General features: G+C 46.9%; 7 protein-coding genes and 1 pseudogene across 13 annotated transcripts; 6 read left to right on the top strand and 2 right to left on the bottom strand.

Moving 5' to 3' along the window:
* Positions 1-15,295: 15,295 nt before the first annotated feature.
* Positions 15,296-21,588, top strand: LOC120690041. 4 transcript variants are annotated; one of them, XM_039972558.1, is made up of 5 exons: positions 15,296-15,577; positions 16,461-16,701; positions 17,366-17,602; positions 17,684-18,473; positions 19,286-21,588. In XM_039972558.1, exons 3-5 carry the CDS (start codon positions 17,378-17,380, stop codon positions 21,244-21,246), a joined length of 2,976 nt encoding a protein of 991 aa, XP_039828492.1. In that variant the 5' UTR covers positions 15,296-15,577; positions 16,461-16,701; positions 17,366-17,377; the 3' UTR covers positions 21,247-21,588. The 4 variants fall into 4 exon arrangements, with proteins under 4 accessions (XP_039828492.1, XP_039828491.1, XP_039828493.1 ...); XM_039972557.1 differs by having other exon boundaries at positions 15,296-15,913; XM_039972559.1 differs by having other exon boundaries at positions 15,312-15,913; positions 17,708-18,473; positions 19,286-21,545.
* Positions 21,589-37,848: 16,260 nt separating this feature from the next.
* LOC120690039 (mitotic checkpoint protein BUB3.3-like) lies at positions 37,849-42,497 on the top strand. Of its 2 annotated transcripts, none has more exons than XR_005681555.1 (9): positions 37,849-38,033; positions 38,325-38,455; positions 39,327-39,409; positions 39,503-39,757; positions 40,153-40,225; positions 40,563-40,643; positions 40,712-40,790; positions 41,461-41,574; positions 42,141-42,497. XR_005681555.1 is itself a non-coding variant. In XM_039972555.1 (9 exons), exons 1-9 carry the CDS (start codon positions 37,932-37,934, stop codon positions 42,226-42,228), a joined length of 990 nt encoding a protein of 329 aa, XP_039828489.1. In that variant the 5' UTR covers positions 37,855-37,931; the 3' UTR covers positions 42,229-42,497. The 2 variants fall into 2 exon arrangements, 1 of the variants encoding a protein (XP_039828489.1); XM_039972555.1 differs by having other exon boundaries at positions 37,855-38,033; positions 41,477-41,574.
* A 1,258-nt stretch (positions 42,498-43,755) lies between these two features.
* Positions 43,756-45,928, top strand: LOC120690040 (eukaryotic translation initiation factor 5A-4). The gene is made up of 6 exons (XM_039972556.1): positions 43,756-43,905; positions 44,015-44,162; positions 45,072-45,194; positions 45,284-45,340; positions 45,435-45,509; positions 45,604-45,928. The coding sequence occupies exons 2-6, from the start codon at positions 44,037-44,039 to the stop codon at positions 45,703-45,705; spliced, it is 483 nt and encodes a 160-aa protein (XP_039828490.1). The 5' UTR covers positions 43,756-43,905; positions 44,015-44,036; the 3' UTR covers positions 45,706-45,928.
* A 1,469-nt stretch (positions 45,929-47,397) lies between these two features.
* LOC120690038 lies at positions 47,398-49,711 on the top strand (annotated as a pseudogene).
* Positions 49,712-50,746: 1,035 nt separating this feature from the next.
* On the top strand, positions 50,747-52,576 carry LOC120688655 (germin-like protein 8-14). Its single transcript, XM_039971053.1, has 2 exons — positions 50,747-50,854; positions 50,928-52,576. Exons 1-2 carry the CDS (start codon positions 50,747-50,749, stop codon positions 51,519-51,521), a joined length of 702 nt encoding a protein of 233 aa, XP_039826987.1. The 3' UTR covers positions 51,522-52,576.
* LOC120688654 (proline-rich receptor-like protein kinase PERK9) lies at positions 52,116-55,663 on the bottom strand. Its single transcript, XM_039971052.1, has 3 exons — positions 55,579-55,663; positions 53,868-54,547; positions 52,116-53,477 (listed from the first exon to the last, which is right to left on the bottom strand). The coding sequence occupies exons 1-3, from the start codon at positions 55,661-55,663 to the stop codon at positions 53,412-53,414; spliced, it is 831 nt and encodes a 276-aa protein (XP_039826986.1). The 3' UTR covers positions 52,116-53,411.
* Positions 55,664-55,711: 48 nt separating this feature from the next.
* On the top strand, positions 55,712-57,758 carry LOC120688653 (probable WRKY transcription factor 4). The gene is made up of 4 exons (XM_039971051.1): positions 55,712-55,978; positions 56,491-57,120; positions 57,237-57,364; positions 57,509-57,758. Exons 1-4 carry the CDS (start codon positions 55,712-55,714, stop codon positions 57,756-57,758), a joined length of 1,275 nt encoding a protein of 424 aa, XP_039826985.1.
* A 362-nt stretch (positions 57,759-58,120) lies between these two features.
* Positions 58,121-67,646, bottom strand: LOC120690037. Of its 3 annotated transcripts, none has more exons than XM_039972552.1 (10): positions 67,520-67,646; positions 60,579-60,919; positions 60,370-60,465; positions 59,889-60,290; positions 59,645-59,780; positions 59,371-59,533; positions 59,128-59,253; positions 58,856-59,050; positions 58,608-58,730; positions 58,121-58,522 (listed from the first exon to the last, which is right to left on the bottom strand). In XM_039972552.1, exons 2-10 carry the CDS (start codon positions 60,820-60,822, stop codon positions 58,409-58,411), a joined length of 1,599 nt encoding a protein of 532 aa, XP_039828486.1. In that variant the 5' UTR covers positions 60,823-60,919; positions 67,520-67,646; the 3' UTR covers positions 58,121-58,408. The 3 variants fall into 3 exon arrangements, with proteins under 3 accessions (XP_039828486.1, XP_039828487.1, XP_039828485.1); XM_039972553.1 differs by having other exon boundaries at positions 60,579-60,850; positions 67,520-67,632; XM_039972551.1 differs by lacking the exon at positions 67,520-67,646 and adding an exon at positions 60,964-62,198 and having other exon boundaries at positions 60,579-60,850.
* Between the last annotated feature and the right edge of the window lie 917 nt (positions 67,647-68,563).

Raw genomic sequence — 68,563 nt, 5'->3', positions numbered from 1 at the left:
CCGCTCCATCTGTGCGGCCACCATAAGTCAATGCCGTACAATCCTTGTATGTATGACCCGTCTCATGACACTTCGAGCAGAGGCACACGTCTCGACAGCCTCCGATCGATCCATGTTATTCCGAATGTGTTTCTTCTTGCGTCGTCCCACCTCTTGAAATATTTCTGGATCTGGGTCCGGAATGTAAGTTGTATTGTGTCCAGAATCAGTTATGAAGTCTCCCAGGATACAGAACCCATAAATCTCGTGCCTCCAAGTCATCCAAATGGTTTCTTTCATGAAGTAATTTGAGACATACATACGAGGCTGTAGTCCCCCAGCTTCAAAACAGGCAGCAATGACATTTGTGCACGGCAGGTGCAGCAGCTTTGGCTTATGACATGAGCAAATACAAGCATCGGTACGGAGAACACACTCCTGCACATGCTTCTCACGTCGGCCCCCCATGCAGGCTTTGTCCCTACACATCACCTCGTACCGACGTTCCATAGAGCCAACTGGAGTCACCCGGTGTAAATGTGCCTTTTTAAAAACCGCCTCCATGTACTCCGTAATCTTGTTTCCGTAAACTTTGAGATTATCAGCCATATCCTTCTGTGCCACAGCGTAACAGTCTATAAAGTACTCGCAAGTGCGATACAAGAAGAACTCGACGATCCCAACAAGTGGCAATGATCTTACACCACGCAGCACCCAATTGTACACCTCGGCTAGGTTCGTAGTCATTATACTGTACCTAGCGCCTCCTTCATCAAATATTAAAGCACATTTCTCTTTTGGCTCATGCCCAATCCACTCCGAGAATGTCTTAATTGCCCTTCTCCTTTTGCGCCTGACATTCGGACCGTCCAAGCCCACGTCTTCAAGTGAGACCTGTTCATCCTCTTCTGTATTGACAGGTCTCTTCGCTAGCTCCGCCATTTGCTTTTTTGTCAGCTCATCCAACTTTTTCCACAGGAAGTTGAATTTTCTTTCCTGATTCTGGCTGCATAACCACTTAAACAACTTCATAAGGGTTTTGTTCTTGAATTGACTATAAAAGTTTGCCCCCATATGCCTCATGCACCACCTACTTATTATGTCCGGCCAGAGTGCAGCCCTACGATGCTCAGTACAACCATTATGTATGTCATCGATTGCTTGTAATATACCCTTGTGCCGGTCATGAATCAAATACACGTTCTCTACATCTTTCACAATCATCTGCTTCACCCTCTGCAAAAACCAATACCAACTATCCCCTGATTCTTTCTCCACGAAGGCAATCGCCAAAGGCAACAATTGACTGTTACCATCAACTGCAACAGCTGTGAGGATTGTGCCTTTATATCTTCCTGTCAAAAATGTCCCATCTATGCAAATGACTGGCCGGCAGTGTAGAAACGCCTCAATGCAAGCGCCCAAGGCCAAAAACGACCGTTGGAGTACCTACTTTCCAGACTTCTGGGCACATGGATATGTTTTCAAGTCGTAGTATCTTCCAAGATTTCTAAGGCATATGGTGTGCAGCAGTGCCGGCATATTGAGATACGAAGCTTCATACGTCCCCCACCTCATCTCCAGCGTTTTCTGCTTCGCTATGTAAGTTTTGTTGTCGCTAATTTTATATTTAAACTCATCATCAACAGCACAAATATTTGACTTAGATTCACAACTAGGATTGTCCATGATCAAAGGGTACATGTAGTTGGCTATGAAACCTGCACTGAGGTTGCGGTGTTGTGGTTCTAATTGCTCAAGCAGGCATGTGTGCTCCACAACTTTTCTGACCTCCCAAAAATCCTGCCACTTTCCCTTAGAAGCGTACATTCTGAAATGGCATTCGCTTCTCACACAACACACGTCATATGTTCTCGAACTGCGCTTGACAACTTTGAACTGTCTTTACAAAGAGAGAGTGGACCATTGTTTTATAGCTTCCGTCATATTGTCACTGTTGGCAAACACCGAACCGATGCATACCTCATTTTGTTTGTACTCCCAAGGGACCGCTTCACCTTCATTTACACTTAATTTTGAAAAATCATACCCGGACTAGTTCTGTGGGACATGGTAATCATCATCATCATCATCATCCGAGGAGTCATCATTCATTGTATTGTTCTGTTGTTCACCCACCCTCTGAAACTCTTCAATTATCTCTGGAATGTGTTCCCCCTCATCAGCCTGACCAGTTGCTTGACGAGGTTCGTGTGCAGTATGTGTTTCATCTTCTACAATCTCGAGTTCAGCACCTTCTTCACGAGGTTCATGCATCGTCTCGGGATCTTTCGATACTATTTCTCCCTGCCCTTCATGTTCCCCACCCGCTGCAGTACTAAAACTAATCTTCTCGAACGCTTAAACAAACAACACAAGCGGTAAGCCTCGGCTACTACTTATATTGACATAGTTCCTCCAGTTTTGCGTCCCTCCAAGCGGCAATAACTCCAAAAACACTGGTTCCCTTCGACTTACCATTGCTATGACAGAGATCTCATGTTCATCTCGATTAAGGCCGAAAGTTTTAAATATCCAATTGGATATTGAAATCCAAGTCCTCTCTCTTGCTCTAGGTATTTTTTTTGGATCGAGCTAAACTCTGACAAATCTACCCCTTCAAGACCATATCTAACTTCTCCTGACCCATAGAACACTTGAAAATACAAATCATCTGACATGCTTGCCAACATTTATGACAATAATTACTCGTCCTTACAATTTAATCAATGCCAGTAAATATTTCTGTTATTTTGTAATGTCAAATTCAGACCATAATTTAAATATTAATAATATTTTCTACACAGATGTCAACATACGAAAACCGATCATAACAATTTTTCATATTTCAATTAAACAAGTATTGTATGTGACTCACTTATATTGTATTGATGACCATTCCAATATTGATAGCATTTTTTATCATCAATTATAATTGTAAATCGAGTAATGGGGCGTAATTAATTTTTAGGTCTATCTTAATTTGTTCTCTATAATTTCTATAACCGACTTATATTTCTAGGTTTTGTATCTAACATAATATAAATTACTAATATTTCTATGCGACTAATATGTCTATTTCAAGTCATTAATATATATATATATAAACTAATATTCGTATTTAAACTAATATTTTTAATTTCATGTACTATAATTTATATCTAAAATGATTATATCCAAACCACTAATATTCACTAAACTATTTCTGCACCCAATACTCTACACATGCATGTATTTCCTAGTACTAGGCTACCTACTATTATTCATAAAACTAGATTTTAAAGTGTACTTGAGACAAAACACGCCGGCCCTCGCTTCTTTCTCGCGCAGGGGCGGGCGGGCGACCGAGGCGCGCCCTGGCGTCCGGCCGAGCGCCGACACGCCCGGCATGGGCGAGCGGCGCCGCGCAGCGGCGCCCGCCCAAACGCCGGTGCGCATGGGCCGGGCGAACGCCGCTGCACTGGGGGGCCAGAGGAGCGGGCGAGCGGAGGAGCGTGGCGGCGCTGGAAGTGCGAGCGGAGGCGCTGGCCGGAGCGCGGCCGCTTTAAGAGGGGGGGTCCTTCCGCCGGTTGGTTCGGCGGTAGCAGCCTACCGCCGGATGATCTGCGGTAAGGCTCAAAAACCGTCGTTTCAATCGGCGGTAGGTTCCCACCCCACCACGGCCCATGAAGTAGGCCTCCTAAAAAAGTATATATTTTTGATAATTTGAAAAAATAAAAAAAAACTCGGACGTGTGGTACGGGCTGCAATCAGGAAACAACCTGACCTAGCGGGCCATTTCGCCAGCGCGCTCATGCCATTTGCCTCGCATTGAGATTTCATCATGGGCCTCCCTTCACATCACCAACGGGCCTTTATCGATCCTGGCCCAACTCCCCGCAGATCCAAGCCCGCGACGAGGCAGAGTAAATAAATGCTCCGCGATCTTCCTCTCAAAAAAAAAATCTCCGCGATCTGTCCTTGTGATTCCATCCCATTTGCAAATTTGTTTGCACAGTATTAAATGAAGTCTATTTACAAAATTTTTTGTACAAATAAATTATAAATCCTGAGATATTAAGTAGGCTTATTAGATTCGTCTCATCATTTATACGCGCGCAGCAAGTTTGCCCAGGCCGCCTCTGCCTCTGCCTCTGCCTGGCATGGCAGTCGGCAGCACAGAGCGCGCAGCCGCGCACGGCACAGGACTCGACTGTCCGAGACTGCGAGCCCATGTCAGCCTCAGCCCTGCCCCTGAGGCCTGTTTGCTTTACGTAGCACGGGTAGCGCACACCATTTTCGAGAAAAGAATTTCACAAGTATAAAATATTAAACGAAGTTTATTTGTAAATTTTTTTCACATATGGGTGTAACTTTTCACGACGAATTTAATGACAATAATTAATGGATGATTGGCTACAGTGATGCTACAGTAACCATCATCTAATCGTGCGATCACAGACCTCATTAGATTCGTCTCGCGAAGTAGCCCAAGATTGTAGAGTTAGTTTTGTAAATTGGCTTTATTTAGTACCCTAATTGTTGGTCAAATTTTTTGTGCTACTTCGAACCAAAACCAAAGGGCCTCAGTTTCTTTGACCCGAGCGCGGAGCCGGAGCGGCTGGGCCTGGGCCCTGGGCTCGAGCTCGACGGCTAGCCACCGGCCAGGTTCGGGGGCCCGGCGGCCGGGACGGCCGGACAGGGACAGCAGCAGAGGGGGCGTAAATACGTAACCTAAATTTGCCTGTTCTAATCAGGCAGGTGGGCCCCCGGGGAGCTACGTGAAGCCTACTTTTTTTTTCCTCCCTCCCTCAGATCTCGTGATCCATAGCGTCAGCAGATTAGATTAGATAGGTACACTTCATCGTGGGCGTGGCCTACTTGCAGTTGATAAGTGTAAAGTGTGTGTGACCCATCTGTTTTATACTACTAAATCATTCTGGTGATCTTGTCTCGTAGGTTTGTTTGCTTGCTTGTTTGTGTCGAGTTGATTGGTTGTTGGGTGAGCAAGCTTGCTTGCGACTGGTGTGTTTCTTTTACTTGACCGAATATAGTAATTCTCCGGTGAAATTAATCATTTAAACTGTGTCCCATGTCCTGAACGAGAAGGAAGGTTACAATGGGCTGATCGGTTCTGATGAGGCACTTTTCAGGGCTACCCATGGCACCGCAACACTGATTCAGGAATGACAAAGTGTGAAGAAATGAATCCTTCGATCTCCCAATCAGGAGGCCCCGTGCTGGTGACATGTGCTGCTCGGGCGCGTCCTGGAAAGGGAAAGCACTGCACCTGAGGTACTCAACTAAATTGCTCGTTCCCGCGGCAAAGGAGCAGCGGCCTTTGCCTTTGCCTCTCCTATAGAGTCCTACCCCTCCATCAGAGCCAGCACCCACATGATGACACGAACCCTAGATCTGCAGGAGCCTTTTAACCCGGCCAACCAGCCAGCAGCAATGACGAGCTCGTAGAGAGAAGATAAAGCTAGGCTGCAAAGGCAAAGCTACCATGTCTGGAGCCGGGCTCGTGTCTTCCTCCGGGGTGCCGCGCCACTGTTACCGGGTAGTAAAAGCCGGAGGCGGCGCAGGAAAGTAGGGATCGAGCTCGCCGCACCCGGCTGCTCGCGCCGCTTTCCTTGCGATCGATGGCGAGCTTTTGGTTGGGTGAGGGTCGTCGCCTCGCTTTCTAGGCTTCCACTTCCGGGCCCCGCAGGTGATAGGGTTTAGCGCACCACCAAATCTTCGATTCTCTCAAGTGAAAGTGAAAAGAAGCACGATCAGTGATGCTACGATTACTTTCAGTTCAGATATTTTTTTCAGGAACATAAGAACATTCAGTTCAGAATTAGCATCGTGCGTTCAGGACAGCATTTATGATGACCACTGGTTTCCCAGTGATATTCCGTTCGGTCCATTCGATGGCACGGTTCGTGATGACAGGAGGACCGACGAGGCGACGACACAGGGTCAACTTTTCTAACCAACACCGACAGACAGACCTTATGGGTGCATTGAACTGGTACGCCGCAGATTTTTCTTTTCTTTTTCTTTTGAGCTGATACACATACACTATCACAGATTTGGGGTTACTCGAGTCAAAACGACGGGCTGCCTCTGCCTGCCATCCCTGTCACCTGACGTCCTGATCGACGCTGCCACCCGGCGAGGCGGCGCCGGCGCGTATCCGGATTCCGGACACACAGGAACTCCGGGCGCAGGGCGCGCGACGTGCACGTATGTGGCCGGGACCGGCCCAGCTCGCACGTGCAGACACGGCCGGGCGCAGCGTCATGACTCACGACTCACGCGTCGCGGAGCCGGAGGTCGGGAGCGCGCGAGCGGCCTGTTGGATTGGCATTGGATTCCACTTCGACACCGGTGGAGGAGGAGAAGGGAAGAGCAGCCACCGCCGGCCCGACGTCGCGTCACCAGGACACCAGGGGCGCCAGAACGGGGACGCTCCGCAGAAGATCCGGCAGCGAGACAGTATCGCGTCCCAACGGCCGCCACAGCTTCCCGAGATCGAACTGATCATATTTTTTATTATTGTTTGCGTGCGGGATTCCACGTCCGCTGGGATTCGCAGCAGCGAAAGAAAAGACGAGACATGGGAACGAGCTCGAGTAAATTCCCTGTATGTCATTGAAAAATTGAGATGATCCCTTATGTGCCATTGAAAATTAGCTGATCCCTTCTATGCCATCGTTTTTAATTTTCCATCCCCTCAATGTCATTGCTGTTAACTCTCCCTAACAGATCCGTTAAAGCTTATGGCGAAAAGACCAAAATACCCCTCCGTCACCTTATCCCCCGATGCCAACAGCTGCGCACGCAAGGGGAGGCCCGTGCAGCCGCGCGTGGAGGAGCCTCGCCGTCAGCAGATCCGCCCCGTCGTGAGCTCCCTGTGGTGCACGGGGGCCCTTGCAGCCGCGCGTGGAGGGGCGCGTGCCCGAGAGGTGCCCACGCGTCCTTAGCTCGCGCCGACTGTGGCGGAGCTCTTCCGCGCCGGCCGCGGCGCCGCCTCTCCGCCCGGCCTCGGCTCCGCCTCCGCCCCGTCTCGCCGCACGCTCGTCCCCGGCGTGCGCACGGCCCGCACCGGCGGCGGCCGGCCTCTCGCGGACGGCACCGGCCCGCACCGGCGGCGGCCGGCCCCTCCTCTGCTCCCTTCGCGGGCAGGCGGGCGGCGTCCACGGCGAGCGCGCGCGGCCGGCGGCAACGAGCACGCGCAGGGGCGGCGAGCGCGCTCGGCCAGCGGCGCCGAGCACGCGCGGCCGGCGGCGCCCGGCGGAGAGCGAGTGCAGGGGGCAGCAAGTGCACGCGGCGCTCGGGCGACGTCCTCGCCGCTCCCGGACATCGCGCGGCGCTCCTCGCCCCCCTCTCCGGCTCGCGGCCTGGCCTGCCTCGCCTCCCATGGCCAGCGTAGGGGCCTTCGCGGCGGCCTGCCCCGCCTGCGTGGCGCGGCACGACCTGCGCGGCGCGTCCGGCGCGGCGGCGGCGGCCTGCGGCGGAGGGCGGGCGGCGCGTGGCCGCAGCGCGAGGTGAAGATGTGGCGGCGGCTCCTCCCTCCCCCTCGCCGGATCCAACGCAGCTAGGCGGCGGAGGCCCCTACTCCCTCCGTCGGCGCGCTCGAGCTCGAGCTCGAGCTCGGCCACCGGCGCCCCTCCTCCCGGCGGCGCGCCCCTCCTCTCTTGCCGCCGGGCGGGCGAGTGCGGCCCTCCTCCCTCGCCGCCGCGCGGGCGGGCGAGCTGTGGGCCGGGCGAGTGCGCCCCTCCTCCCTCGCCGTTGGGCGAGCTCGCGCCGCCGCGCGGGCAGGCGAGCTGCGGGCCGGGTCAGCACGCCCCTCCTCCCTCCCCGCTGAGCGAGCTCCGCTGCCTCCTCGCGCGGCGCCGCCCCTCCTTGTCCTCCTCCCTCGCCGCGGGGGACCCCGGCGGCGGCGAGCTCCGCCGAGCTCCTTGAGCCTGCGCGCGCCTCGCCATGGCCGCAGATCCGCGCGGCGGTGGAGCTCGATGGCCGCTACCTCCCCTGCGGCCGGCGGCGGCCTCATGCGCAGTGAATCGAGGCGGCGAGCACGCGCGGGGGCAGCCGTGGGCGTGCACGAGCGGCGAGCGGAAGGCGGCCCGCGTGCGTGCGCGGCGGAAGGCGGCGGGCGGGAGCGCGTCGAGGCGTGGCGGGATGGCGGCCGGGTGAACTGCGTCGAGGGGCGGGACGCTCGGGGAAAAAAATTGCGGTGAGGAAACGGAGGGGTATTATTGTCTTTTCCCCTGTACCTTTTAACGGATCTGTTAGATAAATTAACGGCAATGGCATAGAAGGGATGGAAAATTATAAATGATGGCATAGAAGGGATGAGGTAATTTTCAATGGCATAGAAGGGATGGGTTACATTTTTGCATACAGGGAATTTACTCAACGAGCTCGGACCCCCGCTCGCGCGTCACGTGAGCAGCGTCGACGCGCTGAGCCGCTGACTGAGCCAGCCGGCCGGCCAGGCGGCGGCGGGCAGCCGGTTCGGACGAAGAAAGAGCCGGGAAGCGGCCGGCCGGGCAAACCTCGCCAACGGCGACCAGGTTTCTGGCGCACGAGGAGGAGATTCCGCGCGCGCCGTCGCGTGCCGGCGTCTTGGGTAACGGCGCCGGTGCTGCCGTTTGTTTGTGCGCAGCGGCACAGCGCAGGCCGAGGAGCCATCGAGCCGAGACGCCGTGCTCTGCTCCCGCTCCGTACTCGCCGCCGACTGACCGAAATGCCCTAGGCCCTGTTTGGATGGGCAGATACAAAATTTTGGATCAAGGAATCTTGCATGCATGATATATTAAATAAAGTTTATTTGTAAAATCTTTTTGCATATGAGTGTAATTTGATGCGGCGAATCTAATGAACTTAATTTAGCTATGAATTGCTATAGTAATGTTACAGTAACTTTTCACTAATCGTGAATTAGTATACCTCGTTAGATTCGTCTCGTAAAATAGCGCGAGAGTTCTGCAATTAGTTTTGTAATTAGACTTTATTTAGTACTATTAAATGGCAAAATTCTCTGATCAAAATTTTGGATCTGCCCATCCAAACAGGGCTCTAGTACAAACGAACACACATTTCCTTTATAGTTTTCTTTTCCTTTTTTTTTGAGACGATACGAATTCATTACCTCCTCGGCGTCGTCAGGCAATGCCCGTCCCCTTGCCGTCGCAAAGCACCCATCACATGGTCAGAGGCTCGGAGGTCGGAGCTGAGGAGCTAGCCAACAATACTGATGACCAAGGCCTGGGAAAAAAAGAGCGAAATCGGGCTTGTTGAGCTGTCTATATCATGTTTCAAGATTACTGCATAGCACTTATTTTTTTATAAAATCAATTTTTGCTTGTTTTGAATAAATTTCAATTCAGGCTTTGACTCATTAGGCTCAGTGAAGTTTATCTCAAACAGTAATCACGACGCCAACTAGTAACCTCCGATGGCTGAGCGCCGACAATATCAATATCAAGCAAGGAAATTTTGTTGGATTGCTATGATGTACCAAAAGTAAAAAAAAAGGAAAGAAAAGAAATGAGCACGAACATTCACAAGGATGTGTTGTTTCAAAGATGTAAAGCTTGTTTCTTCTCTAATGGCTCTAGATAGTGTGCGGAATTAAGTTGTAAGTTAGGGATTCAAGCTCCGATGAGACTCCGAACCTACTCATGAAGCAATGGTAGGCTATCCGCTTATCCTAACCTGGTGGCGCGCGACAAGTTAAAGGCAGGGCGCGGAAAAGGAAGGGAGGTAGGTAGAGATAAGGATGCTATTGTCAAAAAAAATTCCATGACATGTCGTTCGCTAAAACATGAAGAGGAATGCGCTACAATTTGATGAAATAGTCGCAGAAATCAAGGTAGGACGGATACGATGAATGCGCTCGTTGAAGATGGACGCAAGGGGTGGTGGCAAGAAGAAGAAGAATTATCACACGACCTAGCAGTAGAACAATGAAAAAGATTTTTGTGAGTTCGTATCACCAATAAATCGCAGTACTTGTGTTTAGATGTCACACCGGGGCGAAGCATGCGGACAAGAGCACGATCTACGCAACAGCTGGGGCGCCCATCCCATGATGCGCGCGCAGCAGATCTGATGTCCACCCCAGGAACAAGTGGGCAGCATCTGGGCGGGCCAGCTCCGAGCCAGGCTCCAGACGAGTCGGTTGCTTTCACAGGCACAGGCATGAGCAGGAAGGAAGCGCGCCGCGCCGCTGCCCGCCCGCCAGCCAGACCCCAGACGCCAGCGGCAGCCGCGGACGAGACGCTGCCCGTGGGCCCCGCGCCCAGTGCTGGAGGAGCCGAGGGCCGAGCCGGTCCTGTGGCGACCATGCTGGGCACTGGGCAGGGGAAGGAGGGGATCCTGCCATCCTGGGCATCATCAATGCGTGCGTGAGCTCCTCGTCCTCTTGGCGCCAGGCGGCCTGGGTTGCTGTGGCTGCGTGTACGAGCAGGACGAGACGAGCACAGTGCAGGAGCCTACAGGAGGGCAGGGCATGGACGCATGGTCGCTTCCACAGTGGGACTGAGACCCTGCACTGGCTGGAGACTCCTCCGTGCGGCACTGAAAATCTTGGGCGGATGGTTTCTTGCCGTTCCCTTGCTTTCCGTTGTTAATGTCCATGCTGTCTCTCTGCTTATACGCGCATGTGCATGTTCTCTGCCGGTAGGCCGGGCTCTGCGCGTACCCGGTTGATCGACAGTTTGATGCAATGTTTATTGAAGCACCAAAATAAATGGCCTGGAAGGCAACCCCACTCGACCCGGAAAATAGATCCTCTGCATACATCTCTCTGCAGTCGAGTCACTGACATGTGGACCTAGATCCACACATTAGTGACTCAAGTGCAGTAGCCTCCACCCCAGAGTAGCACCACGTGAGTATGTGACCCGGTCGAGTCCTTTTTAGATTTCTTTTACGTTGTGGGTGAAGTCAAAATATACAACTGGATTCTCCCCCTGCGTTCTAATGCCCTTATGATTTTTACAGTATGGATAAGAGTTTCCTCTAGTGCAAAAATTAATTATTATTATTTCTCATGAAACAAGCATTAGACCTTGTTTTTCTTGGATTGAGGGGGAAATTAGTTTATTTTAGACTCAATTCCCTTCATTCCCCTCCAATCCACGCCTATCCAAACAAGCTCTTGCGGGGTCTACTCAAATGCCAAGTTATATAAGATAAAGAATCTTTTGAAAGGTTTTATATAAGAAGAAGAAACCCAGGTGACTTTTCTACCAAGCATGGTCATCGAACTGCATCAAAGATATTGAGCTTGATTGAGTGGTCAGCAGTCAGCACACAGGAGATGATGCCATAAACTTGTACAGATACTACTGATATCGTGCGTGGTCCTGCAGTCCTGCTGCCCGAGCACGCCATGCATCTTTTATATAGTTATTAGGAAGGGCATGACTTCGACAGCCTAACTCTCTACAGATACTTAATTATATGCCAACAACAAACGCCAATGCTTCTACTGCTGTCCCTCCGTATACTACGAACCAACTTCTTTGGAGCAACTGGTTGGGAATTTCGACCTACTTTCAAGTTGTGTTCATTAGTTCTGGTCCTAGTGTACCTCCAATTTCAAGGCGTATCTCCAACTGCCCTTTTGCCCCCTTTTTTTTCCACTAGAGGAGGCAGCAGAGGCCCCTCTCGGAAATTTTACATGGAATTCCTATAGTATATATAACCGATTTACTTCTCCTTTTTTCTTTTTGGCTTGGCTGATTCAATGGTTCCATATCTTTGGACCTACTCTCAAGTAGTCAAGTTGTGCTCATTAGTTTACCCTGGTCCTATAGTGTATCTCCAACTTCAAGGCGTATCTCCTCTAGCTACGATACGCTTATCTCTATGCTCCGGCCATCGCCCAGATGCGTCGCTTGTAATCTTGCTCTGCTCTGCGCGCATGTGGTGGACTGGTGGCCCATTTTGTGAATCGCGATGAACGCATTAAAGCTGTCAAGCTGACTGAACTTGCTGCGCTACACGAGTTTGCCGCTGGGGTGTTTTCCCAAAAAGAAAAGAGAAAAAAGAGTTTGCCACTGGAACGGAGGTTCATGCAGTTTGGTTGCCTGGTGCGCGAGATCAAACCGCGTGCATTATCTTCAATTTTCCCTAGCTTTCTAGGGGTTTCCAGTTGTGGCAGTCATGACGACCGAAATGGTTCACCGTCTGCTGGGGCTTCCGGCCATGCGCCATGGCGACTGCACATCACTTGGAAAACCCTAGTCTTGAGACTGATCTCGCAGAAGAAGAAGACTCATCCCCTCCCGTGTGGTCGGCTGGTAGCACGTTCCGATCATCCAGGTTGATCTAACGATCTGTAATAATTAAAACCTAAAAACAGCGTACTAGTACGTGTGGCCGTCCGCCAGCCTTAACTTCTCCTCGCGGTTTCCTGGTGAAGCCTATGAATGCGAGTGGCGTCCCTTGGGCTCGAAGCATGCGTACCGCTGTCCGCCGGGGACCGGCTCGATCGATCGCTCGCTCGCGCCATTAGTGCGACGCAGCCAAGCCGAGCGACGCCATTGCCAATTTGCCATCGCCATCCAGTCCAACTAACCGATCCCTTGGGGATTGGGTCGGTGCTTCGGATTAGGATTGCGATTACCGCCGCCGCCGCCGGCCGCGCGCAGGGCCGCGTCGTCGCCATGGTTCCCCTAACCGTCGGTAACCGGTCCGGTTTGACCGGTTACCGGTCAAACCGGTCCGGACCGGTTCCGGTTTGATCCGGTATAAACCGGTCCAAATTCAAAATTTAAATTTGAATTCAAAAAAAATGAAAAATTCTCAAAAAATTCCTAAAAATACTTCAAGATGCGACAAATTTAATGGTGTCAAATTTTCTCAAAAATTCGTTCATTTAGTATAGTTTGCGGAGATTTAAAGTTAAACAAAAAAAATGTGCATACAAAAGTATACAAATACAATGTAAAAGTAGTACAAAAGAGGGTTGGAGGGTTCATTTAGACTAAAATATGTTATACAAACATTTATTTAGTATACTTTGCGGGCATTTGAATTTAAACCAAAAAAGAAAAAAAAATTGAATTTGACTGGTTACCAGTCAAACCGGCCGGTATACCGGTCAAACCGGCCGGTAAACCGGTCTAACCGGCCGGTATACCAGTACGAACCGGTTGAACGGGGAAGTTTGAATTTAAATTTAAATTTGTCCGGTTCCGACCGGTAACCGGCCAAACCGGTCCGGTATACCGGAACCGGAGGCCGGCGGTTACCGGTTAGCGGTCGGTAAGTTGAACCCTGGTCGTCGCTCGGGGGGGGGGAGGCCACCGGGGTCGGGCATGGGATGGGAACGAGGAGGGTGACGCGCGACCGGAGCGGCGGCGGAGTTTGATTCCCTTTCTCGCCAGCTCGCGGAATCCGAGGTTGAGATGAGATGAAACCCAATATTCCCGACGCGGCCGGCCACACGCACACGCCCAAACCCGGCACGCGGTCACCCGGGTGGACGGTCCAGATTACGCGAGGAAGTATCTTGATTAGAGTAGTGAATAGTACGAGCACTAGACGGGATTCTGTCTGTCAGACTGTCAGTTGATTAGTACTAGCATTACGGGAGACACGCTGTCATCAGCTGCTCCTCGTGATCCTGGGGGGCGAAGGGAGGCTCGCATGGGGCCCACATGGCAGACCCAGGTAGGTATCGTGGGGATACGGTGGCGAGGCCGCGCCCGCGCGCGTCGCGTCTACAGTAATAAACTCGACAGTCGAGTCGACACACTCGAGCAGAGCAGCGGTACTTTTCCCCGGGCCTCACTCTCAGGGCCGGGTGGGCCCCGCGTCCAGGCCTTTGGGGGCATCTGCGGCTGCAGCCATTGGATCGAGCAAAAAGAGGAGGGGCGGAGAACAGCGAATGGGAGTGCAGCGGATTGATTGTTTTCTCCTCCCCACTTTGCCAGGCCCCAGGATTATCTCTATCTCTCCTCGCTTGTGCTGAACTGCTGATGCGCATTGCTCATTTATCAACCCAACCTCCAACAAGATCTTTTCCGCCAGGTGTACATGCGATGCGAGAGCGCACGTAGGTAACCTTGGTGACCTCACATTTTAGCTTGTGTGCTAAAATTTGTAGCGACCATATGCACTGGGAGCTGGCTAGAATGCGGAGTTTCTTTCTTTTTCTTTACCACAACAACGCGCAAGTGTTGTGTTGGGTCCTGATGCTATCTTTGCCTTGTCTGCCATCCTCTTCGTTCGTTGTGGGATTTGGATCCTCCGCCCCAACAACCCATCATTTTTTTTCTCTCCCGAGTCTTAAAACAGGAGCTCCGGATCTCCCTGAATCGCAATGGAGAGGAGTTGGTTGTGTGTTCAGGTATCTATTGATTATGATGCCGACTGAACATGTGGTTACCAAGACTACCAAGAAAGCGAAGGCTCACGAATTTTGCGAATCTAACTCGCTTTGAATTGGTCAATTCGCCATCGAATCGTCAGTGGAGGGATTAGACCAGTCTCAATGAGATTTTATGAAGAGTTTTATTGTATTAAATATTATTAATTTTGCTGGCACGACAAGTAGAGAGAAGGATAAAATTTTATGGAATGTTTGAAGAATTTTATTACCATGAAATTCATCTGTTATGATTACCTACTTTCTAATTTAGATAATTGTACCATAAAATTATGCACTGACACTGACTTTGGAATCGCAAAGACGAAGAAGAAAGCGTCTCAATTCATATACCCTTATACACAATAAAATAATGAAGAGATAATCTTAGCACTGGTAATCCGAAAATGTGCAGCGACAACAGTAACCTAGCCGCCGGGAGAACGGGGTACGGATGCTGCAGGACGGCATGTGAGCCGAGAGGGGAAAAATAAAGTATCGCGAGGAGTAAAGATGGCTGGTTTTGTAAGATTTGGAAAGGAAGTTTGGTGCTCTGCTGTCCTCTGAAGCAGCATGGATTTTTATATCGAGCTGTGCCTTTCTCTCTCCCCCCGCCAGCAAGCAAAGGGGGTGCACAGATTCTCTCTCTGAGTCTCAGGGTCACAATCCCCCCAAGCTCTTTCTACAGCCGCCCAAGGGAACAAGGAAATGTTATACAAATCATCACAGGGAAGGGAGGATCAGCTGATGCCCTGTTTCGATAATGAAACGGCCGATGATTATCGCGACTGATAATATAGTTAGTTCCGGAGGAAAAATTCTAATGGAGACAGCAGCTGGTGGGGTGGGAAAACAAGTGTCTGTCTAACTTATTTTATTCTGTTTATTCTGGTGAGAGAGAGAGAGTAGAGAGAGAGAAAGGGAGAGATGGGGATAAAAGTGGGTGAGGAGGAGGAAGGATCAGCAGGAGGAGAGAGAGAATAAAAAGACCAGATGTCAACAAATCTGCCTGTCCTTGCTCGTAGTTTAGAAGAAGGTCGTTCCATTCCCTTCCTCAGAGGAGAGGGAAAGTGAGCTAGGGGGAGGAGGCAGCAGGCAACATCACGCAGAGGAGAGAGAGAAGAGAGAGAGGGGGCAGAGCACATAACCAAACAACACCCATCCAAAAACCCCAAAAGGAGGAAAAAAGGAGAGAGAAAACCACGCAGTCGTTTGTTCAGACAAAACAAGAACAAGAACCCACCAGTACGCACTTCCTCCTCCTCTCTCTCTCTCTCTCTCTCCGCCAGTCCGCCCCCTGGCCCATCAGATCCAATTCTTTCCCCGACCCCCATCCCGGATCCGCCGCAATTCCTTCGCGTCTCGAGCTCGATTGCTCCGTGTCCGTGGAATTTGCTCCCTTTTCCCGCTAGAATCCTGCCTCGGTCGGCGACTCGAGGGGGGCGCTTCCGAAGGTGAGGGGCGCTTCTGCTGGGCGTCTCGGGGCCATGGGCGTTGTGGCGCCCGCTAGGCTGTTCATCCGCCGTATACTCAGGGTCGTCAGGCTCAATCCGCTTCAGCGCAGCGCTAAGAGTCGTTGAGGTGAAATTTTTACTCCACTGGTTTGTTCTGCCTAGCGTTCTAGCTCGGTTGTTGTGAAAAAAAGATGCAGCTTTTCTGCCTTCTCTCTTCTTCTTTGAGCCGTCCAAGGTTCTGATTTTTTTCCTTCTGGAAATTGGGTTTCTGTTGCAATTAGTCCCTGTGTCGAAATTTCGGTTGGATTGACGGCAAGAAGCTGATAATTGCATCTAGTCTTCGCAGCCTTTCGGTTTCCAGGTTTGGTAGTGATAGGTCGATTGAGGGAACTGGTTCGTAGGATTTATCAAGTGCGTTGAACCGTCGGGGGTTGACTTGTCTTCTCTCCTTTAGTTCCTTCCTGTCTCACGACTTGACGTCGAAACAGCTGTACATGCATATTCTTTTTCATTGTTTGGGTCTCCGGTGATTTTTCTTTTGATCCTGTGTATGTTTGCTTGATTGTTAGTAGGGATAGTGAGTTTCGATCTTGCATTGTGTGTGCGATACAACACATTGAGCATCTTGTTAAGTAGATCTTTTACGTTGCTCACTGCAGTGTTTTGATGGGCAGGTTTTTTCTCGTGAATAGCTTAGGTAGATACTATTAGCTGCTCATTCAGCTGAGCAGGTTGAGCTATCCATTTAGCTCGACAGAGTGAAGAGACACAGTGCGCATACGTGTGCTGCGTTGGCTCTCGAACATCGTTTTTGTGTGCTGCGTCGTGAAAGTGTGAAGGTTACAAAATCCACTTGGCTACATTCTGGGATGGTGGTGGGCATCGGAGCACGACAAATGCAGGCTTCTTAACTTGGTAATTAGTCAATGGAACCCTATCTCTTTAATAGCTTATTTTCACAACTTTTGGTCTCAGTTTAATATAATGTAGTTGCCCATTTGTGCTCGTTTTCAGTTTCTCCCCTCGCTTGCTAGCATTTCGTATTTCATTGTCTAGTGCAGTATCCTTCTAAATGACAATGTCTGGCTGAGCATCATAAAACTGCTTACATAATTTCTCTGCATTGTTTTGTTGGTTTGCTGATGCCAGTAGAACTTTTTTTCTCTCGAACACAATGCCAGTAGAACTAACAATTAACAATTAGTATTTGTTCATTACTTGAGTTCATGCTTTGCACCCCTTTAAATTGGCATTGGTTTTGCGGTTAAGAGTTAGACATCATTCTTGTAACTGAAGCGTACAAGCTGACGCAATAAAGTTGTGACATCCAGCTCACTAAAAGTTTGTCTTTTCCTATATATACTCTTGATAATCATCTTAAATTTATAAGGGGTAGTTTTCTCTTGTAAGTAGACAATTTCTTATGCTTCTTTCTTCTGCCAACCAATGAATAATGCGTGGTTGTCTTTTTCCACATTTTAGGCCCATATTATAGGCGCATTTTAGGCTTGGTTGTTAAAGTTAAACTTGAAGTGTATTTTTACCAACAGAGCGATTGATTGACTGGTCTCTTGCACAGATTGCAAAAAGAATGGGGGCAAAAGTAGAAGGGGAAAGCTATATGCCTGGATATTATGCCACGGGGGATCTCAACATGGAACCAAATGGTAGGTGGTCTCCATACTATGAGGAAAGAACATCAAATGGCCGGTTATGCAATGGCTTCACAACAAAACCAACAAATGGTTATTCAGAATTTGACAAAGAAATGCTCAAGCGCCAAATGCTTGAACATGAAGCTATATTTAGACAACAGGTGAGTTTACACAAAATTCTAAGCAACACAGCACAGCATATCAAATTATTTTTTCTTATCAATTGTTTTTTTCCTGGCAAGCCTCACAACCCACTCACTATCCAGGTGTATGAACTGCACCGGGTTTACGAAATACAGAGAGATATGATGAAACAGCACCAAAGCAAAGAAATCTTTTCATACCCAATGCTTGCGGTTGCATCACATACAAATTCAGCATTACAAATGCCACAAAATGGTGCAAAGATGACGTGGCAGATGCCGGTTCCTCCTGTGTCCACAACATACAGAAAAGCTCCTGTTGGCGAGCATAATGATACAAACCCGTCCTCCAGGAAATTCCTTAGAGAAGGCAGCGTGCAGTCCTCTCCAAACGGATTTCTGTCAAGTGATGCTGCTCCAAGAAGCAGACAAGGCACTTTTGACCTTCAGCTTCCAGCTGATCATTATATAGATGATGACAACACGTCAGACAGCAAGCCCATAGATTTCCTTGGTTTGGCATCAGATACAAAACCACGGAATGATGCTGACCTTACACTAGTTAGTGCAGAAGGCTTTGGGAGGTTCAGTGATAATAGTTCAACCTCAGGTTTGCGCACTACAAATAATCTTGGAACCCAGCAAGTTACCGATCTGAATGAGTCAAATACTGGCATCTATATGGGTAGAGCAAATGGATCGGTTTCCAGAGGCCTCTCAAACACCCTGGAGAACTCGTGGCACCAACCAATATTGAGACCAAACACAACCAACTTCAGTTTCAATAAAGAGTACTCCAAAGACAAGCACACCGATGAAGGAACAAGCTCAAACTTCTTTGATGCAAGTGCGAAAATAAGACATGAGGACAAACCATCAATCAATAAAGGTAACAATAAGGTTCAATCACAACACCTTTGTTTATTTTAGAAATAATTCCTGGCCACAGAGTACTTTTTATGTTGGTCCAGTATATCTTTCAATACCACAGTTAACATATTGGTCAAATACGAGTTAATTTTTGTAAAGAATATATGTTTGCTTTAGATTTTGGGAGGAAAAGTAGTTCATGCTTGTGGGTAATATGGTTACCAAATGGCGCAACATGCAAACTGTCTTAGCTATGCCTGTTCTGTATTTGGCTCTGGGCGCATTTTTTAAATTCTTATTGTAACTACTGGATTGCTGCATGAAGACCTTCATGGGGGCCTTAACTTATCTTTTCAGTGTCAATGAGCCTTTGAGATGTGTACTGTATAGTCTAGAGTCTATTATGTCACAAGCTGTTCTTGAGTCCTTAAATGGCTCCAATCTATACTAGAACACATGCTCAGTTCTTTGGTTTACTGGTTTCCCAAATCATATTGCAGAGTAGTTCTGTGTATTTTGTGTTTTTATTACTTTGTTCATTGAAACTTCTGGTTCCTATTTTCTTTCTGATACATTAAATTGCATTTCCCCTCAAGGAGGGGTAAGAAGCAGACATAGGGTAATTTGCTCTTGCTGGACCACAGCTAGTGTCATTCCTTTCTGCATGCCATACTGTTTGTCGTCTGGTAATGATGCTTGTTAATGTCATGCTGATAACTTAGCTAGCTCTTTGGATGCTTTTTTATAGCTTGCACATTCTTTTACCGAACTGTATTTACAGCTGATTTGGTCCTGTCTTATAATTGTTCTGTCTCTTGCTTCAACCTTCAGGTAAACAAGTCAGCAGAACTTTTTTAGCACCCAGATATAGTGATGCTGATCCCCCCAAATACTTCAAAGCTGCTGATGGGAGGCCTGCCAATTATAACCAATTTGTTTACCAAGGTCAAAATAGTTCAGTTGGATGGTTTGCACGAAGTCCTCTGGAACCTTCTGCTATCAATAATTTTGCTACTCTTGACCGTCCATATCATTCGAGTATGGGTACATTTACTGCCCCTATCTCTATTCCTCAAATAGACCATCCTTCCATTGTTTCCCCAATGGGTTCTTGCACAGCTGACCCTAGGAGCAGCATTATTAATAATCCTGCTTTGGTTCCAAGATTCAGTGGGTCATCAGCTGTGAATTCGTACACGAGTCTTAGTGCTGTGACACAGAGCATTGGAACTTCGACTCCAAAGCTGAAAAATGTGGATAAGTTAGATGGCCGCTATCCTGGTTTTCCACTTGATTCATTTTCTGTGTCCCACTCACAACATCATGTAGCAATTTCAAGTGACCTGGAGCAAAAGAACTCTCAGAAGTTTGAACATTCAGATCGACAGTCCCACGGAAAGGACATGAAGAACTTTAATTTGAACGAGACACTGTCAGATTGTCAAGAAGATGGTCTTGTAGAACAAGATGGGAGATGTGCTGGCAGTTTTCAGCATGGTAAAGATGTGGGATCAGTATTCCGGGACTCATGGCTCAAAAATAAAGCTGTGTGTGCTGATCCGACAGCTTTGGAGAAGCCAGGGAAGTTGTTTGGCCATTCATTTGGAACTGCAATGGAGCTGAAAAATACTAAAGACCAGAACGAACCTTCCCAAACTATTCGAAATTTATCAGATTCAGCATCAACATCCCTAGGTTGTGGAATTAAGAAGGATGGGCCTTCGGAAGACATTATCGCTAGAACTCTGCTTGTTTGTAATAAGGTCCAAGAGAGTGCTGCACATTTACCTCTTTCATGCCAGAAACATGTGTCTAAAGATGGACAGGCTGCTGAAGGAGTCATAAAGAAAAGTGGAGCCCCCATCAGGAATTTCATCGATTTGAATGATGATGTACCAAACGAAGACAATTCTGAGGAATCTGTTGTGTCACATGAATGTCAGCCGCCCCCTTTGCAGAACAACCAGCCTAAACGTGCATTTGTGATTGACTTAGAGGTGCCAGCTTGTGAAGACGGTTCTGCATGGAATTTTGATCAAGAATGCACACATCCTAGTAAACTTGATGCATACCAGGAAATTGACAACACATCGGTTACAGCCGCTATGGCGGCAGCTGAGAACATTGTTGTGTTGTCAATGAATATATCAACAGCTGTCGAGGCATGTGATGATATGTTGCAGTGGTTTGCAGATCTCGCTGTATCAAACATCAATGACCTTACCGAACAATTGGAACTCCAAGCTTGCACCAATCATTCCAGTGATGATGAGTTGGATTCATTCGAGTCCTTGACACTGAAGCTGGAAGAGACAAAGATTGATGAGTGCTGGAGCAGGCCACTGGAACCTGCCATCACAACCGATGAACAAGCAGTTTCAACTGCGCACCTCCTCACCAAGCCTAGAAGGGGCCAGCAGAGGAGGCGACGACAAAAGCGGGACTTTCAGAAAGATATTTTACCTGGCCTTTCGTCACTCTCCCGGCCTGAAATCATAGAGGACGTTCAGTTGCTTGAGGGGTTAGTCCAGGCTTCTGGTGGATCCTGGGAGTCGAGTTTAACTAGGCGAGGACGTTATGGCGGGAGGACAAGAGGTAGGAAACCTCGGAAAACTGTAGTAACTATAACTGTAGAAGAAGAGGAGGTCGAGGTCAGCCCGCCACCGCCTAAACCTGCTGGCACTGGAGACTTGGAAGCCGACGAGAGGGGTATGATTGGATGGGGAAGAACAACAAGGCGGTGTCGCAGAACCAGATGCCCATCAGGCAACAACATTGCTGCTGCGTCTTGAGAGAGGTCTTGCCAGCAAACATTGGACACCATTCTCAGGTATTGGGCGGCACCCGTTTGTTATAGACTCTGATGGATGATGGACTGGTATAAGGTGATCACAGTCATGAGTGTACATACTTTTGCCGGCCTATTGGCCTCACCCCCAACTTTCATGCTTTTGGGTCGAAACATGGTGTACGTTGGTATAATAAATCCCGTAAATTAGTTGATAAGACATTTCTGAGACATTTGTATTAAGCTGTTCCAGGTTATGAGGACCGGTATAATTAATTGTGAGAAAACTGCAATGCCTGTAAACCACCTTGATCTCTGAAGAATAGCAAGTCGCATGTGCAACGAAGGGTATGGATGGGCGGTCAGAGTCTATTCGTTTTGTAGCTTATGCTCTGCTTGATCGGTCAGCATTCATCAGCATCCGACTTGCAATATGAATTTGACTCGATCATCTAGATATTGGATTATGGCAAAGTTGCATCGCAAATGTTTTTTTCTCATATAATGAAACATATTAACGTAGCCAATGTTTACGATAAACTTTGCCGAATCCACTTGAGATTATCAATCAGATTCAGAGGCCAGAGCCAAACTTTCACTAGGCGAAGGCAATCATATCGCACTTTTCAAGGTCCTTGACACGTGGGACCCAGCTATTTTGATGCTTCTGACTTTTTTTAGAAGATTTGATCACGTTGTCCTAGTGTATTCTGCAGCAATCGAGCGTTAATCTGTTTCAGCAATTCGCTGACTCCTGCGAGAAATAATGCACTTTAATCTGCCTTGACACCTCCTCCGGTCCACACAAGCCCAATACAATTGGGCGAGAATTCAGGACCGGAGCCTTCATTCAGCCCAATACAATTGGGTCGAGCTTAAATCTGCGATGACACGCCCGTGGATCCTATATATCTTCTGGAAGTTTTTTTCTTATCCACCTTCCAGTGTTTGAGATTTGTGCAATCATCTACCACCGTTGGATCAACACACTGGAATCCTAATCCCCACACCCTCTCTCACCCCCCTGCGCCCGCCGCCACCCTACAGGGGCTGCGCCGCTACCGTGCGCCCCTCCCCTGGCGCGCCCGCCGCGGCTGCCCCCGCGGCTCCGCCATCGCGGGCGCCACCTCTGCTTCGCCGGCGTGCGCCGCCATGGCTCCCCGTCGCGCCCGCGCCCGCGGCCCTACGCGGCCGCCTCTCCACCGCCAACCACCGCTCCGCGCTCCGCGCGTGTGACTGCCATGGCCCGCCGGTGCCGCGCGGAGCCGCTCCACCGTGCTGCGGGGCGCTCCCCCGCCCTGGCGCCCTCCCGCTTCGCGCCGGCGCTCCCCCGCCCCGCCCTGCGATCCCCTACGTCATGCCGCCGCGCCCGTGGCCTGTCGGCACATCGCCGCGGCCTGCGCGTCGCCGCCTCTTCTGCAGCCAGCCGGCCACCGTGCCCTGCAGCACCGCCGCCCGTGCCGGCTGCCGGCGCCGGAGAAGATGGTCGAGGTTCAACATTTTCATAGTACTGGTTCAACATTTGTAAATTATTGGTTCAACATTTTCGAAATGTTGATTCAACATTTTCGAAATGTTGATTCAACATTTTTTCTATAAACTGTTGAATTGACTATCAAATGGGCTTTATAGATGATTTGATTAACCACCCTCCACAAGATGCATAGGGTCCCCCATGACACGCCGGCCCACGACGCAGCAGCCAGCAGTCCAGCACGAGCTCTCCTCAGTTTTCCGTTCGAATTTCGGAGCGCTCCGCTCCCAGTTGAGTCTTTAATCTATATACCCTTATGAAAGTTACTCTTGACCTACATGCCCCTAAAAAAATCGGTTGCACCTATATACCCTGCCGCTAATCTTTTTTACCCACATACCCTTCCATCCATCTACCATCACAAGATAACAGTGAAACAGTCCTGACAGGTGGGACATAGCAGTGGAAATGACCATACTGCCCTTGTGAGTTCAATGTCTCTTCACCCTTCGTCTTGGAGTCCAGCTGCGCACTCCCAAGACTAATCCCTTCCCTCTCACCGCTCTCCCTGGAACCCTAGGGACAGCCGTCGCCAGCTGTCGGCGCTGACTGCTGGCGGACGCCTGATCTGCAGGCGCGCACCGCTCTCTCCATGCGGGGCCGAGGGCTCCCTCCGTGCGCAGTCGGCCGGGCGCTGCCGCGCGGAGCGCCGGCAAGAAGCCGCCTCGGGAGTGCCAGCCGCGTGGAGCGCAGGCTTGGCAGGGGATTGGCGCGCTCAGGCTGCGCGTACCACGCGCCGGTGTAAGGATCACCGGGGTGTCCGACCCTAGAGGGGTGGGGGTGAATAGGGTTGCTAATTCGCTTTCTAACCTAGAGCTCATTCTACTTGCATAAGATAAACCTAACACGTCCTACACATGCTAGTTATGACTAAGGTTTATCTATGCTACTCTCTACTTACCCCAAAAGATTTGCAACCTATAGCCAATCCTAATCAAACTAACTAGGAAAGTAAATGCACGCAAGATAGAGTAAATGCGGAAATGTAATACGGTAAGTAAAGAGGTAAGGGAGAGAATATGCAAACTCCCGTGAAGACACCAAGACACACGATTTAACGTGGTTCGGTTAGGACACCAAGTCCCTCCCTACGTCCACGGCAACTTGTCTACCAAGAACAAGTGTGATGTCGAGTTTCTTCGCTTGATCACCGTCTTGCGTTCGCCACCAAGGCTTCCGGCAAGCAAAGGCTAAGTGATGCCAAGTCCCCAAGACAAGGCCACCGCCACCGTCTCTCTCGAAGCGTCACCAACGGCACCGTCTTCACTATCGGAGCTTCTCACCAAGAGGGGTCTCCTTCCCCGCACAAAGTGTCATTGCCTCTCCACACCAAGTCGGAGGGACACATGACGAGTACACGATTGCTTGCCGCAGCAAGACTTTGCTCAAGGTTGATCTCGCAAGATCAAGTCCTCCCAAGCACTAAGCTTCTCAAGCTCACACTTGCACTAAGCTATTCTAAGCTTGAATGTGGCACTAAGCTCAATATGGTGGATGGAGTTGATGTTGATCTTCAATAGAACTTCCAGAGTCTCCAACCTCTTCAAATGACCTGGCCTTGGGGGTATATATAGCCACATACCCCAAAAGAGCCGTTAGAGGAAAGCTGACAGAAAAAGTACGTAACGCCGATTAAACCGACGCTCCTCAAATAGCCATCATCGGTTCAACAGGTGAATGTAAACTGCCCACTGAAAAACTATCCGTTACTTGTACGGGCAATCAACCGACGTATCATCGGTTTAACCGGTGAATGTAACTGTCCCCTGATTCCCGAAAAACCAACTCTCTGGACAATTACACCGACGTTCACTTTTCCTTCATCACCGGTTCAACCGGTGTCCCTCTGTGTCTGACTTCACTTCAGTCATTGCACCGACGTATGTCTTTTCTTTATCGTCGGTTTAACCGACGCAAAACCCTAGCCTCAGCTTCTGGGTCCATTACACCGGTGAGTGCAATTTGCTCATCATATGTTTAACCGGTGATAGCAAATTGTCTCTGTCTTGTTTGTTTTGACTTGATTTCTTCACGGTCTCTTCAATTCTTATCCTTCGGGCCTAGCTTCGCCTTCCTTTTATTTGTCATCACTTGAACCTAAAAGCCTGAGGATATCATCTAAACAATCGCATTAGTCCAAGTGTTGTGTTGTCTATATCAATCACCAAAACATTATATTGAAAAGTGGCATAAGAGGCCATTTTCCCTGCAATCTCCCCCTTTTTGGTGATTGATGACAATACAACCAAAGCAAGCAAGATGAATTGCAAGAATATCAAATTGATACCAATTTTAAAGGTTAGAAACTACTTAACTTGCTCGGATGACATTTCAATGCTCATTTAAAAAGCCACCGGCATTTGATTAGTCCATAGGACGAAATGCTTCCGGCTTGATAGCAATTGTGAAACAATGGCTTGTGGCCAATGTAAGACAATTGTGTGGTTTGAACCATATGAGCAATGAAAATTTTTGTACTTTAGTCCATGGGATCATCAATTTGCACTTCTCCCCCATATTGACTAAGTACCTCCCCCTATCACCATGCATCCTTTTGCATAGCATTTTCCATTCCTCCCCTTTCTAATGTCATCATTCACTCCAAACTATTTGCTTGCTTTTAGGGTACATTTCTCCCCCATTTGTCATCAAACACCTAAAAGCTTCATAACCACTAACAGCAAGGAGCATTAATAGCAAAAGGAATTCACTAGTGATAGAGTGTTATACCCACTAAATTTGGCATATCTCCCTTTGTTTGAATTAGCTCCCCCTTTTTCAAATCTTGTGGCACTTCCTATCTTGACACCAATTGTGATGCCAATTGTGACTTGTAGGGGTAGTGTTCAAAAAAAAAAAAATGAACTCTTGGAGATAGCTCTAGGTGACTACAACAAATAGCACTTGTAAAGCATATTAGTCACACAAACATAAGCTATAGAGTTAGCTCCCCCTAAATGTGTGCATTAGAGTTTGAATCACTTTTAAACAAATGTATGCACTTGTAATTCACATAATGGGGATTTAACTTTATAACTTGCTAATCATGGCACCATAAGCAAGCAATTGATATCAAAAGCATTTTTACCACGAATATGAGAGATATCAAATTGCAAGATATGCTATGGAAGACATATGCCATGTGAGAGAATCAATTAAGCTCATGTAGGTTGCAACAAGATATTATAAAGCATGGATAATCTACCATGTGAAATTTCTAGGAAGGCATATCAAATGAAAGATACCAATAGTAAAGATAAGATCATGCAATCCTAGAGAGGCATTGAGCTACAATGATGCATGAAGGATATCAAATGAAATTGAGATCATACTTTTACCTTGCTCATTACCTCATATGTAGGGGAGGGAAATTTGGGTCACTAATCTTTAATCCACAACTTGGCTTTAATTCAACTTTGCATGATGCATCCCTACTCATGCATCCTAAACCTTGCCAAGCCTCCAAATTTCCCGTAGTGCTTGTTTGGCGCCTAAGTTTTAGGGATCCAAACTTTTTGAGAGCCATCCATGGTATGAATAATATCCTTTGGCACCCAAATAGGCCGGTTCCATCCATATGTTCTCCACCGCATGACATGAGCCACCACATTGCCATTCTTCTTCTTTTCAAGTATGTAGTGGTTGCTCTTTTGCTTGTTCTTGTGGGTGGCCTTGGTGTACATGTATGAAGCCTTATGGAGATGTGTTTTTCTTGATCTCCTTAGCCTTCTTGTGTCTCTTCTTGCTCTTGTTCAAGTTTTTGGGCTTGCCATTTTCTTTGCCCTTTGCTTCGCCCTCTTTCTCCTTGCATTGGTAGGACTTGTGGCCTTCTTTGCATCACTTGAAGCAAGTCACGGTTTCTCCCTTCTCAAGCTTCTTCACGCCCGCGGAGGTTTTATCTTAAGAAGGTTGGACTTGCCCTTGTGTGCCTTTGTCTTTGAGCCACCTCAAATATGCCATTAACCTTTCTACCTCTTGTTTGAACTCATCATTTTCCTTAGCAATGAGATCATCATATGTTTCTACAATCACATCCTCATTGCAAGGGGTTAGATCACAAGAGATAGACGCATCTACCTTGATGATAGGTGTTGCACAAGGAATATTGCAAGGAAATGATTTATCCGATGATGATTCGCTTTTAGATTCAAGACTCTCATATTTTATTTTAAACTCTTCATGCTCATTGTCTAACAAATTGTATTTGTTTAGCAAGTTCTCATATCTTGAGACAAATGAGGCATGAAGCTTTTCTTTAGCTTTGAGAGTTTTGATTTCCTTATTTTGTTTAATGAGATGTTCTTGTTGATTATGGAGGAGTGTCATCATCTCACTAGTTTCATCGGTTTCAACATCGGATTCATCATTTGAGGAGGAGTCATCACTTACATAGCTATTACCTTGTGCCATAAGACACATGGGTGGTGGTGATAATCTCCGAGGGCGACGAGTGGTGGAGCTCTTGGAATCTTTGATGTTCTTGCTTCTTGAGCTTTTACCACTTTTCTTGGGCTTGTGGATGGTGGAGAGAGCTTGAGCTCTTTACTTGCTCTTTTTCTTTGCCATCTTCTCCATCCTTGAACTTGATTCATCATCACTTTCTTCCTCATCCTCTTCTTATTGTTCACTTGAGCTTGATGAGTTTTGTCGCCTTGGTTGGTGCTTGCATGAGTGCTTGGCGGCGAGACTCTTACGGCTTGAAGAAGAGGTGGACTCTTGCTCCTTCTTCTTTGTCATTCTCATACTATATTTATGGGCGATGATTTGATTAATAACTTGGTTTGGTGTAAGCTTGATAAGGTCTTTCTTTTGTAAGAGTGTGTTGATGATGTCGTAGTCGGGCTTGCGAAGGCTACGGAGAATCTTGCAGTTGATTTCTTCATCTTTAAGTTGATTGAGACCTAAGGCATTGATTTCTTTGACAAGAGTATTTAATCATGAATACATGTCATGGGCATTTTCATTGGGAAGTTGCTTAAAGCAACTTAGCTCCTCGCCGAGAATATGATATTTTTGATTGGCAACATCCTTTGTGCTCTCATATTCTCGACAATTTGCTTCCATAGCTTATGAGCATTTTCACAAGCAAAAACACGATTAAAAACACTATCACATAAAGAGGACAATAAAGTAGATTTAGCAATGGTATCATATTGCTTCTCGGCCTTAGTCTCATTCTTTTTGCCCAACTCGGTGACACACCAAACATCAAGCCCCCGGGCTTGAAGATGTGCTTGCATAACCACTTTCCATCGTGGAAAACCCGTGCCATCGAAAAACGGAGCCCCATCGGTACTCATCCCTTCCCCGGACATCATACTCACTTGACGGTGAAGTCGACGCGTCTCCTACGAGCTTTCTGACAAATTTACTAATGGAATTCGCTAATCCTTGTAAGAGGTGGGAGACCAAGCTCTGATATCAATTGTAAGGATCACCGGGGTGTCCGACCCTAGAGGGGGAGGGGGTGAATAGGGTCGATAATTCGCTTTTTAACCTAGGGCTCAATCTACTTGCATAAGATAAACCTAACACGTCCTACACATGCTAGTTTATGACTAAGGTTTATCTATGCTACTCTCTACTTACCCCAAAAGACTTGCAACCTATAGCTAATCCTAATCAAACTAATTAGGAAAGTAAAGGCACGCAAGATAGAGTAAATGCGGAAACGTAATACAGTAAGTAAAGAGGTAAGAGAGAGAATATGCAAACTCCCGTGAAGACACCAAGACACACGATTTAACGTGGTTCGCTTAGAACACCAAGTCCCTCCCAATATCCACGGCCACTTGTCTACCAAGAACAAGTGTGATGCCGAGTCTCTTCGCTTGATCACCGTCTTGCGTTCGCGACCAAGGCTTCCGGCAAGCAAAGGCTAAGTGATGCCAAATCACCAAGACAAGGCCACCGCAAACGTCTCTCTTGAAGCGTCACCAACGGCACCGTCTTCACTATCGGAGCTTCTCACCAAGAGGGGTCTCCTTCCCCGCACAAAGTGTCATTGCCTCTCCACACCAAGTCGGAGGGTCACATGACGAGTACACGGTTGCTTGCCGCAGCAAGACTTTGCTCTAGGTTGATCTAATCTCGCAAGATCAAGTCCTCCCAAGCACTAAGCTTCTCAAGCTCACACTTGCACTAAGCTATTCTAAGCTTGTATGTGGCACTAAGCTCAATATGGTGGATGGAGTTGATGTTGATCTTCAATAGAACTTCCAGAGTCTCCAACCTCTTCAAATGACCCGGCCTTGGGGGTATATATAGCCACATAACACAAAAGAGCCATTAGAGGAAAGCTGACAGAAAAAGTACGTAATGCCGGTTAAACCGACGCTCCTCCAATAGCCATCATCGGTTCAACAGGTGAATGTAAACTGCCCACTGAAAAACTATCCGTTACTTGTACGGGCAATCAACCGACGTATCATCGGTTTAACCGGTGAATGTAACTGTCCCCTGATTCCCGAAAAACCAACTCTCTGGACAATTACACTGACGTTCACTTTTCCTTCATCACCGGTTCAACCGGTGTCCCTCTGTGTCTGACTTCACTTCAGTCATTGCACCGACGTATGTCTTTTCTTTATCGTCGGTTTAACCGACGCAAAACCCTAGCCTCAACTTCGGGGTCCATTACACCGGTGAGTGCAATTTGCTCATCATAGGTTTAACCGGTGATAGCAAATTGTCTCTGTCTTGTTTGTTTTGACTTGATTTCTTCACGGTCTCTTCAATTCTTATCCTTCGGGCCTAGCTTCGCCTTCCTTTTATTTGTCATCACTTGAACCTAAAAGCCTAAGGATATCATCTGTGGCAGAACCGCCTAAATTATCCCGGCTCAAGTGCGCAGGCCATCACCATAAAGGCAACATTAGCTTAAACGCACTTTAAACGGAACAATTCTTGGTCTGTCGGGTAACGTCCCGATACAACCACCGATTCTCGGATCGAACAAGCATACCCCGCACGAAGGCGAGTCCAGAGATATTACAACCATAATTTTACAACACAGGCATAGTAATGATTACAAACCCGTAAAAACCATTATTTACAAAGCCAACTTAAGTAAAACAGTTATACAAACCATAACTTAAGTTCAGAGTTTAAAACAGCGGAAGATAAAACATGACGGCTACAACACGTCGCAAAAGGACACCAGACTAGCCCAAGCATGGTATCACTCGTCATAGTTATTGCCAGTCGCAGACGTATCCCACTCTACGGACCAGCCAGGAGGCAACGAGCAAGGGTAGGTTAAGCTAGCGATCTGATCCTCAAAACTCATACCTGAAAAAGGGTTTCAACAGCAAGGCTGAGTATTCTAAAACTCAGCAAGACTTAACCGTCAACAGGTATAAGTATTCCACTTTAGCTAAACTATGCAAGGTTTTGTGAGGCTCTGGTTTTCATTTTGCTGAAAAGCAATAAAGAGTATGTCCTTACTTTCAAGTTTTAGCTTTCAAGATTCTAGTTGATTAACCATTCTATGTCAGCAACTACTATCCAAACATGGTAGAAATCTAAGCAAACATCAAGATTGATTAAAGTATTGTTGCTCTTCTTACTCTGTGTGGCAAAGAGATCAAGCAGTCTCATTTCATCGTGAGAAGCGGACGATTCTGAATCGAAATTCAACCTTGCAAGGGTAACCTAGTACACACGTCTAGAACACCGTCGGGTCATTCCCAAACAACCGTTGACCTTTCTTTCCGGCTGGTGGATAGGAACACTCTCCCCGACTACAGGGCTCCAAGGCCCACCCTTCTACGAGGTCCACCCTTGTCCCTTGAAGTCGCAGTGTTGCGCAACATAAAAATAAAACCTATCCCTAAGAGAGAGTATCAGGTATATCCACTCCCCGGTCCAATCGGCTACTAGGCTTGCCGCGTACCATATTGACGGCATGTGGCTAGTACTTTCAAAGACTTAACCAACGCTACCACACACCGCGACCTTAGCAAGTTCATTAACATAGACGGGGTCTCACCTGAAGTTATGATATCGATCACAACCCCGTCCGTCGTCCTTATATTGTTAACAGGAAGTAAACAGGCAATTCCTATAAAGCTCGCGAGTGACAGGCAATCACTCGACTTTTACCGGTCCTATAAGCTTAGCAAGTAGTCGAACTCAAGTCTAGTGTTCAGTATATAGGTTCCTAGGATCATACATCTAGGGTTTCAATTCAAATCCTAAGAACTGTAAATGCACAAGTAAGTAATACAGTAAATGATATTAATTTGAAATATAGGTTATGTCCGGGGCTTGCCTTCTCGGTAGTTGCTAACTATTTCAGCCCTAGGCTCTTCCGAACTTTGGTCCGGGGCTTCAGTTAGTTCCGCAGTGTTTACTTGAGCTTCGAGATCACCTCCGTCAGACTCCGGGATCAGCTCGTACGTCCCGTCCGATAAGGCAGTCGTGTCTATATGTAATGCAAGAACAACATTAAAAATAAACATGGGCAATCGTTTGTAGAGTAGTTAAATACCAAATTTAACTACACAAGGCATCATGATCAACAACACAAGCAAGCTATACTAACTTCATAAAATGAGTGGTGTTTGATTCCTATAGCATTTAACTCAAGGTTTGCTAACTAAAACAACAACTCAGATCACAAACATCAATAAATTTAGCAAAAATTACCCTAAATAGAACATGAACAGACTAAGCTATCCTGCAAAAATCATGCCAAGACATGTAGCCAATTAATCACAATAATTCTTTCATTCAGATAACACCTAGATCAAGCTTGAATTATACAGGTCAAACTAGAGCAAAGTAGAAGCTCATAATTTAACAGCAGGTCAACACAGAAATAAACTAGCAACAGTGAATTTTTCATGATTTTACCTATACAGAAATAAATACGAGAAAATAAACAAAACAGACAGCAGATTAGCAAGATTTATTTTTAGCCCCTGATCTAGACATGAACTGAAGCTCAAACTTCCTGGACAAGCTAAGATACTCCAGATGAACACTCAAGAATATTATCTGGATTTATCAAGAACAGAAACTATTTATCATAAATAAAGTCTATTCAACAAGGATTAAATCACATAAATAGTTACACAAGAGAACTGATCAAGAAATTTTTATAGAAAAACAAGTGCTACAAGAGTGAACTACCATAAAAGTTTCACTGCAAGACATGGCTTTATACAGTAGTTAAGAAAAAGATGAAAACAACTAATATTTATGCACTAGAAACACAAATCAATTTCTACAGCAAAAACTTGCAACTAAAGCCTAACATATTATGGTTCTACTGCATAGATCTCTTCAAGAGGATTCCAAAACATCAAGATTTGCTATTTTACGAATTTTCTACGAATTGATATTGAATTTCAAAGTTCACTGAAAAACATTTCAAAGCAGTCCCTAAGGCACTATTCATCTGAGTCTAGGCCTATTCAAATAACCCCCCGGGTTCTCTGGAATTTCAAACCCGAGGTCCCTGGGCCGGGTCAGAGGGGGAGCGCGGGTTTGACCGGCGGTTTCCCGGCGAGGGGCTCACCGGCGGCGAGGGTGAAAGGGTGCGTGAGCTTCACGGGTTCACGGCGCACCTCTAGGTGGTCTAGGGTTGCGGGGAGGGGCTCGGAGGCGGTGGCTCGACGGAGCAGGGCGGCTCGGCGGTGGAGGCAAGCGACGGCGAGGTAGCTCCGGCGAGGATTGGGCGATGGGAAGCGGCCTGGGAGCTGCGCGAGGTCGAGGCGCGGCTAAAGGTGGGGGTTATTGAGGTGGAGCGGGCCTGTGGTGGTGGCTCCGCGGCAGGGTGAGCTCGCCGGGGTTCGGGTGGTGCGGCGGCGGCATTCCGAGGCGTGGGAGCGAGGGGAGAAGAAAGGGACGAACGAAATCGACTGCTGGGGTTTATGTAGTGCTTAGGCGCTCGCTAGAAGAGGCCGGCGGCTGCTGCAGCTGGCTCTCCACCGCGACGGCGAGGTGGCGGCCGCCGGGGCGGTTCTGGAAGCGGCGGGGCGCGTGGCACGGCCGGGGAGGCTCCAGCGCGAGGCTAGAGGGCGGTGGAGGAGGTCGTCCGCGACGCGTGGGTGCCAGCGCGCGGTGATTTAATGGCCGGGAAGGCTTTCCCCGGCGCCGGCGGGGCGCTGTCGGTGGGCGGCGGCGCAAAACAGAGCAGGGGGGTGGAGGTGGAAGACAAGGGTAGTTTTGCAATTTCCAAAAATTCCAGGGACCCCACTGTAAAACAGCGATAACTTTTAATCCAAAGCTCAAATGGAAAAGTACCCAACATGAAAGTTGTTCAATTTTTCAAGAGCTACAACTTTGATGTTGTGCAAAAATTTATTTGACCAAAGGATAGAGAGCTAAATTTGAAAACACAAGAGGGATTTTAAATTCTAGGAATTTTGTCTTTTTCAATGCAAATTCACTTCAAAATTAGACTTAAAAACAAAATTGGCTGCCATGCATTAATGCACTGCAAATTTTACAAAAACACCCTCCACAAAAGCTATATTCACAAATAACTATATAAAGGACCTTGTATAAAATCATAATTACACATATAACCTTTCATAATTACAAAAAGATCCTTTTTAAGTAATTTAAGCACATGACGCAAAGCAAACATACACAATTACTGTGCAGACACCTTTTTAAGTACTGTGCAGACACCCGGGGTGTTACATCATCTAAACAATCGCATTAGTCCAAGTGTTGTGTTGTCTATATCAATCACCAAAACATTATATTGAAAAGTGGCATAAGAGGCCATTTTCCCTACAGCCGGGCGGTGGGGCCACACTCGCCTGCCGGCTGCGCTCGTGGCAGCCACGGGGCGCGCCCCCGCCAAGGGCGGCAGGCCAGTCGCTGTCCAGAAAATTTTCTCATGGCGCCCTCGTTTGCTTCAAGGTAATTTCTTCTTTAAGCATTTATCTAATTCTTGATGCATGAGTAGTAATTTCTGTAGACATAGAACAAAGATCTTCTTCAATTGTAATGTTGGGCTCTTTTGTTCATCTGTAGAATGGACGAAAAGGGTTAGTTCAATCTAGAAATCCGGATTGTTGCTCCCAAAAGCCATGGTGGGGGGTACATCGTAGACAAAGTTGTGGATCCTGACTTCACCAACTTCAAAGATTTGGTTGATGAAGTTATTGACAAGTGTCCTCCTTCTTATGGAGACATAGTAAAATTATTTTACTCATGTATGGATACAAAGGCCAACATCCCAATATGCTCTGATCAAGATTTGGTTGAAATGTTTGCAAAACATAAAGTTTCTAAGTGCTGCTATTTGTCTTTATGTTATTATAGCCCTGGTAGTGATCCTCCTGAGATTCCGGTATGGGATGGTAGTAGTACTGGCCATTCCGTGGAAGCCCCATTCACCCCTTCAATGCCATGTCCTAGCCTAGCAGAACCAAGTTTTGAAACACATACTCTTTGTGCTGAAACTACTGAACATATGGCTAACCCAAACCCATGCAATGAGTTTCAAAATGATGGAGAGGGGTTGTACATTGACCTTGGTCCCCAAAATTCAGCACCTGTCAATCCTCACATGCAACAAAAAGAGCCTGAAACCTCCCAATCAGATGGATGCTATGATTCAGAGGGTGAGGATGAATCTTTCTCTGATGAGGAAGATATAGTAGAGGACATAGATGAGGTTGTGGAAGATAGACTGCCTCTAGAGAAGTCTGATGCAAACTATGATAAGAGTGATCCTCCTATGGATGTAGGCACTTTGTATTCAAACATGGATGCTTTTAAGCTGGCTTTAGGTTCACATGCTACTAAATATGAGTTCCATTATAACATTAAAAAAAGTGATAAAACTCGGCACACGGTGTACTGCAGTGGCAAGAATGTGGGATGTAGGTGGAGACTTCATGCCTCTGTTTTGAGCGATGGGGTCACAGTAAAGGTAATCTTTATATTGTCCTTAATTTGTATAGATCATTATTTTTTCTTTTTAATTAACCATGATATTGTTTTTTGTTGGCTGGTGAGGAGGAACCCATACCCTCATGAGGAGTGTCACATCACTAGAAGTGCAGGTGCATGTGTAGGGGTGACAAAGTTTTGGGTGTGCGACCAAGTGATTGATTGGCTAAAGGAAGATGGAAAATTGGGAGCCACAGAGCTGAAAAAAAGGTGAAGGAAACTCACAAAGTTGATGTGACCTACAGGAAAGTTGATCTAGGTAAACAACTTGCTATGGATACAATTTATGGCCCTTGGGGCAAAAGTTTTGACAACCTTTATAGATTTATGGCTCAGATAGAGGAAAGCAGTCCTAGATTTTTTGTTGTGATTGATCACCCACCATCGACAAAAAAACAAGGTTTAATAGGCTCTTTTTTCTATGAAACCCTGTGTTGATGGCTTCCTTAGAGGTTGTAGGCCATATCTTGCTGTAGATAGTACATTTTTGAATGGAAAGTTCAAAGGCCAGTTGTGCGTAGCTTGTGCAGTTGATGGGCATAACTGGATGTACCCTGTAGCTGTTGGTGTGATTGACTCAGAAACAAATGAAAATTGGGTGTGGTTCATGAAGAGGTTGAAGGAAGCTATAGGCACCCCAGTTGGCCTAACATTCAGCACTGATTGTGGGCAGGCAGTGATGAATGGGGTTAGTGAGGTTTTTCCAGAAGCTGAACATAGAGAGTGTATGTACCATCTAGTCCAAAATTTCAAGAAGAGGTACAATGGTGAGGTTTTTGATAAGCATTTGTGACAGTCTGCATATTCTTGGAACCCATACATGTTTGAGAAACATTATCAAGCAATGGCTGAATACAAACCAGAGGCTATGAAATATCTTCAGGAAACTCACAAGAAATTGTGGACCAGGAGCCAGTTCTCCACCTTGTCAATTATATTACCAATAACTTGGCTGAGGCATTCAATAAATGGGTAAATAATAAGTTCAATTCGTCATGACTTTCTTTTGCATTGATATCTTTTTTGTTCCAGTACCTAACCATTGATTCCTACATTTGCAGATAAAGGATCACAAGGGCAAGCACCTGGATGATCTGATGGATACCATTAGACAAAACATCTTGATTAAATGGAATAATAGGAAAAGGTGTGCCCAAAAGTTTGAAGGGAAGATTTTGCCTCATATAGTCCAAAAGTTGAGGGACGACAGCTACAACCTTGACATTGAAGTGATCACAAGCTCACTTGATGGCATTGCTAAAATTTGTGCTAAGGACTGTTCTGCCACTGCATATAGGTTTGTAGTCAATTTAATTGAGAGGGCATGCACCTGCAGGGCTTGGCAGGGGTCTGGGATATCCTGCAAACATACCATTGCCTACATCACATTAATTTATGGTACTCACCTAGAAGACTATGTGCATGAGTACTATTCAATTGAGAAATTCAAAGTTGCATACGAGGGTTCTATCCCTAGTATTCCAGATAAATCCATGTGGCCCAAAGCCACACATGGCTTCATGCATCCTCCATTGCTTAAGTCAACTACTGAAGGAAGGAGAAAGAATAAAATGAAATTAGCTATGGAGGGAGGTAATAGCAGAAAGAAGAAACATAGGTGCCCAATATGCCAGGAGTTAGGGCACCATTGGTACACTTGTAAGAATGGGAATCCAGAAGATATAGCTGCAATGGAGGTTGTGAGGTAAACTTTATAAACATTACTTCACTTTAGTTCACTGGTTTCAATAACTATCATTGTAGATCACACACTCGCTTTTATTTCAGGGGTCCACCAAAGAAAAAGCTCAAGAAAGCATCCACTTGTAGCACAGAGACTAGCATTGTTGTGCCCACTCCTGCATCAGGGAAGGTCTTCCCACACAATGAGGCAGGGGTCAATGCTACACACAAGAAAAGGAAGAGAACATCGTCTACAAAAGCAGGTGTCACAAAAAGAAAAGGGACATCAACCAATACTTCGACAAGCACTGCCGATACTAGGTCTACCAAGTGTTGTCTTAAGCTATTCTCAGTTTCATTACTTTATCATGTACACTCACCTCACCAATACATATTTTTTTGCTTTTTACACAAGATTTGGAATTGGATCCATTGACCCTCTTCCTCTCCAAGTTTTGCAACCCGTCCCTCTTCTTCAAGACACCGGGTGCCCTGAAGCCACAGAACATACAGTGCAGACACCAAGGAAGAAGTGTGCCATCAAGAAAAAACTTACACCAAAGAGGGCTCCTGCAGTTGTGGCAGCCAGCCCGTCCAGCCCCACTTCAAATACCAGAAGCAAGAAGCAACTCCAACTTGAATAAAGTGTGATTCCAAAGTGTTATTTTGGCTGCAGCATTTGTTTGTCATGAAGCATCAATTTCTTTTGGCATGGCTGTACTTATGATCTGGAGAACTGTTTTTTTGTTGTTGTGATATTTCATGCCATGTTTATGTAATTTAGGGCACTTCTCGTTTGTAATTCTACTATTTATGTTGGTGAATTGAACAAGTACTTATTGCTGTGAATTTGTTGCTCTAATTGTAGAATGAAAAATGGTGTGTGCCTCATTGTTGTTGTTCTAAATTCTATATGCTTAGGGCATGTTTCTATTTTTTTAATTGTCAAATCAAATTTCTATGTCCCCTATTATATCTGATTTTTTTTTAAAAAAATAGCACAACAGGCCGGGAGGAGGCCCTCCTCACAGATGCCTTTATTCTTGTTTTATTTTTTTTTATTTTCTATTGTGTTTATTTTTTATTACATCTGTAATAAAAAAATTGAATCACCGGATGCACACCCCTTATTCTTGTTTTATTTTTTTTATTTTCTATTGTGTTTATTTTTTATTACATCTGCAATAAAAAAATTGAATCACCGGATGCACACCCCGCCCAGGCACTTCCCAGGGGCACCGACCCCACCTGACCACCCAGGCGCTCCTGCGCCCCACTGCCCAGGCGCTCCTGCACGCCAACCACCCTCCAGGCCAGTCCGGTGCTCTAATCACCAGCTCAAGAGCAAAAATGTCTTTTTACAACTCCGTTTGACACCATTACACTCCATTCCGTCCAAAAGAGTATGTGGATTAAAAAAAATAGCAGCTGGGTATACAAATGCGACCCATCTTTTTAGAGACATGTAGTCGAGAGTAACTTTCATGAGAGGTATACAGGTTACTCCCCAGTTTACACTCCACTAGCGAGGGCCGCGCCGCGCCTGAGACCTGTCGATGGCGAGGCGGAGCGTGGCTGGCGGCGCCATCGCGGGCGCCGCATCCCGGGTTCGGTTCGCGCCCACCTCCAACAACCTGCTCGTCTCCTCGTGGGATTCGGTGAGAGCTCTCTCTCCCCCTGACTCGCGGTTCGTTGCGTCTTGGGCGTTTCTCTTCTCACTCCTGGTTCCGCTGAGTTCGATGGAGATGCGAACAATTCTGATTTCTTTTTTTTGGGGGGGGGGGGGGTGGTGGTGGTTATGGTGCTATTTAGGGGTAAATTTTCAGCAATTCAGCTCATATCGGAGTCGAATTTGGGCGTGCTCAAGTCGATTTGAAATTTGGGGAGATCGTTTCCGTGGAGGTTGGGAGCAGTGTCTGATCGGGTTTTGCACCGGAGTTGTTCCGCAGGGGCTGCGGCTGTACGACGCCGACAGGAACACGCTGCGGTTCAAGGCGGAGTCGGACCCGGCGCTTCTCGACTGTTGCTTCGAAGATGAGTCGGCAGCGCTCGCTTGCTGCTCTGATGGATCTGTGAGGAGGTAAAGTTAAAAACGGATGCAATCCAGTGGATTATGTCGCATTTGTATTATTTGCCGAATGCAAGGTAGCATGAGTTATCGTTGTGCTTCCTATACTGACATCCAAATTACATACCTTAATTCTGTGCACGGTTTCTCAATGCAAGTTGTTTATGTATTTTGAAGTAGTAAGAATCAAAACAAAAGTCTGTCTACCAATGAAGGGCACAGTATACAAATTCCATGTGCGAATTTAACCTTCGGTTGGACCATTGCAATATTTTTTTTTTACATTTGCTGCTAATGCATGACAAAGCAAATAAGGTATTATGATTCCATTTAGCGTTGTTTGTTTGCATCTTTGCATTCTTTATGTGCGCCATCTATAGGACAAACCATATTAGTCCTTACTTCATTAGCATTAGATGTGCAACTGTTAGCTGTAATCCTAGTCGTGTTAGCTGTGTTAATTGAGTCAGTGGAGACTATTTGAGGTTGTTAGTTGGTGTCGTCCGAGTCCTTTGCTTCCAGTCAAGCCGTTTCCTAGAAGTTAGAAACTGGAGCCAGTTGCTCATCATGGACTAGTTTTCCAGCACCACCGAGGCCACCTTGATCATGCACTTTGATTATAGGTAAAAACAACTTAAACCTAGAAAATCTGCATCTTTATTGTGCCAAATTCCAGTTGTCTTCACTATGTTCAATCCACGTGTTGATTGCATTGAGTAGAACAGACCAGGCTTACATGACAGCAATTGCAACTGTATTGGGTAGAGAAGATTGTTCACTGCTGATGTTGATTTACACCATCAAGAAGTCACTTTCTTCATGTTAATTAGTTTAATTTGAAAATTTTGCACCATTGCATTCACGTTATGGGCATTATTCTTAGGTATGACCTCCACTCAGTTTCTCAGGATTCAGTGGGGCTCCATGAAGATGTGGTTTTTTGCGTCGAATATAGTCAGACCACTGGTAAGGAAGACATTAAATAGTCTATAGCTTTGTAATTTTATGGTTGGTTCAATAGATGTTTTTCTCTCTCTAATCTCTAGAGTTATTTTTCAGGTCAGATTGTGACCGGGAGCCTTGACAGAAAACTTCAGTTGTGGGATACAAAAACAAGAAATGTAAGCCCTACCGGCATGATAACCTTTGATTCAGATGTGTCATCACTTTCAGTATGTGGCATGTATATATCAGTGGCAGCTGCGAGAAATGTTTATTTTTATGACATGAGGAATCTAACTGGGCCAGTTAAAGCTAAATTTTCTCCTCTAGAATATCATATTCAATGCCTTCAATCTTCTTTGGAGTGGAACGGTATGCCTTTTTTTAACTTTTGTTATGAATTTCCATACTTCTAATTATTGTTAGTAGGATTTTAAGTTTATCGTAATGATAATTTTCATAGCTGTGAATATATGTTTGTCGACATGAAGGAAACCTTTAGTATTGCTTAGCAAAACCTTGTCTATAGTTATTATTTCCAAAAAAGAGTTGATTTGTTTTTTATTTTTTAAAATGAAATTCATTGTAGATTGGACCTTGTAAAATAAAACATTGAAATTAATTTCTTTGGTTTATGATCAAATGATGCCCATTCAACTGCTCTCAAATATACTTTGTTTTTCATTCAGCCATAGATTTTGGATCAGATATGACATTTCTTTTTCACTTATAAACATTCATCCTTCATGATGGTTCTTTTTGCTTAGGTTATGTTGCTGGCTCTGTCGATGGTGTTGTTGTGTTGAACTATCTTGATGATGTAGTAGATGGGAATATGGGGTTAGTACCGGTACTTTCTTTGTGCTCTACTGCTCTTTACATTTCAGTTTTCTGTTTATTTCCCTCACCATTAAAAATAAGGCTGGTAAGGCTTGGTAATTTCTCATCTAAATGGAGACGATGTATATATTACAAATTTGCTATCATCTCTTATTAACTCATGGAATTTCCTTTTTTACATTAACCTAAATCTCGAATCAGATCCCTACCTGGTTCTAATATTTCTTACAAAAGAGTCAATCAGAACTAAAATAGGACACTTTTGATGTAGCGAGGCCAAAATAAGCCATTGGAGAAATACGAATAATGCACTGTAACTCTCCTTATGTTTTTGCAGATATGCTTTCCGATGTCATCCAAATTCCAGAAATGGAAGATCCAACCTGGTGAAAATAAATTGCATCGCAATTCATCCCTGGTATGTTATGCGTATAGGTCTATAATTTTGTCACGATGGAGCTAAATGCCTATGTTTATGATCCGCAGCAAGAAAATTTTTGTTACTGGAGATGATGGAGGATATGCTATCGCCTGGGATGCTCAATCAAAAAAGAAGCTGCTTGAGGTAATATCAACCTTTTCCCAAAAAAAGGTTACATTGATATTTGATTGCTTAGTCTCAAAGAAAGTTTGTTTGGGCCCGGAGGTGCTATGTTTGGAGCGATGAGGATTATAAACTGCCCCCCCCCCCCCCCAACACACACACACACAAAACTTCCAAGGTAGTACTAAACCAGCACACTACAACCACTGGCCACATGGGCCAACTACTAAGGGATATTGGGATGGGGTATTACACTTAGAGTGAGAAGTCTTCCCATATTTGCTCCTGCTACATCTCGTGTCACCCTCCCCTTTCCCATACTGATTGATTTATGCATTTCCAAATACTATCATCATTTGGTCTGCAGATCCAGTTACCAAATAACAAAAGTTATTTGTTAGTAAGAGATTAATACAGTGCTTAAAAAGGTACTCAGTTTGTTGTATATTTTTTTTGCGAATTTCCAGGTGGCAGAGTCCATTTCATTACTTCTTGAAGGATTCCTAAATAGTTTAACCCTTGCACTTATCTGTATAACATGATTGATGCTGCCTTAAATCACAAAGCATACATCATTTTGTCCTCCTGCCTACCTTTTTGCTCCTTCTGCCTATGGCAGTTCTTCTGCTCTAATATCTAATTATGAGCGACTCGATTTCTTTGTTCTGGTTCAGTGCCATAAAAGCAACAGTATTTTACTATTGCAGCTTCCTAGCTATTCGGGCAGAGTGGCATCAATGGCGTACAACCATAGTGGCCAACTTTTGGCAGTTGCTCATAACTATTATCATGAAGCGGATACAATGTGAGTGGCTTCTAAACTACAAGCTCCTACTGAATTAATCATTAGTAATTTGAAATTCGTCTTGAATGTTGTAACATACAAAAAAAAAAACTAGTAGTACAACTCTATAATTGCTTGTGTTGAATTTCTTCAAAGCAAAATGTATTTGTAACTACTGAAACAGACAGAAATACTATGGAAGCAAATCATTTGGTTTTGCTCAGCTCACACTTGTACTGTAGGCATCTCCATCACCTATGCAACTAACTGCACGAAAATATAAAAAGGTGATTACTTGAGAACCATGTTTTCCGGCAATGTGGGATACATTAGGTGCTGCTTTCTCTCTCCCTAATCTATAAGCATCTGGTTATCGCCATTGGGTTAGAGGGTGGTAACTGTAGGGTGAAATGGTAAAAGTAATCATAACTGTTTCCAAAATTATTGGTATCTCTTCCATTTTTTAGCATGATCCCGGAGGGGTTTCACTTGCTTCTGCGGCAATTTCCACATCGTACCTTTAACTTTACAAATCTCTACATCACAAAGAAAACGCTGAACTCCGCTTGTACATTTTTATTGGCCAGGGTGGAGGAGCACCGGATATTCATTGAAGCACTGGACGACTTCAAACGGAAGCCCCATTTGGTGAAAGACCCTTCTAACCAAACTTAGAACTGCTTACCTTATTGTTGCACACTAATCAAGCTAAAGCAACCCCATTGTATTGATTGTACTGTCACATGTCCGAGCTCACAAAGATGGAGCAACATGTTGTAATTTGTTGTATGGTTAAGCATTACTTTGTGTAGATATGCACATGCACCTGTTCCCATTTCACTGCCCCAGCTGTGTACACTAGAAATTTGCTGTAGACTGATGCTAAAGAACATATACGGTTCTGCCGGAAAAAGGGTCGAAGCGAAGTTGTGTTTTTCCTTTTCTGCTGAAGTCTAAATATGATCGGGGGTAGGACCATCATGTCGTGAGAAGGAATATTGCTTTTTTCATGTGGAACAAATTGAAGAGTCTGGCTTTGGCATTGCCGTCGTCGGGAGTCTTTGTCGCATACCGGATGTGAATTCCAGGCACAGGCCTTGCCGCTTTTACGGAAAGGATTTGCCTGAGCCCTGTTGCTCTCCGTTGTGCAGAAGCTGTAGATGTTCAAGCTGTTCGTGTTGATCTGAGACGTCTATTTTCCATGTTCTGCAGAGTCCCCTCTGATAGCTCCACAACACTATGATATTTACCTTGGAAATTTGTGATTAGCTGCCGCTTACTTGGTGGTTGACAGGTATCACAACTCACAAGTCGGCTCTAAATCAGATAGTTCGAACGCCTCCTCTTGTCTCCTACTGGTCTGAGCACGCAATCTCTCTGAAGATTTCGTGCGGCTTCTACGTGCCACGAAAAGCCGTTGCGCTGAATTCCCGGAAGCGTCCAAACGTACCGCCAGATGCCACCGGCCGGTAGATCCGACGGCGATGCACGGCCACCATGACAGCCCGTTCACGGCGCGACGAAAGAGAGGTCTGGACGGGGCCACTATGTATCTTGTGGAAGATAGATAAGTAATCTATTTTAAAGCTCATTTGGCCCAATTATTCTGTATAAATTTCTGTAATTATGTTCAACACTTTGATATGATTAATTTAATATTTTATTGAATCAGTTCAACATTTAACAATGAAAATGTTGAATTGTATAGATAAAATGTTGAAATTTGAATTACTAAATGTTAAATTTTAAATGTTGAACCGCGATGAACCAAGCTTCTCACACGCGCGGCGGCGCAGCAGCGCGGGCGCGAGCGACGGCGCGGCGGCGCAGTAGAGCGGGAGCGCGGGCGGCACGCTGCGGCGGTGCATCGGCAGGCGCGCGGCGCGCGCTAGGCAGCGGCGGCGGCATGCAGCAGTATGCGGTGCTGGAGGCGGCAGGCAGCACAGGCCCTTGCGCAGGGAGCATGGGGCAGTGGGATCTGCGGGCACACCGAACGGTGAGGGCGGCCCGTGGTGATGGCGGCGGGGAGAGAGAATATTGGGGAGAGAGCTAGGGTTGGGAATAGATCAATGGTTGTTTTGTTTATACCAATCTCAAATACTGAAGGTGGAGAAGAAAAAATCTAGTGGAAGATGGATAGGATTGGCGGGTCTGGACGGGCCGCGCTGGTCCGCGGCGAGAAGCCCACGGCCCGTCGGCGCAGCCACACAGCACACGCGGGCACCAGCCAGCGTCGCGGCATAAAGGAGGCGCGTGCTGCGCCCGTGCGGAACCCTAGTCAGCCGGATCGCTGCGTCGCTCCGCCGCTCCGCCTCCTCCTCGGCCTCCCACCCTCGCGCGGCGCCTTCCTCGGTGAGCGGCCGCCCCCTCTTTCCTTCGCTCTCAAACCCCTCCGATCTACTCCGGCCTTCTGGGAACCAGGGAATTCTGATCTGTGGGAGTCTGCTGCTTTTGGCGGCAGGTTCTTCGGTCCAGCTTGGGAGATGTCGGACTCCGAGGAGCACCATTTCGAGTCGAAGGCCGACGCCGGAGCGTCCAAGACTTACCCGCAGCAGGCCGGCACCATCCGCAAGAACGGCTACATCGTCATCAAGGGCCGCCCGTGCAAGGTACGGATCCCTGCTCGCCTCAGTCTATTTCGTTAGATTCAGTGGATTTTGGCGATGGCCCGTACAAGCGGTGTGCTGTGTCGACTAGCCTTGCTAGGCCGTAAGCTCGTAACGCGAAAAGTTGCTGTTTTACTTTTTTTGTGCTGATTAGTCTCTGGGATGTGCTGTTGTGGGGGATATCTGGTTGATGGTAGCGGTTGTGTGTGCTCATGCTTTTTCGTGCCTTTTAATTGTGGCCATATTAGGTCAGTTGATTTCAACTACCAAACTGTGGCGGTTCATAAATTGTTTCCTGACCCTTGTTTGCACTGTGATTACGTAAATGATCCATGTTATGAGATCCCAGCCTTATATCGTGACGTTCTTTCGTCTCGGCTCTACATAGAATATCTTTTGGTATACTATTCTAATATCTGCTTACCAATTGCTTGCATTTGTGTGAAGTTCCTGTATAGGAGTATCATATTATTGCCTTTGATTATATTGTATGGTAGAATGTCTTGGATGATTATGCTGTCCCTTGCGCCTTTCTATGTTGCAAAATGTAAATTGCCATTTTACTCGTATTGTTTCTTGTACCGTAGTTTGTATCTGTTAGTACCATACTACCATGCTTTATGTGTTCCATTGAAGCCATTCACGTGCTAATTTAGGTGAAAGTAAAATTGTAATTCTTGCTATCTTCACGCTTAATCATTGGGTGGTGTTGACTGGTGTCGTTATGAATGTCTCTTATATTATACATGAATCAAAGTTGTTGCATGAAATCCGCATTTGCATTCATTGAAGGATCCTTAGGATGGAATACATTCATTATGAAAGTCCCATAACTGTGCGATATCTTGATGCCTCGATGGTTGTGTACAAATGGTGGTGTTTAGTATGATAGTTTCTCCCTCTTTATTGAAGGTGGTTGAGGTCTCCACTTCCAAGACAGGGAAGCACGGTCACGCGAAATGCCACTTCGTGGCCATTGATATTTTCAACGGAAAGAAGCTTGAGGATATTGTACCCTCTTCCCATAACTGTGACGTGAGTGTCGAATATAAACCAGCTTCTATCTTGATTCTTTGGTTCTTGATATGCAGTGTGTTTGATCGTCTTTTCTTTATACTCTGTAGGTGCCCCATGTCAACCGTACTGACTACCAGCTGATTGACATATCTGAAGATGGATTTGTATGCTTCTTCTGACTCTTCTAGATTCTTGAAAATCAGTAATTTGTTCATAATGATTTCTTAAGTATCCGTATGCGTTCCACACATAATGCAGGTCAGCCTTTTGACTGAAAATGGAGGCACCAAGGATGATCTGAGGCTCCCTACTGATGAAACTCTGCTTTCCCAGGTTAGAGAGCGCTCGGTCATATTTTGTGGTCTGCTTGAGCTTTCTGGCAAACCACTCTCCAGATCTCTAACTCCTTTTTCTTTACTAAGCACAGATTAAAGCTGGATTCGATGATGGGAAGGACCTGATTGTTAGTGTGATGTCTGCCATGGGTGAGGAGCAGATCTGCGGTCTGAAGGATATCGGCAAGAACTAGAGCTTCATTGCCACTGGTGGTTATTTATCTGGCCGTCTATCTGGGAGGTGGTGTGTTGATGATATAAGCGTGTTTGGTTATGAGTAACATGCTTGTGGACTGCCGTTTTGTCTTGCCGTTTATGCAGAGTGATTTGGATGTACCTTTGCTATCTGTAATGTTCTTTTGAACCAAGTAGCTTGGCTACACCTCATCGAAATCATTTGCATCAAGTTTGTGTTGGCATTTTCCCAGTTAATTTGTGGAAGCGCCTCAGCTTTTGGTAGGTGGTCGCAGCTGGTGAGTTGCGACTCAGTTCGGGTGCTCGTCGGGGCTACGGGTGCAGCGTCCGACTCGGCTAAACAACAGATAATTTACTCTGTTATTCGTTTAGGCCGAATGACCAATCGGTTTTATTTCTGCCTAATGGATTTCGACTAGTTTTATACAAATTATAATTATAATTATATTATAAAAAACGAAGATGTCATATGTCCAATGAACGAGGTAGTTCCATATTTGTTATCATGTTCTATTTGTCGTTGAATTTGAAACCCACATTATATGAGTGGTTTGATGGACGATCACTGTGTTCGTTTGGCTGTGATTTGTGTTGATTTGTTATGAGAGAATAGTACTACTGGTCGGTAGTTAGTGGCTGGTGCTGATTTAGTATGAGAGAATAGTATTGCTGGCTGGTTGGCTGACAAGTCAAGCGAACACAGCTACCCAAAACAACCAAAAAATCACTCCACTTTAAAAAATCAAATAAAATTGGGAAAGAACACTAATAGATAAATCAACAAACGCTAACCACAAGCATTGAAAGATCTATAACATAATTAGGGAACTTTCGTTTAATAACAACAAAGATCTTACCGAAGATATAAAAAAGGATAATGGTGCGACATAACCACATGAACATAATTTCAAAAATTACAAGATCTAAAGAGAGAAAAAAGTGCTTGTAAAAAATAAGCACTTGTCTTAGTAGGAGGTGCGGCGTGAGCTTGGGTTTGAGTTTTGAAGGTCAGCTTACACTTTGGCAGTTGAAGCTGGTAGCTGGAAATAGCATGCATTCAAGCTATCCAAAATACGTTTTGCTGAAGAAGGGTGTGTGTTAAATCCTTGAAAAGTTGGTAGAAAAAGTCACCTCGAATACTGTAGTACACTGTAGCATTTTTCGTTTGTTTGTGGTAAATATTGTTCTACCATGACTTAACTAGGCTCAAAAAATTTGTCTCGCAACGTACGTCACAACTATGCAATTAGTTTTTTTATTTAACTATATTTAATACTTCATGCATGAGTCATTTACTATATTTAATATTTCGATGTGATGGAAAGTTTCGAGGAGTTTGGGATCTAAACACACCCGAAATGGAGTAAACACAGAAATACTCCCTCTATTCATTTTTTATAGCTATATTTCAAAAACTTAAATGTTCAAAAATGATAGCTATATTTACTATTAGCATGAGTTGTGACAATAAATAGCACTAGTTACAAAGAGTTTCTAGTTAAAACATTGGAGGATCAACAAAAAAGTCTGTGACATTTATTAAATTGATAAGCACACTTATAGTGCCCTTGGTCATTGTGTCATATGGAAATATATCTATTAAAACTGAACGGAGGGAGTACGGGAGGAAGTCAAAAAGATATCATCTCGATGGCAACTTCTCCGGTTCTCCCGCTTCCCTGATTCCCACGCCCACTCCACTCGCCATGGCGGAAGCTCTCGTGGGCCTCCGCTTCGCCGCGCCCCGCCTTCCTGCAGCCTCAGAGGCACCGCCGCGCCTGCCTTCTCCCCGCCGCGCGCTTCGCCCCGTTCTGGCGCGGCCGGCTGCGCACCGCGCGGGCGGCAGTCGCGGGGCCGCTGGAGGTGGACGAGGACGAGGCCATGAGCATCGACAACCTGCATCGCTTCTTCGACCTTAACATCGGAAAGTGGGACGGCTCGTTCTACGTACGCCCCGCCCGCTTCTTCGCATCTAATCTTCGAGCCTTTCTGCAGTTTACCGATTCGTGATTTGGCTGAGTTTTGTGCGCGCTCGTGATTGTGTTCTGTGAATATGTGTAGCAATTCGACGCATACGGGCGGGTTCTGCGGGAAATTAGCACGCGGCTATCCGTGAGCACGTACGGGGAGGACAACCTTATCAGCCTACTTCAATCGTAATGCTTCCTCCCGGTGTATATGTTTTCAGCTGTCATACTACTTTTAGATTAGGAAAATGTACTCACATATTTAGTCAGGTTTTAAGCTTCTTTGTGTGTATTTCTAGTTTATGTTAGCCCCGTGACAAAAAAAAAATCAATCACAATGCTTTGCTTTGTTGCATCTGCCCTGAGGCTCTAATCAATATATTTACATATTGAGATTTTAGGTTATATACTAAGCAAGCATCCTCTGCAATATCAATTGTGGACGAAGACGAATCTGAACCTGAATGGGTGGAGTATAAAATCAAAGAGACGAATATGTTCACTGTGGACAAATATCAGCAGGTGCACTGAAATTATATTTGTAGTCTTCCACTCTTTCTTAGTATAATGTAAAATTCAGTACATCTGAACTAGTTAATGAGTGGTATTGTTTAGTGTACAGATAGGATTCTTTCCTGAAGAGAAGGCATTTGCTCTGAGGTACCAGACTGCTGGAATGCTGGAGACTGTCCTTCGGGTTGGTGTGCTTGGAGAAGATGATACTGGCGAAGAATCCCCCAAGTAAGGAATACTAGCCACAAATGTTCTTGTTGTCATGTGAAGCTTTTGTATGAGGTGTAACATAGATATTTTGTCTCCACCAGAAACTTGAAGATACCTTCTCGTAAGCCATCTATTGTATGTGAAAATTGTCTTTACTCCCTTGAAGGCAATGGTCGAGTGAGGGCTTTCCACATAATGGACCCAAAGGGAGTGCTTGACACACTTCTAGTTTTTCATGAGAGGCAGGGATCTGCAGTGCCACAGCCACTTATACATTCTCCAGTTGGTACAGAGGTGAGTTCAGTCACTGGAATACTGAAACCTTCATGTCGAATTGTCATACGACAATAGCTTTCAAAAAAAAAAATTGTCATATGACAGTATCCTGCCGAGTTAACCCCAACTTCTAATTCCTTTCTCACTAGAATGCCAGCAGGGATAGGATAAATGCACTACTTGGAAGATGGGAGGGGCATTCTGTGACTAAGAGGAGTGGGGTCTATGGAGCAACGCTCGCTGAGGCTGATACAGCTGTTGTTCTCAAAATGGACAGCAATGGCCAACTAATTCAGGTATTCAGAGTTTGTGGTTGCAACTTGAACATACTTCCGCTGCTTGAATATAAACCTGCATCTAATATTTTGGCACAATGGACCTAATCAACTATTGCGTTAGAGTTTTTGGTTGCATCAGCATGCTTTTGTTCTTGCTTTATCTTAGTCAAATTTGTAGTTTACAAGAGCTACAAAACTAAGTGTTCAAAGCTTATGATGCATTCCCTTTTTTCTGCATCAAAACATATTTATAGGAAAAATGACCATTTAGTGGTATATCTTCTTCAAAATAATGTAAATTAAAATTTCGCTATTTCTGTTTGTAGGATACTTTAACAACTAAAATCAGAACTGGTACAACCACAACAGTCAACTGGACAGGATCAGCAAATAACAACTTGCTTCAATTTGATGGAGGATATGAAATAACATTGCTACCTGGTGGGATGTACATGGGATATCCGTCAGACATTAGCAAATCTGTCGCCCAATTAGATTCTTTTCATTTGGAGTTTTGTTGGATGGAATCACCAGAAAAGAGGCAGCGGCTTGTGCGAACTTACGACTCAGCCGGTTTGGCTGTTTCGTCAACCTATTTTCTTGAGACCAAAGTTTGAGTTACACAGCTTCCACGGCCAAAATGTATCGCAACAGTTTTGTAAGTTCTCCATTGTATGGTGCATAATAATTGAGTATATATTCTCAGGCATCTTTCTCTATTCAAAAGACAGAAATTTATGTGGTGTGTTCATCCTTTTCCAGTTGCCCTCCTCTCACTTTATGTTGTTCCAAGGCTTAGGGAGTCAAAATATTGACTAGATTCTGGGACTTCAGTGAAGCATATCTAGAGACTAACACTACACGAGATATGGACCTAGTAAAAAAAAAGTGGAACCGTCCATCCTGTGTTTTATATTGTTGAACATTTGTCAGTTATATATCTGTACTTTTAACGTTACTATCTCAACTTATTCAAAGGTTGTGAGCTATGAGCCTATCAATGAAAGAAACTTCTCGGAAAGCAATTTATTCAATGGAGGAAAACCTTTTTTATATATAAATCCAATACATTTTGCTTTGCATTTCTATCATCTTGGTTTTCTTTTTTTTTTCCTGAACTGTAGCCAACAGGTATGGATTATAGAATTCTATCTTACTATTACCAATTGGAGGCTCCTTTTGAAGCCTCGGGTGAAGCCACCTAGGATCCTAGGTGGACACTCTAAAAAAAATAAAGAAATTCTAGAAATTCTCACAAAAATCAGAAACATTCGGCCATCAATCTGACAACTCCAATCATAATAGTCATTAGATCTGTTATCTTTACTAATAAATTACCCACATCTACCATTATGAAAACAGACTAAAGTAATCCTCTAAACATTTATCTAAATTACCCACCTCTACCATTATAGAAAAATCAAAAGTAACCCCCAAATCTTTGTGTAAATTACCCACCTATACCACTATAAAAATAATACAAATAATTCCCTAAATTTGCATATAAATTATACAGTTATGTCATTATTAAAAGTTAAAGTAAACACCTAAATATATAATTATAACAAAATATTAAAGGGCACCAATATAAAATTCTAAATTACTATTTCTTTTATTATTAATATATTATTTATGTTATTGTTTTTATAAAAATATCACCCACAATATGTGTCACTGTGTATTCATATACGATGAAGAGATAAGAATATCGAGTCACAAACAAATAGTTCAATAAGATATATATCAAACACACGTGGAGAGGTATGACGCAAAATAAAATATATTGCAACTAGATAATGGACAGGGCTAATCTCTACCGTGTGTATGAAATAGTTATTCCATACCCGAGACAACCCGCCCCGAGCGCACGCACCGTGCTCGCGCTGGCGCTAGGCGTGCGCCTGGTTTTTTTTTCCCTCACGTTGGTTTTTTCCCATAGCGGTTTTCCTCCGTCCCTCAAGCGCACATCTCGGTCAGGTGCAGAGAAACTCGTCCTCGCTCCTCGGGCCGACGGCGCTGCCATTGGACGCGACGGACGGGGAGCTCGCTGGCTTCTGCTTCTGCGTCTGCAGCGGCGTCCTCTTCGCGGGCGACGCCACGCTCTCGCACATGATGGTCAAGTTCGCCGGCTTCTGGCTCCACAACAGCGTCCTCATCCCGGACAACGCCAACGCCTACACCAAGACAGTGAGGAGGAAGGACGAGCTCATCGTGTTCCCGCAGGGCCTACTGCAAATCCAGGTCAACACCGACACAACCGCCGTGGCGTTCAGCACGTACATCAGCGCCAACCCCGGCCTGCAGATCACCGACTACACACTCTTTGCCAACCTCCTGCCAGAGGATGTGGTGACCAAGGTCACCTTCATCTGTGAAGCTGAGGTCAGGAGGCTGAAGGCGTTCTTCGGCCTCGTGAACAAGGCTGCCTTCTTCATCAGTATCCCGGACGACGACGCTCCATCCTCCCATTCCCGACGCCGGAATCTGCGATCGTGCACGGGTGCCCGCCGCACGCCGCCGCCGGCCGAACAACAACGACGCCCAACGACAGTAGCAGCAGCAGCGAGGTGATGTCCTGCTGCTTCCTGCTGGATGAGCTACTGATCGCCGCCGGTGCCATCATGTCAATTAACAAGCAGCTCTATCTGCTTGATCGATGAGAATATGAGATGATGGCTGCTCCAATTTGATCGATTTATTTGCAGCTAGAAATGGAGGCCATAGTACTGGACAAATTTTGGAGGCTAGCTAGATCGTTCGCTCGCTTATTATTAACAGGGGGCTGGCAATAATTTGACCGGCAGCAAGTTGCCTTTAATTTCAAGGGTTTTTTTTGTCTACTGGACACTCCGAAAATGCTGTTTTGTGCACTGCACACTCTAATTGTTGAAATAGTCTGCAGACTATCGTGAGTTGTAAATTTTGTGCGCTGCACATTGATCCTATTAAAAGGAATAGAGTGTGCAGCGCACAAATCAACATTTTGAGAGTGTCCTGTACACAAAAAACCCTAATTTCAACCGCGATGACTCCTTGCTGTGGAACGTGCATTTGTTTCCTTCCGTCCACTGGTTAGCTATCTCTAGTACTAGCTAGTATCTATCCTTCTTATTAATTGATATAGTCGATTGCAGAGACAATAATACAGAGACAAAGAGCAGCATATAGGATCACATGGAATATTCATAACTAATTTACTTGTACAAGCCACATCGATTCTTGTGGTTCTTCAGAATTTCTGGTACAGCTATAAAGGTTCCTGCAAATTCTTACATATTGTATTCCAAACATGCCCTACATGGTTAACACAACACTAACAAAATTTTGCCTGCCATATCATTGTTCCGTGTTTCCACCAGACATCTCCATCAGGCTAAGAACACTTGGAACAAAATAACTAAGAGAGATTTAATTTCTCTATGCTCTTTGGAGCTCTTACGGAATCATGACGCCATCAAGACATGTTACAAGTACAAAGATGCAGCGAATACTATTGCCTCTTGATCTTGCTGATGGTCAAGCTCAATTCTGTACTTGTTCAAATAAGCATTCAGCCCATTCTGTTCCAAGTACCTGACAATAAAGGAATGTGACAATAATTAATGCTGATGCTTCAAAAAGTTCTGTAGATATAGCAGCAGTAATGGTCTCATGACAGAATATATCAACAGATATGAACAAACGTATCAACAAGTAAATGTGCCGGCATGGACTAAAAGTAAACAACTAATTAATTTCCAGAGTATAAGTTCACTCAAAAACGAATAGTCCAAACTGTTGTTTCTGAATGCAATGGGACTAAGAGTGACAGATAAAACGATGTTACTGGATAGATCACATGGGAAACATAAGCAACATATATAGTAGAAAGATTAATAAGAACCTAACTCAAATTTAGAATGAAGGGATATATTTTTTAGAAAGAGTTTAAGATCGCAAATGGAAATTAGGAGCTGAACGAGTGGACATGATTACCCCATATGCAGGGACATGTTTCTGCCATGTGAAATTAAATTCCACGATAGCATAATAAATTGCAAGAACAGAATGAACACCGCAATACCATAGCCCTAATCGACCACACAAATCCTTCACCTGCATCCCAAAACTTTCTTCACCTATAGTAAGTAATTTGCAGCCTTGCAGCAGGGAAGGAATAGTATCATAGCACGGAAGTCGGAAGGAACAAAAAGAAATGAATTCACTCATATCTAAGCATGAGCAGAGATATCTACTGGAAAACGCAACATGAAAATTAATCAATCCAAACCAAGAACCCTACTGCTCAACCACGATATACTTTATGGATGTGGATCCTTAAGTCTAAAGCACATACACTAGCCAGTATGTCTCTCCTCTCCCTTACCGCTGTCGCTGCTCCGATGCGCCTCTACAGAGTCGCACAGTTGGATGAGGCGCCAAGGTGGCATCGCCAGCACGGCAGTGGAGAAAAACGAGGAACTAGGTGTCCAAGAGTGGCCCGCTGACGCGGGCGAGATCGAACACGGGTACGATAATGACGGCCACCTGCAAATCCAACACTAGATGCTCAGATTGGGAGATTATGCTCACAATTAATCAACAGATCAGCTCCTATTTTCGGAGAGGGTCTCTGACTGCAAGCGACAAAGAAACATTAGGATTGGAAATCCATTTGTCACTCGTAGGATCAAAGAATTCCTCTCTGCAATTACCTTCAGTCGATGCTTCCTTCAATTCCAAAGTCTGGAACAATCGGTTCTGATGCAATTAACCTGGATCTAGCTGTCCTGACGGCGGTGCCGGCAGGAGAAAACGGAGGCAGTGCTAATGACGCCACAATCGCCTCGCCGCCGTAGTCGAGGGCTCGAGGTGGAGTTGGGTGACTAGCTATAAAAAATATGCACAAACAACTGAACCATCAGGGGCAGGATCTACCTGACGAGTGCCAGACTGCCCATGGCTGGGGCAGCAGGTGGAGTCCGTGTAGACGAGATCCGTGCGTTGCTTCCGCGGGTCCAGTGCAAGCAACCGGAGATGCAGCGCGTGCCGCGTGGTGAGGAAGCTCGATGCACGCAGCGCCGATTCCGGCGGAGCGGTGTCGCGAAACGGATCGTGAACTGGGAGGAGGGAGCTCCGTCGGAGGAGGGGAGCGCCATCGGGAGGGAGGGGCAACGGCGGGAGGAGGGAGCGTGCCGTCGGGAGGAGCGGCGGCGTCGGGAACGGGAGGAGGGAGCGCCGTCGGGATCTGCTCGCGACCTGGGGGCACCCTGCTGCATTGGGCGAACGCCCGGGTGGAGGCGGCAACGGTGGATGGCCGGCTAGGGCCGGCGGGAGTAGGCGCGGCAGCTCGCCGGGCGGCACGGACGCCGGCGGCGCAGCGAATCGCGCTGGCCGGCGATGCAGGGCGGGGCGGGTGCAGGGAAACGCCCGGCGGAGCTGTGAATCGCGGCTCCCGGGGACGGCCGGGCGGAGCGTCGCATCTGCGAGCTGGGGAGTGGGGGAACCGCTCGGTCGTGGGGGGAGAAAACCGGTCGTGGGGGACCGCTCGCTCGGTCGTGGGTCGAGGACGGCACGAGCGTTCGGGTCGGGTGCGGGGGTCGAGCGCGGTGGGCGGGCTCGGGTACTCAATAGTTTATTCAATATCCACGGTATGTAATAGACCTACTACTAAATAATAATAAATATGTATTTTAAAGTATATACTAAAATATTTAATAGATGAAAGAGAGCGTGAGATAGCTGATTATAATTATTAGTTGTAAGATTTATTTTTATATTAATTCTAATTAGTTAAAAAAAACGAGAATTGGAGTTGGAGGTCTAAATAATTCATTTAGATGTAAGTCTTGTTTGACCACCTGTTGCAGCAACAGTCGTGTGAAAAGAGCTTATTCGGAACTAATGAGCTGGAGAAAGCTACTGTTTGTCAAAGAATATATATTATCCGATAATAATGGTTTTAAATACACTTCGATAACAGTTTGAAAAGTCTGAAACGCTATAAAAAAAACAAACGATCGGGATAACGATGAGTTTTATTTTATGAAATGCCGAAGGATTTCATTGGTTAAAGGCGAGGTGACGATGACACGGCGTAGCGCGTGCAAAACAGAGAATGTGGAATCTTCTTTCGCTACACAAGTTAAGGTGATGCTCGGATGAAGGGACCGGTATCAGAAAGCTTTAAGTTCAGTTCGAACCTTCCTGGATTTTAAAAGGTTTTTGATCAAATTCAAACTTACTTTGATCCCAAGCCCCCACTACAGCTAACGAGTCCGAAAAGTCTATGCTGCTTGGAACCAATGGGGAGCCCTGGTCAACGTTGTTTGAGGCCGTGTGTGCAACGACGCCATTGGTAATGCTCCTCCACAATTAGCGCTAAGACTTGATGAGTCTCGCTTGTAATAATGCAGCTTAGTTGTAGACAGCATGCAGCTATCTAACCAGCTAAAACCGAAAGCTAGCCTGGCGATCCATTTGGCAAATTTTGAGATAATACTAACCCTGGCATAGTCTAGCCGTTCGGAGACTTTTGAAATGAGTCCCATTGGTAGGCGATCGAAGTCGAATCCAGTTTAGAATTCAGGCACAGTTCAGACTTCAGACAGGCCGTCGCTTCGGCTGCAGGGCCTTTTGGCCTTTGCACCAGGCGCAGCGCGGCGCCCTGCAACGCGTAGCCTCGCTATTTCTCTGTGGCGTCGCTGGTCGGCGGCCGTCCCTGTCACTGCCATCCCGCGGTCCTCCGTCGCTTGTCGGGAGAAGCAACAAAGGTCGCGGCAATGGACGACCGGCGCGGGCGCGGCGACGCCATGCGCCAGCGGCCGTTCGCGCACGCTGCTCAGGGGCAGGAGAGGGTGTTCGACGGCGGAGGCGGCGGCGCCGGCCCCGGGCCGGCGTTTGGATGCGACTTCGATCAGGGGTCGTCCCTCATGGCGCTTCTTGGCGCCGGTGGCGTCAGCTCGTCCCAGCCACCGCTGCCGACGTGGGGCGTCGAGGAGGTGACCGCGGCGCCTGCCATTAACCTGGTGCCTCAATCGTTCGCCATGGTAAGTTCTCTGTCTTTCTTCTCAGCTTGATGTACTCATTGCACGCCAGTCGGATCCTCTTGGATTTCAGCTCGTTTTGGTGTGCTATGTGTTCATTGATTAGCTTGTTCTTTAATTTCTTGTTGTAGCTTGTTCGAAGGATTGCTATCAGAACCATCAACCATGCATGTATTTTCCTCATGTGCACTTGATTCATACGCGCCCTGCCTTTGATCTATGCTTGCATGCTTGATAATTCGATTTTCTAGCTAGAAAGCACAATGCTTTAGCGTTCCATTCGAGCTGATTAAGTTTTCCTGAATAATCAGCCGGCCAGCGGTACAGCAGGCTGCAGTTGTCAAAAATACTTTGCCTGGAGCTATCAGCTTTGCACGTTCTGGCATTCGATTCTTAATAGAAATGCAAACAAATTTCAGTGCTAAGCCATGCAGTTATCCCATGTAGTGCAATAATCATATTAGCAATACCTCAAGTTCACAAAAAAGACTGCGTCGTCTTTCTACTGGATGCAGACGAGCTCCGCGCCGCCGGCGCCGCCCTACCAGCAGCCCACCACGTTCGCCCAATCGCCGCTCGGCGGCAGAATGGATCCCTACCCGCCGTACCTCCTCGCGGACCCGCCGCCGCAGTGGCCTCCTCCGCGATCGACGGCGGCGGCGTCTGCGTCCTCCTTTCCGCCGCAAAATTTCGCCGTCGTCCTCCCCAGGTACGACCAGGACATGCAGCAGCTGCGCGCGAGCGCGCTCTTCGGCGTCGGCAGCTCGCAGCCGCACGGGCTGGGGCTGCCGTTTCCACCGCCGCCGCCGGCGGCGGCCATCGAGCAGCCGGCGAAGGACGGGTACAGCTGGCGCAAGTACGGGCAGAAGCAGCTCAAGGACGCCGAGTCGCCGCGGAGCTACTACAAGTGCACCCGCGACGGGTGCCCCGTCAAGAAGGTCGTGGAGCGCTCCTTCGACGGGTTCATCACGGAGATCACCTACAAGGGCCGCCACAACCACCCACGCCCCCAGGAGCGCGGCCACGCCGGCGCCGGGAACGACGCCCTTGCCGCCGCCGAGGCGGAGGACATGGAAGGCCCGAGCGACGACGACGACGACGACGCGTTGCATGAGGATGACGTCGACGGGGCTCCCGGCATGTCAGTCATTCTCTGCATGTACCTAATGCCGCCTGTTGTAGAGGGTGGTCAGGTCATTCAAATGTGACAGGGCTGCCCTGCCGATTGTTTTTGGTCGTCAGGGGCGCCGGCGGCGGCGAGGCCGGGCAGAGGGTGGTGAAGAAGCCCAAGATCATCATCCAGACCCCGAGCGAGGTGGATCTCCTCGACGACGGCTACCGGTGGCGCAAGTACGGCCAGAAGGTGGTCAAGGGCAACCCCCAGCCGAGGTAAAAAATTTGCACATGGATTACCTGCAGCATGATCATTCCCTGGCCACACCAGCCATTGTTCTTTTTTTTTTTTTTTTGAGGAGAACCAGCCAGCCATTGTATGAGTTCTGTGATGGTTTTTGATGACCTGCACGAATGCAGGAGCTACTACAAGTGCACGGCGGACAACTGCAACGTGCGCAAGCAGATCGAGAGGGCGTCCACCGACCCCAGGTGCGTCCTCACGACGTACACCGGCCGCCACAACCACGACCCGCCGGGCCGGGGCAACGAGGCCACCGCGGCGGCGGCGGCGGGCGGCTCTTCCGCCAGCCAACCGACGCCGCCGGGCGGTGGAAGTGGGTCGTTTCAGCAGACCGGCGGTGCTCGGCAACTGAAAGAGGAGAGGTAGCTTGGCCGAGGACGGCTGACCGTTCGGCGTTCGATAGTCTGAAGCTGGGGGGTTTGTTGGAGTGTGGTTTTCCCTGGGTGTGAATAACAGAGGCTGGATCATCGATTCTTTCGGGCAGGTGTTTCTGCTGCCGGCTAATTATATTGTTGATTGTATTTGGTTAGGTTTTCAGCTGTTTTAGAGGAGCTGACATGTTGATTTTTCAGCTGAACATGTTGTGCTATGTGATTCGTACATTTGTTGTTTCTTGTTTACTCTTATTTCTCTTTTTCATTTACAATCAGGATTTCATTTTTTATGTTTTTTCTTGCGTTAGAAATTTAGATGAAAAAATTGAAGGAAATAGCTCATTTGTACTGATATGGCTGAACCATTAGTAGGCATCAACTGGGAAAACAGACATGTACTGTATACATAATACATCTTCAGACTTCAGATTGCTCCAAATGCTTTTTTTTCCTTTTCCTTTGTGGCAATGATCAACAAGTATTTACACAAATCTGCGTGCACTTCACTGCACGAAGATGAGTTAGTTCCTACAACTATCTCCGATCTATACAAGTACAACAGCATCTCAAAGAACATCCACGAACGACGACATTCTCTTTTGCTTTTCCTGAAAGTTAGTGCCTTGCAGCGACATGACAAATTCACTCATCAGCTGCCGCTATCAGCGTCGGTATCCGCCCGGTGTCGGCGAAGTCGATCTTGTTCAGCCTCATGCAGCACAAGACGTGCTCCGGCAGCTCCTCAGCCTTCAGTGCCTGTAACCAGGATCAGTCCACGGTTAAATTTCAGACATGCAGTCGAGGGCATGCCTTCAGCCTGGAGCTGGAGAGAACAAAGTACCTGAATGGTTAGGCCAAGATCAAGAACACCATGCTTGAGCCGCTCCCGGAAGGTCTCGAGCCCTTTCCTCGATATGAAGCTGAACCGATGCACATCGAGATCGATCTCGAAGTAATTTAGACCCTAAATTATCAGTGAAAACACACGGATTATTTTCCAAGGAACGTTTGGTGATTTAGTCAGATTAGGAGGACAGAGAGTTCAGCACATGTTTGCTGATAAACTAGTTAGGAAATGTAGTGCGTTACCTTGTAGAATTTGTGTTGTGGGCGAGAAAGCACAGGCTTTTGGTTGTAGGTCTGCACAAGCTTCCTTTCAGCTGTGCTGAGCTGCAAGTCTTCAGGGTTCGCCAAACCAGCCAGAATTTTCAGCCTCTCTGTGTAGGGAACCGTGCTGTCTACTGGGAAACCCTTCACCTTTTCCATTTCATCATTCATAAGCCTCTGCATAACCAAGTAGTCAGTTAGAAACTCTTCCAAGGTAACAAAAGGTAGCTTCTTGTAAATGCAAGTAAATCTACCTTGATGCTGTCCTGCAATTGAGGAGAGATCTCCTTGTCGAAGCTGTCAGATAGCTTGAAATACAGAACTAGGCTTATCCCGTCACCGTCGTTATCGCCGAACACACTAGCAGGATAGGTAGGCAACTGCACCAAACAAGTAAACTTGTCAGTCTCAGAAGTCAGAACTAACCAATTAACAGGCAGTAGTTAGAAAGTGGTAATTAACTAGTCTGATACCACTTGGTTTTCCTACTGAATTACCTGAATGTTGACAATGAGGAGGGAAGGGAAGGTCTCATGAGTCTTCAGAGACGGAAGCGAGAGGTGCTGCGCAATGTGGTGAATCTTCCTTGTGCAGGCAAACATGTCTGCTCCAATTGGGGTGTACGGGGAGCAGTCCGGAGCCGGGGACTTCCTCTTGTCTCTGCAGGAGTTTCACAGATTCAGTCAGGCATAAGCATGTATGAATGTATGATGGCAACGTATGATATGATACTGTCAGAATTGTGTTTACAGCATTGCCACTGCTCCTTACTTGAAGAAACTCTCCCCTCGGACTCTGAACGTCGACGGCTCAAGAACCGACCAGCAGCCATCTGACATTTTCTCGCCTGTCGAGCAGGGCACCGTGAAACCCGCCCTCGGACGGTACAGATAATTTGCCGAGCCACCTGGATTTGCAAAACTCTGTCAGAAAAGTAATAGCTCGGCTATCGAACGAAAGGACCAAGAAGGCATTGCAATGGCGTGGCTAAGTGTTAATGTCGACGGCAACTCACACATTTCAGTCATGTCGTCACCCTCGTATGATCTTCTCCTGAATGAAAGCCTGACCATGGCTGTTTTCTTCTTCTGCTGGTGGTGCGGGCTGACGCCGACGATGGGCATCGGCTGGACCTTGTTGCTCGGAATGGATGCCTGAAAAGGCCGGTGCGAGCATGGCACGGCGCCCTGAAATTCTCTCGCTGCGCTGCCGCAACACTCGTCGGCTCTGCAGCTGCTGCCGTTAGTTGCGGTGGTAGCAGCACTCGAGTCATCGCTCTTCTCCGGGGGCTCGCCCTCGCATGCTTCTGCGTTTGCGATGCTCCTCAGGAGCTGCACGGTGCCCAGCAAGCACGCCGCGTCCTTGCACGGGGACGCCTGCTGGGCGTTTGCGCCGCCGGTGACATCAGGGAGAGGATCTGAATTGCAAGAGAAAATATCTGAACACTGCAGAGTGACTCCTGAGTCCTGACTCGTGAATCCTGATCACTCCATTACCTCCGCTGACGCTGGCGAAGTCGTTGTCGAGATCGTCGTCGGAGTCTGTTGATTCCAGGATGCTGACAGAATCGTACCATGCTTCCTCACAGATCACTGCGCAGAATTTTGCAGAGTTTTGAGCAACCTGACGCCATCGATTGTAGAACAAGCGGATGAATGAAAAAGAGGGGTTGAAGGGAAGGGGGAGGCAGCTCCGAGACTCTTACCGCTCCCTGCGTCCATCTGGCTGTGCTGCCACTGCAGCTTGGTGAGGTGCAGCGTGACGTTGGAGTCCGGCGCCTCGACGTGGACGACCCCGTGCCGGGCGAAGCAGCCGGTCGCGTCGCCGGCGCCGCGGATGATGGGCGCGTCGGCGATCGCCGCAGAGACCTTCCGCCGGAACTCCCTCGCCGCCACCGACAGCTTCCTCGACCGCCGCCGCTGCCTCGTCGACGACACGCAAGAACCCATGGCCGGCAGCCTAGCTTAGGCTGCGCGCCTGGATCGACCACCAAGAACAAGAAAGGCAAGCCAGCCGCACCCCCGCAGAGTTAGCAACTTCCAAGAACTGATCAGCAGAGAGCCAAAACTGAATCAAAAGGCATCAATTACCCTTATCGATCGATCTAGCAAGTAGCAGTAATGGCGGCCCTTCTTCTATCTCTCTCTCAGTCCCTAACCTCTATCTCTGTCTCTATCTCGGCGGATAATGCTAGAAGAAATCTCCCCCTTTAACAAGGGTCACGGGCGGCAATTCTGAAGCGGCCAGGCGATCGGGCACCCGCCAAAAGCAACCTGGGATCAATCCTCAGCTGCCTCCCTCCCTCTCCACTCGCGACCCGCAATGGCAAATGCAACGCATCGCCGGCGAGAACGTGATGTGCATGCGGCCAGATAAATATAGACGGCAGCGGGAGGACCCGTGGGTGTCCCCTGCCGGAAGCGGAAGCGTGTTGATCCCTCTGCTTTTCTGCTCAGCAAAGGCACGGCACACCCACAATTCAGAGAGGGAGGGAGGAGGGGAGGGGGGATAAAGAAAGAAACGGCCGGGCCCGAGGGGGGGGGGGATGGCACGGGTCGCTGTCAGGCGTGTTTGAAGAAGGGGTGGAAGAAAGGAAGAACCCTAGCCGCCCTGCTCTGCCCCTGCGGAGAGGGACTCGGCTAAAGAATTCCGGCCATGGATGGGAGAAGGTTGTGATGGTCTAGTTGCAGCCTTGCCTTGTATTTTTCTGGTAGGTTTCCTGCGTGCTCCGGTTAGGTGACTCAGGACTCGGCAACTGCTCTACTCTGCTCCATGCTCAAGGTTGGGAAGGGTCAGACAGTAGGTGTGCGTGCATAAACCTGAAAGAGTAGCTTGGTCATGGAGGGAACCAGATGGATGATGGACTGAAACAAGAGACTGATTCCGCGAGAAAAATAAAAATACTCCTATGCAGCTGATGATTGATGGTTCTGCCTGGCTTGCAAATTATGTGTTCCAGAGGACTTAGAGGGGGGAATAAATGAAACGAAATCCTTGGATTCGCCGCGTGGCATTTCCAAAGCTCTGAGACTGGGACGCCTGAGCAAAATATCGCCTATAATTGGTGCTGCAAGCCTGCAATATGGTCACCACTCACCAGCATGATGCTACTAATAGTTCAATTTTTTTTAAAAATAAAGTTTTGAAAAAGTGCCTTTTTTCTGAAGGCGGACAGCTGCATGCCAATGCAACCGAAGAGGCGATTTTTCATGTCAGCAAATGATTTGCAGGCCAGCTGCTGAAAAGGGCCTCTCAACCAAGAAATAAACCCTAAAGAATGGTGCAGTGCAGTGCGACGCAACCGGTCAAGCCGAGGCCTTTTTTTTCTTCTTCAAATGGGAGCGAGGGGGCGCATCATGATAATCCGACTGTTAGATGAAAGAGTTCTAGAAGAATCTGCTGTGCGTATCTTGCCTTGTGCAACAAACTGTGTATACAGAGAACAGTCCAGACTTTTAGGATCTCATTGATAATATAATATCATGTAATTATAGGCTACCAACTATAGCTCCTTGAGTTACGGACTGTGATATGTGTACACCTATTTGTATGCCACGATTGGGCCTTTTCCAACTAATCGATTGATTCAACACGCATCCGCCTGGTACCCAAGATAGGGGCCGGCGTTCCTCCACATGCCCTCTGATTCATCTGACATGGTAATCAGAGCCAACAAACACTAAAGTTCATCGTGTAGATCTGCTCCTGCCATGGCGAGTTCTTCTTCGACCGCCAACATCAATCCGCTCGCAGGACTCACCGTGGCTAAGAAGCTCACGAAGACGAACTTCGCCTCATGGAAAGCACAAGTGAAGTCTGCCGTGTGCGGCGCCATGCTTGAAGACTACCTCACCGGAGCAAACAAGGCTCCTGATGCAGAGAACATCATCAAGGGAGCCGACGGCAAGGAAGAGAAGAAGTCGAACCCGGCCTATGCGCCGTGGCGAGCTCAGGACCAGCAGGTTCTAAGTTATTTGCTGTCAAATATGTCACCTAGTGTTCTGACTCAGGTTAACGCAAGTGAAACAGCAGCCGAGGCTTGGAGAATCATCGAGGGTGCGTTCTCATCTCAGTCCCGAGCGAGGGCTGTGAATGTGCGCATGGCTCTCTCCAGCACAAAGAAGGGCAGCATGACTGCCACGGAGTACTACACCAAGATGAAGAATTACGGCGACGACATGGCAGCCGCAGGACGGCGGCTCAAGGACGACGAACTCGTCGAGTATATCCTCGCTGGACTTGATGAGGAGTTCTCTCTGCTGGTCTCGTCCTTGATCACTAGAACGGAACCAGTTTCTCTTGAGGAACTTTTCTCACAGCTCCTTGCATTTGAGACACATCTGGAGCTGCTGTATGGCGGGCGCCATAATCATGGCGGCTCAGCAAACTACTCCGGGCGTGGTCGCGGTGGATCACGCGGTGGGCGCTCGTCCTTTCGTGGACGTGGACGGGGGCCAGCAAGAGGTGATGGTGGCTTTGGTCAGCATCAGCCGCCACGCCAAGTCAGCAATGGTGGGCGCCATGGTGGCTACAACTGTGGCGGCAACAGCAGCAACTATAATCAGCGCAACCTTTACAACACCGCCAACGACAAGCCGCTCTGCCAGGTGTGCTTCAAGCCAAATCACACCACTGCTGAATGTTGGCATCGCTTCGAGGAAGACTTCGTCCCCGACAAAAGACTTGTTGCTGCTGCTAATCGTGCACCGGTAGATCCTACCTGGTACACCGACACTAGAGCATCCGACCACACCACCGGAGAGCTTGAGAAGCTGCACATCCGTGACAAGTACTACGGCACGGATCAGATCCACACCGCAAGCGGTTCAGGTATGAACATTAGTCATATTGGGCATGCCACTATTCACACCCCTAGTAATCATGATATTCATCTACGAAATATTCTCCATGTTCCAGAAGCTCAAAAAAATCTTATTTCTGTTCATAGTCTTGCCACCGACAACAATGCTTTTCTTGAGTTTCACCCGAACTATTTTTTGGTAAAGGATCAGGACACAAAGAAGGTCATTCTTGAAGGGGAGTGTCGCCATGGTCTTTACCCTTTCCCAGCACCATCCAATAAGAAAGCCTACATCGCCACCAAAGTCCCCTTCTCACGGTGGCATAGTCGTTTGGGTCATCCTTCGTCAGCTATAGTGAAGCAAGTTATCAGTAGGAATAAACTCCCTTTGTTAGGTGAGGCTTCTTGTTCTTCGGTTTGTGATGCCTGTCAACAGGCAAAGAGTCATCAACTCCCCTACACTAGATCTGATAGCAAGTCTAGTTCTCCTTTGGAGCTCATCTTCTCTGATGTATGGGGTCCTGCCATTGAGTCTGTGGGGAGATATCGCTATTATGTAAGCTTCATTGATGATTTTAGCAAATTTACCTGGATCTATCTTATTAAGCACAAGTCTGATGTTTTTCATAAGTTTCAAGATTTTCAAGCCATGGTAAAACAACAGTTCAATAAGAAAATCCTTGCTGTGCAGAGTGATTGGGGAGGAGAATATGAGACACTTAATTCTTTTTTTTTACTAAAATTGGCATCGTGCATCACGTGTCTTGCCCTCATACACATCAACAAAATGGTGTCGCAGAACGTAAACATCGCCATATCGTTGAAGTCGGCCTTTCTCTCCTCTCATATGCCTCCATGCCTCTAAAGTATTGGGACGAGGCTTTCATTGCTGTTGTACATCTTATTAATCGCCTACCTAGCCGTGTCATTCACTTCACAACTCCCCTTGAGCGCCTCTCCAACCAGAAACCTGACTACTCATCTATGCGCACCTTTGGATGTGCATGTTGGCCTCACCTACGACCCTATAATTCTCACAAACTCCAATTCTGATCGAAACAGTGTGTTTTCTTAGGATATAGCGTCCTCCACAAGGGTTTCAAGTGTTTAGATGTTGCCTCGGGACGTATTTATGTCTCACGTGACGTGATCTTTGATGAGACAGTATATCCTTTTTCCCACCTCAATCCTAATGCTGGAGCAAAGTTACGTGCTGAAGTTATTCAACTACCACCGAAAGTTTGGGTCCCAAGTTCCTTCTTTAGGGGTGAATCTGTGGCTAACTCATATGCTAATGTTTCATCTAACCGTATTACTGAGTTGTCTGATGAGCAGGAAGAAAACTTGGCGCAAAATCCTGAAGAAAACAACTCAGAAGAGCTAGCCAGCGCAGCTAACATCATGCTGCCTCCGATCACTGAGCACGAGGAGGATTTGCCTCCTGCTGTTGCGGCACCAACGGTCGCATCGTCTTCGGGAGTTGAGTCTGGCTCGTTGCTGCCTTCAGGAGCGACGGAGGCCCTGTCTGGTGGCGACATGCGGCCGACACAGACTGCACCGGCACCCGCACATGCGACCGAGGGGGGACGGCGTCAGCCCGAATTTTCTACTCCGCTGGATCCTGCGCATGGTGATTCGCTGGGACCTTCTGTGCCGTCGCCTGCAGCCGGTCCTTCATCGCCAAGAACTAGGTTACAGCATGGCATCCGGCGTCCCAAGGTCTACACGGACGGAACTGTTAGGTATGGCCTCCTTGCTAGTACTAGTGAACCCAACAGTCTTGATGAAGCCTTAGCAAATGATGATTGGAAGCAATCTATGCAATTAGAACATGATGCTCTTATGAAGAATAAAACATGACATTTAGTTCCTCCTCAAAAAGGCATGAATATAATAGGATGCAAATGGGTATACAAAGTTAAGAGGAAAGCTGATGGTAGTCTGGATAGATATAAAGCGAGGCTGGTTGCTAAGGGATTTAAACAGCAATATGGCATTGACTATGAGGATACTTTCAGTCCCGTAGTAAAGGCGGCAACCATAAGAATTATTCTGTCTATTGCTGTTTCTCGAGGCTGGAGTCTGAAGCAACTTGATGTTCAAAATGCCTTCTTGCATGGTTATTTAGATGAAGAGGTGTATATGCAGCAACCACTAGGCTTTGAAGACTCTACCAGACCCAAATATGTTTGTAAGTTGGACAAAGCTCTCTATGGCCTTAAACAAGCTCCTCGAGCCTGGTATTCACGTCTAAGTGCTAAATTGATGAAGCTAGGATTTCAGGCATCAAAGGCTGACTCTTCTTTATTCTTTTATAACAAAGGTGACGTCACTATGTTTGTTCTAGTTTATGTGGATGACATCATTGTAGCTAGCTCTACATAAAAAGGCCACGACAGCCTTGTTACAAGATCTAAAAGCAGAATTTGCACTTAAAGATCTAGGGGAGCTTCACTATTTTCTGGGCATTGAGGTGAATAAGGTACGGGATGGAATTATTCTAACTCAAGAGAAATATGCTACATACTTGCTTAAGAGAGTTAATATGGCCAAATGTAAACCTGTCACTACACCTATGGCATAAGTGAGAAATTGTCCTTATATGAAGGTACTCCTCTCGGTCCAAGAGATGCAACTAATTATAGAAGTGTTGTAGGAGCATTACAATATCTTACTCTTACTAGACCTGATATTGCATTTGCTGTTAACAAAGTCTGCCAGTTCTTACACTCACCAACTACTGTGCATTGGGAAGCAGTAAAGAGGATTTTGAGATATATAAAGTATTGTACACGACTGGGACTAAGAATACATAAGTCACAATCTACCTTGGTGAGTGCCTTCTCTGATGCATACTGGGCTGGTAATATAGATGACAGGCGATCTACATGTGGTTTTGCTGTCTTTCTAGGATCAAACTTAGTATCCTGGAGTTCAAGGAAACAACCCACTGTATCAAGGTCTAGTACTGAGTCTGAATACAAAGCAATTGCCAATGCTACTACTGAGGTGATGTGGATCCAGATTTTACTATATGAACTCGAGATTAATTGTCCAAGAGCAGCTAAACTATGGTGTGATAATATTGGTGCAAAGTACTTGTCAGCAAACCCAGTTTTTCGTGCCAGGACTAAACACATAGAAGTGGATTATCATTTTGTCAGAGAACGAGTAACTAGAAAACTTCTGGATATTGATTTTATATCTTCAAGTGATCAAGTTGCAGATGGTTTCACCAAGCCATTGCCAGTTCGGTCTCTGGAACAATTCAAGTTCAATCTCAACCTATCTCGGCTGTGATTGAGGGATGATGTTAGATGAAAAAGTTCTAGAGGAATCTGCTGTGCGTACCTTGCCTTGTGTAACAAACTGTGTATACAGAGAACAGTTCGGACTTTTAGGATCTCATTGAGAATAGAATGTCATGTAATTATAGGCTACCAACTATAGCTCCTTGAGTTACGGACTGTGATCTGTGTACATCTATTTGTATGTCACGGTTGGGGCTTTTCCAACTAATCGATTGATTCAACACGCATCCGCCTGGTACCCTTCTCCACCTGCCCTCTGATTCATCTGACACCGACTCCCCCCTTTCGTTTTCCTGCCCGGCCTGCCTGTCGGCTGGTGGCGTGCGTGCTCGCCATGTAGGGCCTGCACGCCACACACTACGTACTACTGAACCCACGAATTGTCAAGTCCGAGTGCAGGAAAAAGAATGGGGGATGGAAATGGCTGCCTGTTCTGGTACGTCTGATCCACTCGCAGCAAACGGACGTGCGTGCGATATCTGAAGCTGAAGCTTCCAAGCTATGGCAGGAACAAACATGGCAGAGCACACTAACCTGGCAGAGAAGTGAGCAGCACAACAGAAGCTTAGCTCCAATGCGGCACGGCAACTGCTGAAAGTGAAAACGTTGATGGCCCGGCCGATGAGTTGGCGAAGTGGGAGGATGGGGTAGATTTATAGTGGACTCGACGATCCGGGGAAGAAGACGACGACCTGGAGCAGTGGGGGTGGTGTCAGATGCTGCGCCGATGCGAGGTGAGGGAGCTCGAGAGGCTTTTCAGACGGAGACGTGCGCATCCGCGGCCGCGGAACGCCGTGGCGCGTGGTGCCGGTGGGCATCGGCATCGCGCCTGTTCGAGGTCGAGACTTGACCGCGTGCCGCGGCAGCTGGACGCGAACGCTTCAGAGCTCGCACAGACGACGCCTTCGCTGTCCTGTCCTGATCTGCGTGTGGAATTTAACATTTTTCTCTCTCTTTTTTTGTGATTTTTTTCCTCGACGCTTCCGCGTCGACTCGTCAATTTGCATGGCTGCTTCTTTTCAGACACGGTCGACCCCTGTTCCGTAGCGGAAAGAGCTTCCGCGTGCCCGTCTGATAGCCGTCCGATCCGGAACGGACGTGCAAGAACTCTGCACATTTCTTCCATGAATGTGCCTAGTGCTTCCATGAATCTGCCTAGTCCAGGCTTTTCCCCGCCACAAAAAAGGAGAAACTTCGTAGAGGCTTTTTCTTTATTTTTTGAAATAAAGGCAAGTAGAGTGCTGGCAAGTCGCTGTCGTCGTCCACTCGTCCTGATTTTGGCAGCAGTTTTCATACTGCTTTGGTTAATTTCGACAGTAATTACCATTCGTGGAACCTTGGGGAGTGCTAAATGGAGACGATCACGTGCCAATTGGTGACTGCGCAAGAGGGGAATGGGCGAATGGCCATCTCCTCTTTTTTACCCACCTTCTTTTGAAAATCAGAGGTGGTGGAGTGGAACATATTCTGCGGCTGATGTCAACCGCCACTGACGATATCCACCGTTCCTTTTCTCGGTAAAAAAAGTTGGTCGATCTTGACGAGGAACAGGAGCATGTTGCTGCGTCTGGTCTACAG

This window comes from Panicum virgatum, chromosome 9N (assembly GCF_016808335.1).
Source record: "Panicum virgatum strain AP13 chromosome 9N, P.virgatum_v5, whole genome shotgun sequence".
Classification (NCBI taxonomy): domain Eukaryota; kingdom Viridiplantae; phylum Streptophyta; class Magnoliopsida; order Poales; family Poaceae; genus Panicum; species Panicum virgatum.
This window is presented reverse-complemented; position numbering and strand designations above follow the sequence as displayed.

Coding starts and splice junctions, on each gene's coding strand:
- LOC120690039 (XM_039972555.1), top strand. CDS start 37,932: ATGGCGAGGCGGAGCGTGGCTGGCGGCGCCATCGCGGGCGCCGCATCC. Junction 39,410..39,502: donor CGAATATAGTCAGACCACTG/GTAAGGAAGACA, acceptor GTTATTTTTCAG/GTCAGATTGTGACCGGGAGC. Junction 40,644..40,711: donor TGCATCGCAATTCATCCCTG/GTATGTTATGCG, acceptor TATGATCCGCAG/CAAGAAAATTTTTGTTACTG.
- LOC120690041 (XM_039972558.1), top strand. CDS start 17,378: ATGGGGGCAAAAGTAGAAGGGGAAAGCTATATGCCTGGATATTATGCC. Junction 17,603..17,683: donor AAGCTATATTTAGACAACAG/GTGAGTTTACAC, acceptor TTTCCTGGCAAG/CCTCACAACCCACTCACTAT. Junction 18,474..19,285: donor CAAACCATCAATCAATAAAG/GTAACAATAAGG, acceptor TTCAACCTTCAG/GTAAACAAGTCAGCAGAACT.
- LOC120690037 (XM_039972552.1), bottom strand. CDS start 60,822: ATGGGTTCTTGCGTGTCGTCGACGAGGCAGCGGCGGCGGTCGAGGAAG. Junction 59,534..59,644: donor CGAGGGGAGAGTTTCTTCAA/GTAAGGAGCAGT, acceptor AAACTCCTGCAG/AGACAAGAGGAAGTCCCCGG. Junction 59,051..59,127: donor AATTGCAGGACAGCATCAAG/GTAGATTTACTT, acceptor TTGGTTATGCAG/AGGCTTATGAATGATGAAAT.
- LOC120688653 (XM_039971051.1), top strand. CDS start 55,712: ATGGACGACCGGCGCGGGCGCGGCGACGCCATGCGCCAGCGGCCGTTC. Junction 57,121..57,236: donor ACGGGGCTCCCGGCATGTCA/GTCATTCTCTGC, acceptor GGCGGCGGCGAG/GCCGGGCAGAGGGTGGTGAA. Junction 57,365..57,508: donor AAGGGCAACCCCCAGCCGAG/GTAAAAAATTTG, acceptor GCACGAATGCAG/GAGCTACTACAAGTGCACGG.
- LOC120688654 (XM_039971052.1), bottom strand. CDS start 55,663: ATGGCAGTGACAGGGACGGCCGCCGACCAGCGACGCCACAGAGAAATA. Junction 54,548..55,578: donor AGGGCGCCGCGCTGCGCCTG/GTGCAAAGGCCA, acceptor TGAGTACCCGAG/CCCGCCCACCGCGCTCGACC. Junction 53,478..53,867: donor GGCAGTCTGGCACTCGTCAG/GTAGATCCTGCC, acceptor TTGGATTTGCAG/GTGGCCGTCATTATCGTACC.
- LOC120690040 (XM_039972556.1), top strand. CDS start 44,037: ATGTCGGACTCCGAGGAGCACCATTTCGAGTCGAAGGCCGACGCCGGA. Junction 44,163..45,071: donor TCAAGGGCCGCCCGTGCAAG/GTACGGATCCCT, acceptor TCTTTATTGAAG/GTGGTTGAGGTCTCCACTTC. Junction 45,341..45,434: donor ACATATCTGAAGATGGATTT/GTATGCTTCTTC, acceptor CACATAATGCAG/GTCAGCCTTTTGACTGAAAA.
- LOC120688655 (XM_039971053.1), top strand. CDS start 50,747: ATGGACAGGGCTAATCTCTACCGTGTGTATGAAATAGTTATTCCATAC. Junction 50,855..50,927: donor TGGCGCTAGGCGTGCGCCTG/GTTTTTTTTTCC, acceptor CATCTCGGTCAG/GTGCAGAGAAACTCGTCCTC.